Genomic DNA, 71391 nt, shown 5'->3' with positions numbered 1-71391 from the left:
GAATACGCCAAGACCTACATATATATTACACATAGACCTACACATATATTATATTTATATTTATTAAATTTTTATACCGCCCTTCTCCCGAAAGACTCAGGGCGGTGTACAGGGCAATAAATATTAAAAAACAAAGTATAAAAGTTAAAAAACAATTCAATAATTATGCCCGATATATACAATAATAAAACCATATTAAAAACCCAACCCCAAACCCATCAAACCAGGCCGGATTGCTCAAATAAATAGGTTTTTAGATCCCGCCGGAAGGAGCGAAGGTCAGGGGCCATACATACATACACATACACATACATACATACACATACATACATATATATACATATGTATACATACATATGTATATATACATACATATATATATGTATGTGTATGTATGTATATGTATGTATACATACACATACATACATATATACATACTGTACATATATATGTGTATGTAAATATGTATGTGTATGTATGTATATATATGTGTGTATGTGTATACACACACACACACACACACACACACACACACACATACGGTGGCTCAGTGGGTTAGGATGCTGAGCTTGTCAAACTGAAGGTTGGCAGTTTGGCAGGTCGAATCCCGAGTGCCGCGTAACAGAGTGAGCGCCTGTTACTTGTCCCAGCTTCTGCCAACCTAGCAGTTCGAAAGCACGTAAAAAGGCAAGTAGAAAAATAGGGACCACTACGGTGGGAAGGTAACAGCGTTCCGTGCGCCTTTGGCGTCTAGTCATGCCGGCCACATGACCACGGAGACGTCATATATATTTCCCCAGCTGTGGTTGTCAAACTCTAAAACACCAGCAATGAGAACAAAGATCAGAAAGAGACGGTGGGAAGTTTTGAACCCTACGGACAAGTAGACCTTAGCAACCGTTGGAAGATCCCACCTACCTGAAAAAGGGGAATTATGACACCCGGATCCAAGGTTCTGAGAGTCCCCCCCCTCCTGCCCATGGTCATGTGACCGCACTTTGAACACTCAGCAACATGGCTGCAGTTATTTATTTGCTTGTTTATTTATTTGTCTGTTTGTTTATTACATCTCTAAGCGGTGCATGCTAAACCTATACTTTACAGCTGTTTGCAGCATCCCAAGGTCATCTGCCCATGTTTTACAATGGTTTTTGCTGAAGATTGCCAGCACTTACTTCTGATTTTTGGCAAAACCATGCCCCTAGTGACCCAATGGGTTTGCTTAATGACCGTGCCTATCGCTTAATGATTGCCGGGGGGAAAAATTGTAAAAACTGGTCGGTTATGGCTATGCGACCGTAACCTGAAGGCTAAATGTATGAATGCGTGAATCCAGATTTTCAAAGCAAAGTACGGCTGGCACGGATGGATTCTTCCTAGCCTTCTAGCATCAAAGATTAGGACAAAAGTGGACAGGTAGAAACTCTAGAGAGGGACATCCAAATTTGCACGGCCACTGGTCCAGGTTGGACCGAGGATTAGAAGATCTTCCAGGTTTCTTCCCAGTTTTTGATACTCTCCAGCTGAACCTTGTCTCATAAAGGAGAGGGCGTCATCTCTGTAGGAAAGAGACAATTTGGTCTACTGGTTAAGGTACCAGGCTAGAAAACAGGAGAATGTGAATCCTAGTCCCTCCTTAGACATGAAAGCTGGCTGAGTGACTTTGGCCCAATCACCTGGAGACTGTGAGTTCTAGACTTTCCTTAGGCATCACAAACACATTGGTGACTTTGGCCCAGTCACCAGGAGTTTGTGAGTTCTAGTCCTGCCTTGGGCATAAAAGCCAGCTGGGTGACTTTGGGCCAATCACTAGGAGATGGTGAGTTCTAGTCCCACTTTAGGCATAAAAGCCAGCTGGGTGACTTTGGGCCATTCAACCAGGAGATGGTGAGTCCTAGTCCCACTTTAGACATAAAAGCCAACTGGGTGACTTTGGGCCAATCACCAGGAGATGGTGAGTTCTAGTCCCACTTTAGGCATAAAAGCCAGCTGGGTGACTTTGGGCCATTCAACCAGGAGATGGTGAGTTCTAGTCCCACTTTAGGCATAAAAGCCAACTGGGTGACTTTGGGCCAATCACCAGGAGATGGTGAGTTCTAGTCCCACTTTAGGTACGAAAGAGGGTGACTTTGGGCCATTCAACCAGGAGACGGTGAGTTCTAGTCCCGCCTCAGGCATGAAAGTCAGCTGGGTGACTTTGGGCCAATCACTTTCTCAGCCTAATCTCACTACCTCTCACAAGGTTGCTGTTGTGGGGGAAATGGAAGGAGGAAGGAGCATAAGGTATGTTCTCCAGCTGATTTATAAAAGCAATACAGGTGGGATAAAAATAACTAATTTTTAAAAATTGCCTTGTGCTTCTCAAACAAACATACCCTGGATTGATAGCCACTGTGGCTTACCCTGAATGGGTGTATTTATGGTTTCCTACCAGATTTCATATTTTCTATGTAATTGAACATTCTAACTTCTTCTTTAAAAAAAAAGATCCAGCAAGATCAGCCAATATATTGATGGCAAACAATACCGAAATTGCCTTTTACCTTTCGGTGATGAGGGCTCAACAACCTTAGTTATTCAGAAATTGCCGTGATGAAATCTGGTCAGAGTCCACATCTTTGGACCAATTCAGTGAGGAATGTTAAGGAGGACACTTTTATCGCCGCATATTGTGACATTTTTGATCGTTGGTCCAAAAAGGCATCTCTGCAATTTTCTGAAGCTTGCACAAGAAACAAGTTAAATCTCTCAGTAGAAGTGGATTCTATCTTTGGTTAATGTTTAACGTCACAGTTTAAATGCCTCATATAAGTGTCATTGTACAAGCATAAAGGACACCAGGAATGACCTTCTTTTTATTTTCTGCTACTGTCAGCCTTACCAGAGGCCTCGGAGGCTAAACCCAGACAAATAAACTAATTCTATTTTATTGTAAAGCTACATTAACAGAATCTCACGGTTTCGAAAGTGCAATTCTCCCGCCATCAACTTTACAGCCTAACAACATGGCTGGCTGAAGAATTCTTGGATTTGAAGTCCACACTTTGAGTGAGAAACACTGAGCTATGGGGCGGGGGGAGAGGTAGTCCTCGACTTACAATCCCAACGGAGCCCAAAGCTTTGTTGCTAAGCGAGACATTTGTTCAGCGCGACGTTTTGTTAAGTGAATTTTGCCTCGTTTTGCGACCTTCCTTGCCACAGTTGTTAAGGGAATCTGGTTAATTTAGCAACACGGTTGTTAAGGGAATCTGGCTTCCCCATTGACTTTGCTTGTCAGAAGGTCGCAAAGGGGGGGTCATGTGACCCTGGAGGACACTGCAACCATTATAAGTACATGCCAGTTGCCAAGCTTCCAGGGGACCGCGAGGATGCTGCAACAGTCGTAAGTCACTTTTTTCACTGCCGTTGTACCCTCAAACAGTCCCTAAATGAACTGTTTGAAGTCGAGGACTTCCTGTGCTACTTGCAGAAATCCCTTGGCTTTGCAAGGTTGGGTCTGGTGGACGTTTGAAAAGTCGACCAAACGTTGGAAGACCTTTGGAACGGCCTTCTCAAAATTGTCTACATATTTGCGTCTTCTCATTGCCTTTTCACAGGTTCGTCTTGGACCTTCTGAGTGAAACATGTCCAAACTCTTCTCCACCAGCCTCCGTTGCCGGTTACCCGTCTTGCTCTTTGTCTTTCAAGGCGCCCTCCTCTTCATCTTTGTGCTCTTCGCAACGTACGACCGGCACACGGATGCTGCCCGCCAGCCTGCTGACGTTGACCCAGATGATAACCAGCTCTACGTCTTGTTCTCTCTCTTCCAAGACATCCAGTTGATGTTGTTGGTTGGCCTCGGTTTGCTTCTGGCGTTTATGAAAGGCTACGGGGTCAGTGCTGTGGCCTACAACTTCCTGTTGTCCAACTTCTCCGTGCAGTGGGCCCTGATTGTGCAGGGGTTCATCTATCACTACCACGATGGAAAGATCCACCTAGGCCTCTATAACCTTCTGACTGCAGAGTTTGCCACGGTGACTGTCCTCATCTCTGCGGGGGCCATCTTGGGCCGAACCAGTCCCATCCAGCTGCTCCTCATGGGCTTCTTTGAGGTGCCCCTCTACGTAGCTTGCGAGTGGCTAATTATAAGCTACTTCCAAGCGGTGGACATTGGAGGAACTGTCACCGTCCATGTCTTTTCTTGCTACTTTGGTCTGGGGGCCTCCATAGCTTTGTACAGGTCAGGACTCCAGACGAGACACCCCAAGGAGACTCCCTCTTACATCTCTGATCTCCTGTCCCTGGTGGGCGCCATATTCCTTTGGGTCTTCTGGCCCAGTTTTGTTTCCGTTCTTGTCCATCCGGGTGATGCCCAACATAGGGCCGTGCTGCACACCTGGATTACGCTCAGCGCTAGCGTCTTGACCACGTTTGCTCTCTCCAGCCTTCTGGAGAAGAAAGGCAAAGTCAGCATGGGCCACCTACAGAATGCCACCTTGGCTGGAGGCGTGGCCATCGGAACAGTAGCCGACATGGCCATTGGTCCAGGCGGGGCATTTCTCCTGGGGATCCTGTCATCTCTGGCCTGCATCCTTGGCTTCAAATATATGACCCCGTTCTTGGCCAACAAAGTCCACCTTCAAGACCAGTGTGGGATCCACAACCTTCACGGTCTTCCAGGCATCCTCGGAGCCGTGGCTGGGATCGTGGCCATTTTGTTAGTACCAGATGAAGCCTACGGGCACCAGCTCTACCATGTCTTCCCCGCCCGAAGTCCAGCCTTACAAAATGCCACTGTGGAGACCACCTTCATTGGAGAAAGCTTGGGAAGGAGCACTTCGGAACAGGCTCTTTTTCAAGCTGTAGGCCTCAGCATCTCGGTCATTGTGTCCCTCGTAGGAGGCTATCTGACGGGGCTGCTTTTAAAACTCCCCTTCTTAGCCCAGCCTCCTGACCAATTCTGCTTTGACGACGAGCTTTATTTTCAAATCCAGAAGCCCCTTGAGAACGTGAACGTGGACCAGGCGGAGGAAAACCTTCAGACGCCCCTGAAGAACAAAGTGTGACGGCCTTTTATTTATCCCTGCGGTGAAGCGGCAATAAATTCCTCCATGTAGTACAATCAGCGCAAGCCTAGATTTCATGGAGGCCCCTCCACTGTGGAGGAGATCCCTCTGATCAATATTTAGGGGTGGCTACTTTGGAATTTATTTGCTAAATTTGGGGGTGCTTACTTTGGAATCCGTGACCAAAAATCTCCCCTTACAAAAAAGGGAAACTCTGCTTTTTATATCTCGCTGCATATAGGTAACCCTTGACTTACAACCGGTCACTTAGCAACTGCTCAAAGTTACGACAACCCCCACCCCACCCCCCCACCCACACACAAAAGGGACTCGTGATCCAGATTTAAAGTTTCAACGGCCACGTCCCTCCCAGTTGCGTGACTCCATTTTGGGCACCGGGAAAATGCCCCACATTTAGGGTTATTTGCAGTGCCCTGACGTCATGTCACTTACCTACAGTGTTTTTGCATTTACTTCCAATTTCCAGCAATAGCCCTCATCCCCACCCCATAGCGTACAATGGATTTGGTTAACCACCATGGTGTTTGCTTTATGACCATCATGTTCCTTTCGCAACTGCAGCAAAAAAGGTGGTGAAATTGGGCAGTCGCATGACCCAGTGCTACTACTAGCCTGTGTTTCCCCAAATATAAGACCGGGTCTTATATTAATTTTTGCTCCAAAAGACGCATTAAAAAGGTAAAGGTAAAGGTTCCCCCGCACATGCGTGCTAGTCGTTTCCGACTCTAGGGGCCGGTGCTCATCTCCGTTTCAAAGCCGAAGAGCCAGCGCTTGTCCGAGGACGTCTCCGTGGTCATGTGGCCGGCATGACTAGACGCCAAAGGCGCACGGAACGCTGTTACCTTCCCACCGGAGTGGTCCCTATTTTTCTACTTGCATTTTTACGGGCTTTCGAACTGCTAGGTTGGCAGAAGCTGGGACGAGTAACAGGCGCTCACTCTGCTACGCGGCACTCGGGATTCGACCCGCCAAACTGCCGACCTTCTGATCGACAAGCTCAGCGACCTAACCCACTGAGCCACCGCGTCCCTTAAAAGACGCATTAGGGCTTATTTTTCCGGTTAAGGCTTATATTCTGGAAAATACGGTACTAAATGCATCTATCTGGCTCAGGGGTAGGCAACCTTGGCTCTTTGACGACCTATGGACTTCAACTCCCAGAATTCCTGAGCCAGCATGGCTAAGCATGGAAGCCTCTCCGTTCCCCTCAGCATGGCTGGCTAAGGAATTCTGGGAGTTGAAGTCCACGAGTCATTAAAGAGCCAAGGTGGCCTACCCCTGCGTCTGGCTGATGATCTTAACTGGGGCTTATTTTGGGAGAGGGGCTTATATTACGAGCAACTTGAAAAATCATGCTAGGGCTTATTTTCCCAGTTAAGTCTTACTTCCGGGGAAACACAGTACTACAGTTGTGTCGGGAGCACCAAAACACTTCCAGGTTGAAAAGATCGGACTGTGACATCACCGTTGCTCAAGGGATGACCAGCTGGGGGCTCCTTTCACGCCCCCGCTAGGTTGCCCAACAAAGTGGTACCCATTTACCTACTCGCTGTTGCCCCCTTTCAAACTTCTGGGCCGGCAGGAGCTGGAGTGCATGACAGGAGCTCACCCCATCCCGCAACCGGCTCTCAAACGCAAGTCTGCCGATTATCCAGACAAGCGTCCTAATCTTGTGAGCCACCAAGCTCCTTGAGTCAATTAATGACCGTAAAATGCAGGCTGAATTATTGTTGCAAGTCAAGGACTTACCCGTATAGGCAGCTTTTCTGCCCACAAACGGCCTCCAGTGTTTGGGAGAAAGAAGAAGGAACTAGGTATGGCTAGTCTAGGGAAAAGAAGGAGTAGGACTGACATGATATAGCAGTGTTCGATCAGAAGGTCGGCAGTTTGGCGGGTTGAATCCCGAGTGCCGCGTAGCAGAGTGAGCGCCTGTTACTCATCCCAGCTTCTGCCAACCTAGCAGTTCGAAAGCACGTAAAAATGCAAGTAGGAAAATAGGGACCACTACGGTGGGAAAGTAACAGCGTTCCGTGCGCCTTTGGCGTCTAGTCATGCCGGCCACATGACCACGGAGACGTCCTCGGACAAGCGCTGGCTCTTCGGCTTTGAAACGGAGATGAGCACCGGCCCTTAGAGTCATAAATGACTAGCACGCATGTGCGGGGGAACCTTTACCTTTACCCAAAGAAGAGGGGGGGGGTCAGTCAACTTATTTTCCAAAGCACCAGAAAGCAAGACAAGGAGCAGTGGATGCAAATTAATCAAGGAGAGAAACAACCTGGAAGTAAAGAGAAACTTCCTAAAAGTGAGGACAATTAAACCAGGGGAACTGCTTGCCACCAGACGTTGTGGGTGCTTTATCACTGGAGGCTTTTAAGAAGAGACTGGACAGCCACTTGTCTGGGATGGTATGGGGGTCTCCTGGTTGAGCAGGAGGCTGGGCTAGAAGACCCCCCCCCCAAGGTCCCTCCCAGCTTTCTTCTGCTGGAAATTGAAAGCAGAGTAGGGATGCACGCCCGTTGTTTTGAGCTCTGCAGAGGATTATCTTCTGTTTCCTGGTGGCAGAATTGAGGATTTAATTGAGCAGAGAATTCCATAGGGGTTTAATTAGCCGAGGAGCGGCCGCCGGGGGTGGCCTCAAACAGGCTGGAGATCACAGGAGGATCCCCCACCACCCTTCCTTTTGAGGAGACCACAGTAGCACCACACACTCTTTGGCAGGCAAACGACGACGTAATTAGGCATTCGTGTGTGCAAAGAGAGACCGCAAAACTCTGCATGACTCTAAGGATCTCTCTGTGGATCCTGGGGGTGGAGGCAAGGAGAGGGGGAGGGCTGACCTGTGTCCCGGCTCACTCCCCTTCCCCACCTCTTGTAAGGTAGCCCTCACCTTACAACCAGTTCATTTAACAACCAAAGTTACAACCTCACCCTTAAAGAGTGACTTGGGACCACTTTTTTCCCATTTAACGACCGTTGCAGCATTTCCCCCCCCCCAGGTCACGTGACCCAACTTTGAACGCTTGGCAACTGACTCGTATTTATGACGGTTGCAGTGCCCCAGGCTCAGGTGCTCAACTTTGGCAAACCTTTTTATCAGGAAAGTCAAAGGGGGAAGTCGGATTCGCTTAATGGCCGTGTTGCTAACTTAACGACGGCCACCATTCCCATAACAACTGAGGCAAGAAAGGTGGTGAAATAAGACAAATGTCACTTAACAAAGGTTTCGCTTAGCAACAGACATTTGGCGGTCGGGGATGGTCGTTTAAGTTGAGGGCTACCTGGATACAAAGCAGCCGACGCCTTGGTTGCATTAAAATGAGGGTCAGTCTTGTTCACCGGTGGCAGCCAAAATTTCGGGAGCCTGGTGGTTTTTGTAAAGGCTAACACCTTTCTAAGGTTGCTGAATTCCGCCATAAAACAGGAGTGTCTGCAGTGTGATTAAAAAAAAAAGTCAAAATGGCAGCCGCAACAATGCGACTGAATTTCAGATTTTTTGGGGGTTCAGCAGCTTTTGAGGCAGACCATCTTGTGATAGCTAGAGATGGAACCGTGGATAGGATAGGATAGGATAGGATAGGATAGGATAGGATAGGATAGGATAGGATAGGATAGGATAGGATAGGATAGGATAGGATAGGACAGGACAGGACAGGACAGGACAGGACAGGACAGGACAGGATAGGATAGGATAGGATAGGATAGGATAGGATAGGATAGGACAGGACAGGACAGGACAGGACAGGATAGGATAGGATAGGATAGGATAGGATAGGATAGGATAGGATAGGATAGACAGTTTGTAGAATAAACAGATTGTAGAATAGAATAGAATAGAATAGAATAGAATAGAATAAATTTGGAAAACTCAACAGTGGCCACAGGATTGGAAAAGATCAGTTTACATTCCAATTCCAAAGAAAGGCAGTGTCAAAGAATGTTCAAACTATCGCACCATTGCACTCATTTCTCATGCTAGTAAAGTTATGCTTAAAATCCTACAAGCTAGACTCCAGCAGTATGTGGATCGAGAACTACCAGAAGTACAGGCAGGATTTCGAAGAGGCAGAGGAACTAGAGATCAAATTGCCAACATACGCTGGATCATGGAAAAAGCTAGAGAGTTCCAGAAAAACATCTACTTCTGCTTCATTGACTATGCTAAAGCCTTTGATTGTGTGGATCATAACAAACTGTGGCAAGTTCTTAAAGAGATGGGAGTACCAGAACATCTTATTTGTCTCTTGAGAAACCTATATGCGGGCCAAGAAGCAACAGTGAGAACTGGACACGGAACCACTGATTGGTTCAAAATTGGGAAAGGAGTCCGGCAAGGCTGTATACTGTCGCCTTGCCTATTTAACTTATATGCAGAGCACATCATGAGAAAGGCAGGGCTAGATGAATCAAAAGTTGGAATTAAGATTGCTGGAAGAAATATCAACAACCTAAGATATGCAGATGATACCACTCTAATGGCAGAAAGTGAAGAGGAACTGAAGAGTCTCTTGTTGCGAGTGAAGAAGGAGAGTGCAAAAGTTGGGTTGAAACTAAACATTAAGAAAACTAAGATCATGGCATCCGGCCCTCTTAATTCCTGGCAAATAGATGGGGAAGAAATGGAGGTAGTGACAGATTTTATTTTCCTGGGCTCCAAGATCACTGCAGATGGGGACTGTAGTCAAGAAATTAAAAGACGCTTGCTCCTAGGGAGGAAAGCCATGGCAAATCTAGACAGCACACTAAAAAGCAGAGACATCACCCTGTCAACAAAAGTGCGTATAGTCAAGGCTATGGTCTTCCCAGTTGCAATGTATGGCAGTGAAAGTTGGACCATAAGAAAGGCTGAGCGCAAAAGAATTGAGGCCTTTGAACTCTGGTGCTGGAGAAGACTCCTGCGAGTCCCTTGGACTGCAAGGCGATCAAACCGGTCAGTCCTAGAGGAGATCAACCCTGACTGCTCTTTAGAAGGCCAGATCCTGAAGCTAAAACTCAAATACTTTGGCCACCTAATGAGGAGGAAGGACTCACTGGAGAAGAGCCTAATGCTGGGAAAGATTGAGGGCAATAGAAGAAGGGGACGACAGAGAATGAGGTGGCTGGATGGAGTCACTGAAGCAGTAGGCGTGAGCTTAACTGGACTCCAGAAGATGGTAGAGGACAGGAAGGCCTGGAGGAACATTGTCCATAGGGTCGCGATGGGTCGGACACGACTTCGCAACTAACAACAACAAAAGAATAGAATAGAATAGAATAGAATAGAATAGAATAGAATAGAATAGAATAGAATAGAATAGAATGGAATGGAATGGAATGGAATGGAATGGAATGGAATGGAATGGGATGGGATGGGATGGGATGGGATGGGATGGGATGGGATGGGATGGGATGGGATGGGATGGGATGGGATAGGATAGGATAGGATAGGATAGGATAGGATAGACAGTTTGTAGAATAAACAGATTGTAGAATAGAATAGAATAGAATAGAATAGAATAGAATAGAATAGAATAGAATAGAATAGAATAGAATAGAATAGAATAGAATAGAATAGAATAGAATAGAATAGAATAGAATAGAATAGAATAGAATAGGATAGGATAGGATAGGATAGGATAGGATAGGATAGGATAGGATAGGATAGGATAGACAGATTGTAGAATAAACAGATTGTAGAATAGAATAGAATAGAATAGAAAATATGGAATGGAATAGAATAGAATAGAATAGAATAGAATAGAATAGAATAGAATAGAATAGAATAGAATAGAATAGAATAGAATAGAATAGAATAGAATAGAATAGAATAGAATAGAATAGAATAGAATAGAATAACAGAGTTGGAAGGGGCCTTGGAGGTCTTCTAGTCCAACCCCCTGCTCAGAGAGCGGAGGGGCAGAGGGTTCTTGCGTACTTGGGCAGGGGGGCAAAGCTTGGGGGCTGTTAAGGGCTTCAGGCACCGGCCTGTTCCTCTTTCTGGGGATTGCCATCCAGAAGTGTTCCCACGCTGGTGAGTCCCCTTTGGGACAAGTCGGAGGACAGGGTGGCGCCCCTGATGCTCGGTGGGAGAGGAGGGACGCTGGGCTTGGAGGCGCCCTGCCCGGAGTCAGGAGCTCCTTCTGGAAGGCGAGAACTTCTGGAAACTGGATGGAAGGCTTGGCAAACGGCCACAGGCTGGAGAGAGAACGCCCCTGCGCCAGGCTGGGGGAAATGGTTCAGCAAATAATCACAAACAGACACCGGCGGGGCCCAAGTTTGTTTTGTTAATTGTCAGAATAAAATATTTGGCCCGAAAGTTTGACAAAGGAAGGCCAAGGAATGGCTCCTCTGCTTGAAAAATAAGAAGAATTGGGGTTTGCTTTGGGCACAAACCATCAAAGCCAGGAGGGTGGGGGATGGGGGGGTGGGCATTGGGGATGGGGGAAGGGGACATTTTGGGGCTGGGGGGGGAGGTTGAGGCCTCAGGAGGCCCTGGGGTGTGGAGAGGTTGCACAAACGGTATGGAAAGGTGTCGCAGCTCAAAAGAGCAATCGCTAAAGCAGCGTTTCTCAACTCTGGCAACTTGAAGAGGTCTGGACTTCAGTTCCCAGAATTCCCCAGCCAGCAGAATAGAATAGAATAGAATAGAATAGAATAGAATAGAATAGAATAGAATAGAATAGAATAGAATAGAATAGAATAGAATAGAATAGAATAGAATAGAATAGAATAGACAGATTGTAGAAGAATAGAATAGAATAGAATAGAATAGAATAGAATAGAATAGAATAGAATAGAATAGAATAGAATAGAATAGAATAGAATAGAATAGAATAGAATAGAATAGAATAGAATAGAACAGAACAGAACAGAATAGAATAGAATAGAATAAACAGATAATAGAATAGAATAGAATAGAACAGAACAGAACAGAACAGAGTAGAACAGAACAGAACAGAACAGAATAGAATAGAATAGAATAAACAGATTGTAGAATAGAATAGAATAGAATAGAATAGAATAGAATAGAATAGAATAGAATAGAATAGAATAGAATAGAATAGAATAGAATAGAATAGAATAGAATAAACAGATTGTAGAATAGAATAGAATAGAATAGAATAGAATAGAATAGAATAGAATAGAATAGAATAGAATAGAATAGAATAGAATAGAATAGAATAGAATAGAATAGAATAGTTGGAAGGGACCTTGGAGGTCTTCTAGTCCAGTCCCCTGCTCAAGGTATTTGCTGATGAATGGGGCTGAATGGGATTATCAAATCTGCATTTGTAAAAGGTGGTTCCCTGACTTTCTTCTGGGGGCTATTAAGAAACACTGGGCCTGCTTCTCTGCCTTTAAGATCCTTTGGATATTTTGGATTCCAAAATATTTCTTTCTCTGGGGCAGGGGGTGTGTGTGCTGTCCTCCCACATTTTCTTTTCTCTTTTCTCTTTTTTCCTTTTGCCTTTTTCGAAGATGTTTTTCAGCCTCTCTGCCTAGCCTTGTTCTCATGGTCCCGACAGATGAAACTCGGATGTTCTTGCTTTGACAACGTATGGAGATGCAGCCATTTTCCTTCTTATGTTTTACTTCATAGCGAGTCTGACTACGGACTACGAGGGGTCCGGGTGCCTTCTTAGGGAGAGGTCTTAAAGTGGAGCCCCGAAAAGGTTTCAACAAGCTGCAGTGGAAGACAGGATGAACTTTCCCTAAAAGCCTAGGGGAGTTTTAATTCCACTGTGACCAGGTTGATGAATTATTACGGAGGAAAACGGCTGCACCTCCATACATTGTCAAAGCAAAAGCATCCGATGTTAGCAGCGTTGACATCGACACCTCGGGAAAAAGTCCCTGATCATCTCCCATCCGGTGCCAATCCAGATCAGCCAAGATCAGCTGGGCGCTGCCAACGTTCAAGCCTCTTCTCCAACTGCCACAGTTAAAAACCTTTCACTGCAACCTCGGCGAAAGTGGCAGGTCCAGACTCCACACCAGGGGTAGGCAACCTCGGCTCTTTTATGACTCATGGACTTCAACTCCCAGAATTCCTGAGCCAGCCATGCTGAGGGGAACGGAGAGGCTTCCATGCTTAGCTATGCTGGCTCAGGAATTCTGGGAGTTGAAGTCCATGAGTCATAGGTTTTAATGGGGATTTTTATATTGTTATTGATTGTTTTAGCTGGGCTACTATTTAATTCTTTTTAATTTTTGTATCCTGTATTTTTTATATGTGCCCTGTTCACCGCCCTGAGTCCTTCGGGAGAAGGGCGGTATACAAATATAATAAATAATAATAAATAATAATAATAATAATAAAAGAGCCGAGGTTGCCTACCCCTGTCCTAGGCCTAGGCCGCTTTATGACTCGTGGACTTCAACTCCCAGAATTCCTGAGCCAGCCATGCTGAGGGGAAAGGGAGAGGTTTCCAAGCTGAGCCTCTGGCTCAGGAATTCTGGGAGTTGAAGTCCATGAGTCATAAAAGAGCCGAGGTTGCCTACCCCTGCTCCACACACTTCTAAAAAGTTTAAAAAAAGCCTTTAAAGAAAAAAAAAAGACCCAACCACAGCTGCAAAATCACTCCTGATTCCTTTCCGAGGTCAGAGAACGAGCGCGAGGAGGACAAGGAAAAGACGCAAAGGTGATATCACCCTGTCTGAATATTATTCCACATGGCGATGCGAAGAACAGGGTGTGTTTTTGCTCCTATCTCCCGAACTGCTGTCTTTCATTTCCTCTCTTTCTAAATATAAAAGTCTTATAAATGGCTTTTCCAGGGCAGAGATCAGTCCTTGTGCAAAACAGTAATGGCGCTTGATTTGTTTTAATTTAGCAACTCATTTCGGGGCCTAGAGGTCGTTGCCAACGGGGTCAAAGACTGTTCAGCGCAATTTCAGTTAAACGGGATTTGTTGCCGAGACTTTTGCTATAATAGAACAGCAGAATCCCAGAGTTGGAAGGGGCCTTGGAGGTCATCTAGTCCAACCCCCTGCTCAGGCAGGAAGCCCTATACCATTTCAGGCAAACGGCTGTCCAGACTCTTCTTAAAAACTTCCAGTGTTGGAGCGTTCACAGCTTCTGGAGGCAGGTTGTTCCACTGGTTAATTGTTCTGTCAGGAAGTTTCTCCTTACTTCTAGGTTGCTTCTCTCCTTGATGAGTTTCCATCTCTTGCTTCTTATCCTGCTTTATTTGACCCTTTGATTTCAGCTAAAGAGTATTTATTTTACAAAAAAATAATAATAATCCACGCAGGATTTTAATGTTAGAGGTGATTACAGGTAGTCCTCGGGTTACAACCATAATGGAGCCTGCCCTTGCTTCCAAGGCAGAGTTATTTTTTTATATCTTTAAGAGGAAAGTGCTGAGGTTGAATTTAAAAACCAAAAAAAAAAAAACCACCAAAACTCACCCACAGCTTTCTGGAGTGACGGGCCATTTCCTTCGAAATCCGTTTAATTTGGAATTTGCTGTTATACCTACAGGTAGTTCTTGACCGGCAACCATTTCTTTAGCGGCCATTTTAACTTCCAAGGCACTGAAAAAAGTGAGATAGGATCACGTTTCACACTTATGACCATTGCAGCATCCCCGGGGTCATGTGATCAAAATTCGGAGGCTCCAACACTGGAGGTTTTTAAGAAGAGACTGGACAGCCCTTTGTCTGAAATGCTAGAGGGCAGGGGTCGTGCCCGGCTGAGGAATTATGGGAGTTGAAGTCCGCAAGTCATAAAAGGGCCAGGTTTGAAGACCCCTGGTGTAGGGTCTCCTGATTGAGCAAGGGGTTGGACTAGAAGACCTCCAAGGTCCCTTCCAGCAGCTGGGTGCCAGTTCCTCCTAAAGATGGGGGCGCTTTAGGAGAAAACTATTTGACACACACACCCCTTTCTGCTCCATCACAACTCTGAAACGGAGATACGGCAACGTTCTGCAGGATTCCAGATGTGTGTTCAACAATGTGGTGACAATGTCACCGTCCAGGTGTTCACCATGGCCTTGGAGTTTTCCTGGGCTTTCCTGAGGAAGCTTTCCTCCCAACCCCCCCCCCTCCTCTTCTGCTCACTCATCTCTCTCTCTGCAGCTATTTTGGTGTCTTTCTCTTCCCCCCCCCCCCGACTCCTGTTGTTTTGTTCCTTTCCCTTCTCCCTCCCCGCGCTCTTTCCTCTCCTCTTTCCTTCCTCCTGTCCCTTCTTTCCATGCCGTCAGCCTTCCTCCAAGGCTGAATCGGAGGGGGGGGATTTCAGAGGAAGTCGGGGGACTCAGGAAAATTAAGCAAAAAAATAAATAAATCTCCAGATATGGCTGGGGGTGTTTTTGATCTGAAAAGGAGCAGCAGAGAAAGGAAGAGAAGAGAGGAGGGGAGGAAAGGAAAGGAAAGGAAAGGAAAGGAAAGGAAAGGAAAGGAAAAGGAAAAGGAAAGGAAAGGAAAGGAAAGGAAAGGAAAGGAAAGGAAAGGAAAGGAAAGGAAAGGAAAGGAAAGGAAAGGAAAGGAAAGGAAAGGAAAGGAAAGGAAAGGAAAGGAAAGGAAAGAAGGAAAGGCTCATCTTTATGAAGAACAGTCCAAAAGGATTTATATAACTTTTCCCCATCCTGAGGAGGAAAAAAAACCATGCTAAGTAATGTGAAGATGAAGAATTCAGTTCAGGTGAGGAATTAATTTTCTCGACTTTCAACCGTAGCTCTTACCAGCCCCAGCGTGCTGAATGGCCAGGGATGCTGGGAGCCAGATAAGCAGAGATGGACCCCAGACAAACAATGAAGCAGAAAACAATACCCATAAAGAAGAATATTTGTAGCTCAAGTTTGAAAGGAGGAGTCCTCGGTGTTCTCTCAGGTCCTTGGTTGTTTTTCTTGCAGACAATTCATTCCCCAGCTAGGTACCGTCACCAGTGCTAGCTGGAGGATTCTGGGAGTTGAAGTCCACAAAGGTTCGACAGTTCTGCTCTTTAATAATAATAATAATAATAATAATAATAATAATAATAATGATGATGATGATGATGATGATGATGATGATGATGATGATGATGATGATGATGATGGAAGGGATCTTGGAGGTTATCTAGTCCAACCCCCTGCTCAGGCAGGAAACCCTATACCAGGGGTAGGCAAACTTGGCTCTTTTATGACTGGTGGACTTCAATACACAGAATTCCTGAACCAGCCATGCTGACTCAGGAATTTTAGGAGTTGACGTCCACAAGTCATAAAAGAGGCAAGGTTGCCTACACCTGGTATACCATTTCAGACAAAGGGCTGTCCAGCCTCTTCTTTAAAACTTCCAGTGTTGGAGCATTCACAGCTTCTAGAGGCAGGTTGTTCCACTGGTTAATTGTTCTCACTGTCAGGAAGTTTCTCCTTAGTTCCAGGTTGCTTCTCTCCTTGGTTAGTTTCCATCCATTGCTTCTTGTCCTGCTTTCAGGTGCTTTGGAGAATAGCTTGACTCCTTCTTCTTTGGGGCAGCCCCTGAGATATTGGAACACTGCTATCATGTCCCCCCCTTGTCCTTCTCTTCATTAGACTAGACATGCCCAATTCCAGCAACCGTTCCTTGTATGTTTTAGCCTCCAGTCCCCTAATCATCTTTGTTGCTCTTCTCTGTACTCTTTCTAGAGTCTCAACATCTTTTTTTACGAAAAGGAAGATTTCTAATCACCTTTCCCTCACCCTGAAAATTCTGAACTCACACTTGTATGTGACACAGCCCTTTTGGGGCATCCACACCCTCAGCGTTATGAGGCTTGGCAACGGCAGAAAATTGCAACAGCTGCCCCCCCCCACACACCCCCTTCGACAAAGTGTTGTCCGTTCCTGCCTTAGAAATCCGTTACCACTTTAATAATAATAATAATAAAAAAGAAACACCAATTCTGGCCGCGTTCCTGTGTTTTTTTATCTGTAGCTGAACTGACAAAAAAATAAAATAAAATTCAGCAGGCAAATCTTTTGCCAGCACTTTTGTCCTTGCCAGGAAAAACTTCCGTTTTTAAAATAATTCCATGTTGAATCGCAGTTAAAGGCACAGGAGTGAATAGCATTGCGTAACTGCCTGGTTCCTTCTTGAGGAAGCCAACATCCTTCTTGGCTCTCTGCTCTTCTGCTCTTAATCCAGGGAGGCACTCTTTCTGGGCCCGAAAGGCTGCGTTTTAACATTACGGGTAGTCCTCATTTAGTGACCGTGAGACGTTGCAACGCCGTTGAAAAGAAGGACCTATGACCGTTTTTTCCACACTTAAGACCTCTGCAGCGTCCTCATGTGATCAAAATTCAGAGGCTTGGCAACTGACATGTACTTATGACGGTTGCAGCATCCCGGGCTCACGTGATCCCCTCTTGTGACCTTTTGACAAGCAAACTCAATGTGGGGAAGCCAGATTCACTTAGCAATCGGGTTAGTAACTTTAACAACTGCAGTGATTCACTAAACAACTGGGGCAAGAGAGGTCATAAAATGGGGCCAAATTCACTTAATAACTGTCTCAGCTAGCAACATAAATGTTAGGCGCAATGGTGGTGGGACGTCGTCAAGGACTACCTGTATAGCATAGGGGGTATCTTGCTCAATAGTAGCAACTGTGAGAGAGATCTCGGAGTCCTAGTGGACAATCCCTTAAATAGGAGCCAGCCGTGTGCTGCAGCTGCCAAAAAAGCCAACACAGTGCTAGGCTGCATTAACAGAGGGATAGAATCAAGATCACATGAAGTACTAATACCACTTTACAAGGCCTTGGTAAGGCCACACCTGGAGTACTGCATCCAGTTTTGGTCACCACGATGTAAAAAAGATGTCGAGACTCTAGAAAGGGTACAGAGAAGAGCAACAAAGATGATTAGGGGACTGGAGGCTAAACCATATAATGAACGGTTGCTGGAATTGGGTATGTCTACTCTAGTCTAATGAAGAGAAGGGTGAGGGGTGACACGATAGCAGTCTTCCAATATCTCAGGGGCTGCCCCAAAGAAGAGAGAGTCAAGCCGTTCTCCAAAGCGCCCGAAGGCAGGACAAGAAGCAACGGATGGAAACTCACCAAGGAGAGGAGCAACGTAGAACTAAGGAGAAATTTCCTGACAGTTAGAACAATTAACCAGTGGAACAACCTGCCTCCAGAAGCTGTGAATGCTCCAACACTGGAAGTTTTTAAGAAGAGTCTGGACAGCCATTTGTCTGAAATGGTATAGGGTAATAATAATAAGTTGGAAGGGACCTTGGAGGTCTTCTAGTCCAACTCCCTGCTCAGGCAGGAAACCCTATACCATTTCGGACAAATGGCTGTCCAGTCTCTTTTTAAAAACGTCCAGTGTTGGAGCATTCACCGCTTCTGGAGGCAGGTTTTTCCACTGGTTAATTGTTCTAACTGTCAGGAAGTTTCTCCTTAGTTCTAGGTTGCTTCTCTCCTTGACTAGTTTCCATCCATTGCTTCTTGTCCTGCTTTCAGGTGCTTTGGAGAATAGCTTGACTGCCTCTTCTTTGTGGCAGCCACTGAGATATTGGAACACTGCTATCATGTCACCCCTCACCCTTCTCTTCATTAAACTACACATACCCAATTCCAGCAACCGTTCCCTATATGTTTCCTGCCTGAGCAGGGGGTTGGACTAGATGACCTCCAAGGTCCCTTCCAACATCATCATCATCATCATAATCATAATCATTATTATTTATTACCTAGACTCTAAAGCAGACATGTCAAACTCGTGATGTCACGTGACGTCCCACGACATATCAGAGCTTTTTCCCCATTGCTGGCAATGGGGTGGGTGTGGTTTCCTCGTGACGCAGCCGGCCTGCAGGCCGTTAGTTTGACACCCCTGCTCTAAAGGAAAAAAAGTTGGTGGGCAGATCTGAGGCCAAAATGAAATAAGTACAGTTAAATTCAATTACAGGTAGTCCTTGCCTTATGACCACAACTGGAATAAACCCTTATGGGTGATTTTCCTTTGCTTTTCCTTTATTTTATTTGGAAAATTCATATTGCCGCCTAATTTTTCATTCTGTTACTTTTAACTCTATTTATAGAGGGTCGGGATGCACACCAATTTGAGTCATTCCCGACTGGAAACACCTATAACCCGGGGAAACATGAAATAAAGATATTAGATTCAGAAACTAGGAATCAGCAACAAATTAGAGGTAGCTCGCTAATGCCCCCTAGTGTCCGAGAGTGGCTGTATTTTTATTTTATTTTTTAATTAGGGATGGATCGAATTCAGTTTTTCAAACTTGGCAAATTTTAAGAGGGTGGACTTCAACTCCCAGTATTCTCCAGCCAGCATTGCTGACCAGGGAATTCTGGGAGTTGAAGTCCGTCCATCTTAAAAAGTGGCCAAGATTGAAAAACACTGGCAGAAGTGAAGTAGTTTTCAAGCAATAGGCAAATTGCAGTAAAGAGAAGCCAGTGCTGAAACTAACACTTGATTTTTCTTGGGATAGTTAATACTGAAATGAACCATAAAACAATCTTGTGAGGTTCCAGAAATGGGCTGAAAATAAACGAATAAATTTCAACAAAGATCAAAGAGGGGTTGCTCAATGAGGAAAGAGAAATCAAATTTTCTGGCACAGCGCTGGTTATACCGAAACAGAGTGGAATGGGAATAGAATAGAATAGAATAGAATAGAATAGAATAGAATAGAATAGAATAGAATAGAATAGAATAGAATAGAATAGAATAGAATAGAATAGAATAGAATAGAATAGAATAGAATAGAATAGAATAGAAAGATGGTAGAATAGAATAGAATAGAAAGATGGTAGAATAGAATAGAATAGAATAGAATAGAATAGAATAGAATAGAATAGAATAGAATAGAATAGAATAGAATAGAATAGAACAGAACAGAATAGAATAGAATAGAATAGAATAGAATAGAATAGAATAGAAAGAATAGAATAGAATAGAATAGAATAGAAGAATAGAATAGAATAGAATAGAATAGAATAGAATAGAATAGAATAGAATAGAATAGAATAGAATAGAATAGAATAGAATAGAATAGAATAGAATAGAATAGAATAGAATAGAATAGGTGTGGAGCCTTCTTAGCTGCAGGATATTTTCTGCCTTGGGTCCCTTCATATCCTGCAGCCAAGAAGGCTCCACATACATTTGCCTTACTGAAGTGACCCCGAGGACAGAGGTAAACTGCCAAGTGGCCTCAAGGACTCAGGGGTGTCAAACTGCCAGCCTGTGGGCCAGGCACGTCATGACGAAACCGCGCCCACCCCATAACTAGAAATGGGGAAAAAGTTCCGATACGTCGCGCGACATCCCGAGTTTGACAGGTCTGCTCTAAAAGAAGGCAAATGACCAGCTGTCTGCAAGGAGTATAAATCCTTCCCTTCCCCACCATCCAGGCAGAGCTGGAGAAGCTTGTGGGATGAGAAGCAAAAGGTCTTCGAAGGAAAACCAAGAAAGTCCAGTTGCCTCCTGAAAAAAGCAGGCCTCAGATGGCCGAGAATCTCCATCGACACTTATAAGGGAAGGAACTTCTGGCGTTGTGCGAGAGGGGGGGAAAATGGAGGAGAAAGTTCGCATCTTCACAACTGGAGCCGGAACGAGAAGGCCATAATGGAATCGAATTCCTCTGTCCCTGGCCCACCATCTGAAGAGCTAACCCAGTTTTAATTTTTTTCTTACATTTGTGAACATTGACACGGAGTCAAAAAGAATGAGAGGATCGTGTCGCTGGCTCCACGCTCCCCCTTTTCTGGGTTAAAGGTTCCCCCGCACACGCGTGCTAGTCGTTTCCGACTCTAGGGGCCGGTGCTCATCTCCGTTTCAAAGCCGAAGAGCCAGCGCTTGTCCGAGGACGTCTCCGTGGTCATGTGGCCGGCATGACTAGACGCCAAAGGCGCATGGAACGCTGTTACTTTCCCACCATAGTGGTCCCTATTTTTCTACTTGCATTTTTTTACGTGCTTTCGAACTGCTAGGTTGGCAGAAGCTGGGACAACTAACAGGCGCTCACTCTGTTACGCGGCACTCGGGATCCGACCCGCCAAACTGCCGACCTTCTGATCGACAAGCTCAGCATCCTAACCCACTGAGCCATCGCGTCCCTTATTGAGCCACCGCATCCCTTTCTGGGTTAGGGCTCCCCATTAGAGACTTTTAGATGCCCTGACCTGATTGGACAACCATTTGTCTGAAAGATGATAGGGTTTCCTGGCTGAGCAAAGGGTGGGACTAGAAGACCTCCAAGGTCCCTTCCAACTCCGTTATTCTGACCGACAGTCCCCATCGTCCTCAGCCAGCTGGGGGGAGGCACCACTAGACAGAACTTGCAAGCTAAATTGAAGAATGGAGCATTAACGTTCCCCAACCCAGTACAGGTAGTCCTCACCTTTATGACCACGACGGAACCCCAAGTTCTCGTTGCCAAGCAAGGGATTTAAGCAAATTTTGCCCTTTTTTAGGGCCTTATTTTTTTGGCCGCAGTTAAGCGAATCACTGCAGCTGTTAAATGGATCATGTGGTCATTAAGTGAATCGGGCTCCCCCCCCCAATTAGAAGCCAGCTGGAAAGGCTGCAAATGATGATCACATGACCCTGGGCCAGTGCCTCCATCATAAATGCATCCCAGTTGCCACGCGTCTGAATTCTGATCACGTGACCCTGGGGATGCGGCGACGGTTACAAGCGCGAAAAACATTCCGTCCCTTTTTCAGTGCTGTTGTAACTCTGAACGGTCAGTAAACGAACGGACTTACCTCCATGCGCCTCGGTACCACACCCAATGCAAAAGGAGAAATGCACATTCTGACGCGTCAAGATGCTTTAATTCCAAATGAGGCCCGTTTATTTAGAAAGGCTATATAATGTGTGCAGGCTTTTATGCGTGTTCCTGTTTTCCCCCCCCCCAAATCGTTTTCACCCGTTTTCCACATCCTATTAATTTGGGGACCTATCAAAGTCATCCACACTGGCCTTTTGGGGAAAGAATTAAAATGGAAAACGATCCGAATCAAGTTGATTCCATGCCAGGCGGGTTTAAACCTTAATCAAACTTGTATTTGATAGCGGCGTGCTACCAGCTAAGTACAGCCGCTGCGAGTGAACGCACGTTTTTCAAAAAAAACAAGGACACCGTGCAAAAACGTTCGCATATATTTTAATACACAAAAACAATCTTCCTGAATAGGCTGGGAATTTGATCTGGGACTCCAGGAGGTTAGAGTTAAACCAGGAATGTGTTTTCTTTATATATATATATAATATATAAAAAAGGAAATGTTTCAAACAAACTAGATCACAAACTATTGCTATGAGAGGGATGACAATTTAAATAAGAGTTCATTTAGGCAATGTTTTCAACACTATTATGGTGGGGAACCTGTGGGTATTACACCTTTCCTTCCACCGATAAGCTTCTCCTTTCATATAGCATTGTGTCTGTCTGCCCTTTTATGAAATAACCTGTGGTTTAAACACATTTTAAACACTCAACTGATTCCTTCCTGTATTTTGGTATAACTCTTCTACTGAGCTGAAAGCACAGTTGTTTAAAATTCTAAAGAGGAAACAAAAAAACACCCATGCAAAGTGAGTAAATGGAAGGGGGGGGGGGAACCTGTGAGAACAGTACCTTATTTTAATTTTTGTTTTTCTTCTTCCCAAAAGCATTTTGGACCAGATTTTCTGCCTTAGCCAGTTTTCCCTGCGGCAACCTTGTCTCTTCTCTGCTCGGATTTTCCAACGGACTTTAAAACGACGCAGAGCTTTCTAACCGGTCCGGTGGGTTTTCCAGACTTGGTTCTTTGGTCCCCTGGCCAGAGATTAAAAAAATTCCTAGCCGAGGACGCCGATTGAATGCGGCAGGAAAAGTGGGGTTTTTTAAATGGCTTGCGGGTTTTTACCGGTAGAAAAATAGGCGGGCGCTCTTTAAATGGCCAGGTGCTTGAGGAGGAGGAGGAGGAGGAGGAGGAGGAGGAGGAGGAGGAGAGATAAAATTTAGGCAGGCAAGCAGAAATATTAGAAAGGGATGGGTCCGTAGGAGGAGGGCCCACCAGCCAGTAGCTTCCCAAGAAAACTGGGGAGACTTTGGACAACAAAGGAAACATCTGCCGGTCAGCTGGGACTGTTAAGTTCCTGGTGTTTGCACTTCAGAATGGAGAAGCGGCTAGAACAAAACATCTGCCCAGTTCACTGTCCTTGTGACGGACAGCTGGCCCGGCCGGTAAAACAAATACGCTACACAGCGCGCGCGCTCTCGCTCTCTCCCAATGCTCTGAGCACGAGGAAGAAGCCAAGGAGAGTCCAACTCAAGGTCCCCTTTTGAACCCAGGGCACTCCTGTTCTAGAACGTGTTCTTGATCTTGGCTGCCACCAGTATCAGGATCTCGCCGATCTTCCGCTGCCAGTTGCTGATGTCCTTGGAGACCTCGCACCACAGCTCGCCGTGCCGCGGCTCGGAGTTTTCACAACGCTTCCTCACCTCTTCCTGCTGCTCCTGCAATTGGGGGGGGGGGCAGGGAGGGGAAGAAGGGGCAAAAAAGCTTGTTTTAACCACCCAGGTTTGTTTGTTTGTTTTAAAATTACTGTATTTTTCTCCTGCCTGTATTGCTTTATAGGCAATCGAAGGTAACGTCAGGGAATATAAGGTAATATCAAGGGGGTAAATAGGCATAATACTCCTTCCTCCTCCTCCTAGTTTCCCCAGAACAACAACCCTGTGAGGTAGGTTGGGCTATGAGAAAGTGACTGGCAAAGTCACCCAGCTGGCTTTCAAGCCTAAGGCGGGACTAGAACTCACTGTCTCCTGGTGATTGGCCCAAAGTCACCCAATTGGCTTCCATGACTAAGGCAGGACTAGAACCCAGCCTCCTGGTGATTGGCCCAAAGTCACCCAACCAGCTTTCAAGCCTAAAGTGGGACTAGAACTCCCAGTGTCCTGGCAAATGACCCAAAGTACCCAGTAACTTCCACACCTAAGGCAGCACTAGAACTCACTCTCTCCCAGTGATTGATCCAAAGTCACCTAGCCAGATTCCATGCCTTAGGCAGCACTAGAACTCACTTTCTCCTGGTGACTGATCGAAAGTCACCTAGCCAGATTCCATGCCTAAGGCAGCACTAGAACTCACTCTCCCAGTGATTGATCCAAAGTCACCTAGCCAGATTCCATGCCTAAGGCAGCACTAGAACTCACTGTCTCCCAGTGATTGATCGAAAGTCATCTAGCCAGATTCCATGCCTAAGGCAGCACTAGAACTCTCTCTCTCCTGGTGATTGATCCAAAGACATCCAGCCAGATTCCATGCCTAAGGCAGCACTAGAACTCACTCTCTCCTGGTGACTGATCGAAAGTCACCTAGCCAGATTCCATGCCTAAGGCAGCACTAGAACTCACTCTCCCAGTGATTGATCCAAAGTCACCTAGCCAGATTCCATGCCTAAGGCAGAACTAGAACTCACTGTCTCCCAGTGATTGATCGAAAGTCACCTAGCCAGATTCTATACCTAAGGCAGGACTAGAACTCACTCTCTCCTGGTGACTGATCGAAAGTCACCTAGCCAGATTCTATGCCTAAGGCAGCACTAGAACTCACTCTCTCCCAGTGATTGATCCAAAGTCATCTAGCCAGATTCCACGCCTAAGGCAGGACTAGAACTCATTGTGTCCTGGTGACTGATCCAAAGTAAACCTAGCCGGCTTCCATGCCTAAAGTGGGACTAGAACTTGCAGTGTCCTGGCTAATGACCCAAAGTACCCAGTAACTTCCATACCAAAGTTAGGACTAGAACTCACCGCCTCCTGCTGATTGACCCAAAGTCACCTAGCCAACTCTCCCCAATTAGGAACGTTTCTCCATAAAGTCCCTGCTTGAATTCAGCAACGTTTTCCTTACCTCGGTGCCGTGCTGAAGCTCAAATTTATAAAAGAAAGCCCAAGCGTCCCCAAGGTCCGAATCGATTTTCACGGTCCGATGGAACCACTCACGAGCCTTCGTTATTTTGCGTTCGCTCCAGAACAACCTGCAGATGAGGAGGAGGAAGGAGAAGACAAGTTAAGGAGACCAGGAACATCTTTCTGGTCAAAACAGTCTCTTTGTTGTGATTCCTCGCCAGCCAGTGGATCCGGCAGCTGAGTCTGAGGACTCAGATGAGGAGGAGGAGGGGCCTGGAGTGACATCAGAGTCAGAGGAAGGCTCTGACGAGCTCCGAGATTTACACTCGGACGAGGAGCCTGGCCCCTCTAGTCGGGCTCAGGCTGAGACACGGCTGTGCTGGGAGCCTGAATTGGACAGTGATGAAGAACAGCTGGGACAAATCCAGGATGCACAAAAACGCCGGCAAGAGAAGTGAGTAAGACAGAGGAAGGCAATGGGGCGGCTCCAACCATTATCAACCTCCCATCGCCCGGTTCGCTCCCACAGAGTCGGCCTCCTCAGGGTGCCGTCAGCTAAGCAATGCCGGCTGGCGACCCCCAGGGTGAGAGCCTTTCCTGTGGGCGCACCGACCCTCTGGAATGAACTGCCCCCGGAGCTGAGGATGGCCCCTGACCTTTGGTCCTTCCGCCGTGACCTGAAGACATGGATGTTCCAACAATCGGGCCTGGACTGACTGTAGTTTTAAATGTGGTTTTACTGGGTCTATTGTTATGTATTTACTTCATTGTTTAATTCTTTTTTAAATTTTGTATTTTATGTTTTTTAACTTTTTATTGTTGTGAGCCGCCCTGAGCCCTTAGGGAGAAGGGCGGCATATAAATTTAATAAATTCAAAATTCAAATTCAAATTCAAAGGCAAAGGAGAAGGCATTAAGAAGCCACGCCTGGGCTGACTTATCAAAGGGAAGGTGTGGGAGGTGCTGGTTGCGTAAGGCCGCCGTTCGTGTTGAGGAATCGAGTTTCTGTGGACTGTGTTTGTTTGCCTTGGACGTTGACTCAGGTCTGTGAATAATAAAAGGGGTTGGTTTTTCCTTGAGGTTCCTGCCTGCTTCTTGGAAGAGGGGTTTCTCCTCCTGAGCATAACCAGGACTCACGTAGGCTGGGACAGAGCAGTCTTGAGGATGACCATTTGTCTGGGATGCTATAAGGTCTCCCGCCTTGAGCAAGGGGTTGGAATAGATGACCTCCAGGGGCCCTCCCAGCCCTAGGATTCTACGAAGATGGATGATGGAATCTTTCTGTATAAGGGAACAAGTAGTAGCCATACAGGCAGTCCTCATTTAGCAACCATTCAAAGTTACAACAACAAAAGTGAACTTGTGTCAGGTCCTCACACTTACGACCATCACAGCATCCTCCCCTGTCATGCAATCAACGCTTGGGTGCTTGGCAACCAGCATGCGTTTAGGACAGTTTCAGCATCCCGGGGTCCTGGGATTGCCATTTGCGATCCGGTTTCCATCAAGCAAAGTCAACGAGGGAAGCCGGATCTGCTTAACGACCATGTGACCCGCTTAACGATTCACTTAACAACCGTGAGCCAAAAAATAAATAAATAGAAATAAAAAATGTTGTAAAAAAATTGGGCACAATTAAGAACCAGCCCTTGCTTTGGCCACAGAAATTCCGGTCCCAGCTGTGTTCGTTAAGTCGAGGACCATTCTATGCACAAATCTTATATAAGTATATAAATAAAATTCATTCTCTGACACGGCGTGGCCTCCAAAGGTGGAAATCTAACCAAAGCAGAGCCAGAGACTCTTAAGCACCATCGAGAAAAACAACCAGGAACGTGGCCTTAATTTTAAAATGTCCAGCTTTCCCTGCTGGTGGTTTATCCTTTTTGAAATATTCCTTTTAAAAAAAAAATTCCCTCAATCAGAATAGCTGCCTCGGGGCTCTTTTACAGCGACCCGTTCTGCACAGCAGCACCGAGGCTCAATCGAGACCCAGGGACTTCCAGTTCTTGACATTTAATAAAAAAAGGCCGTCTGGCAGATCAAGCTGTTCCACAGCGCATGTTTATGGTCTAGTAAACACTATTGAAAAGGGACGCGGTGGCTCAGTGGGTTAGGACGCTGAGCTTGTCGATCAGAAGGTCGGAAGTTTGGCGGGTCGAATCCCGAGTGCCGCGTAACAGAGTGAGCGCCTGTTAGTTGTCCCAGCTTCTGCCAACCTAGCAGTTCGAAAGCACGTAAAAAATGCAAGTAGAAAAATAGGGACCACTGCGGTGGGAAGGTAACAGCGTTCCGTGCGCCTTTGTGCGTCTAGTCATGCCGGCCACATGACCACGAAGACGTCCTCGGACAAGCACTGGCTCTTCGGCTTTGAAACGGAGATGAGCACCGGCCCCTAGAGTCGGAAACGACTAGCACGCATGTGCGGGGGAACCTTTACCTTTACCTTTAAACACTATTGGGGTGGGGAGGGAAGGCTGATTCCTTCAATTGCCCAAAGGGTTTGTGTGTGTGTGGGGGGGGAAATGCTATTTGCAAAAATGCGCAGGTCTTAGAACCGAGAGTTTGCTGAAAGCTTGTTTACGAGGCTTGCAGTTAAAACCAGGCAAAGCCCCTTTGTGGGTGCAAGAAGCTGATTTTAATCTATTTGTTTCTATCTCACCTTTGTGACTTTAGGAGTAACTCAAGGCAGCAACCCTATTTAACACTCCCGTCCTCCTCCTCCTCCTTTTTTTCTCCACAAGTAACAGCCCTGTGCGGTTAATTGGGCTGACCTGAGTCGCCTGGCTGATTTTTTATTTTTATTTTTTTTCCCCCACGCCTAAGGTGGGACTCGAACTCATCCTCTCCTGGTGATTGGCCCAAAATTACCCACCCGGCTTTCATGCTAAGGCGGGACTAGGACTCGTCAGTCTGCTGGTGACTGGCTCCAAATTACCTAGTTTGGGTAACAAAAGGTCTGCGACATGCAGTAGGATGCGGTGAGCCAGGCGCGGATCTGTACACTGGGGAAAACCAAGCAACCGCTTCACAAACACACATGGCACAGCATCGGAGAACAAACCCGTCCGGACAAGAGTCAGCAGTCCCATCTGCATTTAAAGCAGGGCTTTTCAACCAGTGGTACGGGTACCACCTCTGGTACATTGGCACCTGGCAGGTGGTACGCGACCATCCTAGATAAGTGGTAGCGGGGGAGAGGAATGAGCTGAACCGGTGGCAGCACCGCACAAGCCTGAGCGAGAGACAGCTGGAGATGCAGGGCTGTCAGGGCCCAGCGGAAGCGCCAGGATCAGCACCAGGGTCCAGCTGGAACTCGGCGCTGATCCGGGTGCTTCTGAGCCCAGAAGAAGCGCCGATCAGCTGGAATGTTGCAGCATCTCCAGGGTCTTGTGATTTACATTCAGATGCTTGGCAACTGGTTCATATTTATGACGGTCACAGTGTCCCAGGGTCATGTGAAGTGACCAAAAGATGCTGCAACCACCCAGCAGATGGGGGGGGAATAAAAACCAAACTCCCACCCCACCCCACCCCTGCTGCCAAACCTCAACAGATGCTCACAACAATGAAAACCTCGGACAGGAGGAAGAGCGCCGCCGGGCGGGCAGGCAAGTGTCTTGCTCGGCTGTGTCTTGGGGGGGGCACTTTTTTCAGTGCCATTGTAACTTCGAACAGTCACTAAGCGAACTGTTGTAAGTTGAGGACTACCTGTACTTCATCACTTTTCCTTTTGGGGGGGGAGGGTCATCAAGTTTTTGACACCTTGCTAGGCGACTGGTGGTACTCGGATGTCGCCATATCCTAAAAGTGGTCCAGTGGGTGAAAAAGTTGAAAAGCCCTGTATTTAAAGGACAAAAGGCCGCTCTTTCGAAGACAGCAAAGCCCACCTTTTGGACGGAGGGGACCGCTGGTTTGAAAAGAGGGGTGAAAGAGGCCATTATGTCAAAACTGACCAGCCCTCTTTTAACAAGAGGGGGAGGGAGACAAAATCCATCTATCTCCAGTCTGCAACACAGCCCTTCCAACAGGTTCCACGAAGGCTCCACACCCATTTGCGCCACTCAGCTGACCCTGAGGACGCAGATAAGCCTCCAAGCGGCCTCAACGACTCTCAGAAAGAGTACTAACGACCAGAGGACTGCAAGGCATATAAATCCTCCCGTCCTCCGCCATTCAGCCAGAGCTGAAGAAGCTTCTGGGACGAGCAGCGAAACCTCTTCAAGGAAAAACAAGGAAGTCCAGTTGCCTCCTGGGGGGAAAAAAAACAAACACCCTTTGGGACAACCGTGAGCAGGGGGACTGAGGATCTCCTTAGAAATGTCTGCAAGAAAACAAGCCAGCTCAGAGACCACCCGGGACCCCTCAGGTCAAGCCGAAGCTACGGATATTCTCCTTTATTAATGCCTTTCCCCTGGAATTTTCCTCTACTCCATCTGGGCCGGGAGAGGATTCAGCGAGCACATCCAGTGCTCCTCTGCTCATTAAAGTAATGGAAAAGGACGGTGAGGGCTGCTCTGATGACGGGGATGGTCACAAAGAGGGGGTCCCTGGCAGTACCCCAAGGGATCCACTTAATGTTCCCCAACGTTTCACAGTCAAAGGAAAAAGACTGAAGGATCCACTCCGGCTTAATTGCAAAGAAGTTCTGCTTTCCAGCCAACAGAAATTATAACCAGGTTGTCTCTGAACACAGGACGGTGGCTTTTGTTTATTTATTTATTTTTCTTGGCAAACAACATAGGTAGAATAACAGGGTTGAAAGGGACCTTGGAGGTCCTCTAGTCCAGGGGTCGGCAACCCGAAAAAGGAAAAGAGCCACTGGGAACCGGTTCCATCACACACACAAAAAAGTGGGAGCCGCATGTGTGTGTCCATGCACGTGCATGCGCAAAAAACGTCTTGCGCATGCGCAAAACGGTTTTTTCTTGCGCATGCGCAGACGCCCGCGGTTGCCACCTTCCTGTGTGTGTGATGGAATCGGTTCCCAGTGGCAGCAGCGCCGCCGCCTTCGGCAGCCTGTAAACGTGCCGCCGCAGCTCTCCCAAAGAGAGGAGGGCGGCGGCCTGCAAACGGGCCACGGCGGCTTTCCTCCTCTTTGGGGGAGCTGCCGCGGCATGTTTGCAGGCTGCCGAAGGCGGCAGCTCTGTAGGCGGGCTGCGGCAGCTGTTGCGGTCTATGGGCGCGACATTCGGCAGGGCCCCTCTTTACAGCACGGCGCGAGGCCCTCACCCCCCACAGACGCGCCCTCCTCGCCACGGGAGCCACCCCCGCCATCCTCGCACACCACTAGCGCAGGCCCACCTTGTCTTAGGGGCCTGCCCTCCGCACGCCGGCTGCATCCTCCGATCGCCCGACGCCACCAGGGAGACTGCCCGGTGTCGGGCTCGACACGCCCGACACCCGGTGAGGCCGCGGAGGGACTCACCGGGCCCCGTGACCAGCTGCCGGCGTCTGTATGCAGCCCCCACGTTACTGCGGCCTTCCAGCGAGCCGGGCAGCGGCCCCTGCTAGATCCATCGTGTGGAGGCCGATACTCGAACAAAACCCGTCAAAGCAGCAGCCCGGGCCTGCTCGAGGAAGGGAGCATCAGACCTGAAGGCGCGTCAAGTGGCTGGAAGCGAGCGTTAACTCTGCGCCCTGCCACTTGAGCAAAAGACGCCGGCATCCTGTGGGGGGTAGGGGTGGGGAAGATAAGCTACGCCAAAAAGAAAAGAAAAGGAAAAAAAACAACGACGAATACCCACGACTAAGCAACATTCGTCTATCGGAGCTCTCCTTTCTTCGCTTCTTTCCCAATCACTGCACCTCAGCTCTAAAGCAATAGATACTGAGACTCAACCTCTCCTGAAAGGCCCTTTTATTTATTTTACAGGGGCTTTCCCAGGCTTGCTCCCCTTTCCATCGCAGACCGCGACTTGAGTCACTCTCCTCTCCCGTAGGAAACTCACTCTGCATATGCGCCGAAAAATTAACGTGCAAGTTTCCGGAATAGACCCCCCGGCATGCCATGAGCCCCGTAAGACTCAGCTCAAGGCGCGCACCTCCTTCTCCTTCCCCGCCTACCGTTCATTCGCCACTCAGGGCGTGTGTTGGTTTGAGAAAGGCGTGCGCGCATACACGGAGCCTCGCGGGCCGGCCTGAGCAAGCTCTGTGGTGCGCACGTTAGTCGCCGGGTGGTTGAAAGGAGAAGTCTTAGTGTTATCCCGCTAAGCCAAAAATCCTCAAATGTTATCTTTTTCGGGCTTTCCAACATACCGAGGGGTACTTATATCAAGCACTCTGCTTCGTAGCGATTGCCCCAGGTTTTTTTTTTTAAAAAAGTCAAGGTCATGTCAAGCCGCACAGGTTTCTGTCTTAAGTCAGATGGTGGTGGGGAAGAAGGAAAAATCGCCACAAAAGGAACGATTTTAGATCGCCGCAGGATTTTGACAACGAAATAAATGACTTTCCAAAGAAGCCTGGCAGGAGGACATGAAATATTAGGGCAACGACTACCTTTGCTATGGATAACTTCAGGGACGAAACAAGCGGGGCCGCTGCCCGTTCGCGCGGAGGTACGGAGACCTGCCGACGTTTGGGGAGGTTTGGGGAGGTGCGCGCGCACCTCCCCAAACCTCCCCAAACGGCAGGTTTGGGGAGGTGCGTGCGCACCTCTCGGAATGGGTAGCGGCCCCGCTTGTTGCGAAAGCTGCCGCGGCCCGTCTGCAAAGCTGCCGCTTTCGACAGCTTTGCAGACAGGCCGCGGCAGCTTTCGTAACAAGCGGGGCCGCTGCCCGTTCGCGCGGAGGTACGGAGACCTGCCGATGTTTGGGGAGGTTTGGGGAGGTGCGCGCGCACCTCCCCAAACCTCCCCAAACGTCGGCAGGTCTCCGGATGGCGGCGGCTTGGGAGAGGTGCGCGCGCACTCTCCAAACCGCCGCCATCCCGTTTGCACAGCTGCCGTGAACGCGGCAGGTCTCCGGACGAGACGGCGGCGGCTTGGAGAGGTGCGCGCGCACCTCCGCCCTTTGGAAAGGTGCGCACGCATCTCTCCGAACGGGCGGTGCCACTCGGTGCCGTTCGAAGAGGTGCGCGCGCACCTGGCGGCTGGGAGCCGCAGGAGACGGCTCAAAGAGCCGCATGCGGCTCCGGAGCCGCGGGTTGCCGACCCGTGCTCTAGTCCAACGCCCTAAAGGGGGAGACAAACCTTCCCTCCCAATGAAGGTTTCCTGAGCGGCATTTTTAATAAAAGGGGTTAGACGCAAGAGAGGGCCCGGATGGCCTCTCCCAATATAATCCATTCCACCTTTTCCTTCCTTCCTTCCTTCCATCCTTCCTTCCTTCCTTCCTTCCTATAATAATAAAGTTGGAAGGGGCCTTGGAGGTCATCTAGTCCAACCCCCTGCTCAGGCAGGAAACCCTATGCCATTTTGGACAGATAGCTGGCCAGTCTCTTCTTAAAAACTTCCAGTGTTGGAGCATTCACAGCTTCTGGAGGCAGGTGGTTCTACTGGTTAATTGTTCTAACTGTCAGGAAGTTCTCCTTAATTCCAGGTTGCTTCTCTCCTTGATCAGTTTCCATCCGTTGCTTCTTGTCCTGCCTTCGGGCGCTTTGGAGAATGGCTTGACTCCCTTTTCTTTGGGGCAGCCCCTGAGATATTGGATATTCCTTCCTTCCTTCCTTCCTTCCTTCCTTCCTTCCTTCCTTCCTTCCTTCCTTCCTTCCTTCCTTCCTTCCTTCCTTCCTTTCCATTCCATTCCATTCCATTCCATTCCATTCCATTCCATTCCATTCCTTCCCTAAAGCATTTTCCTTTCAAAGGGCTGTCTGGTCTGCATTCTTATTTCATTTCAGTTTCATCAACAGAAAAGGAAGAAACAATATAGGGAACGGTTGCTGGAATTGGATATGTGTAGTTTAACGAAGAGAAGGATGAGGGGGGGGGGACATGATAGCAGTCTTCCAGTATCTCAGGGGCTGACCCAAAGAAGAGGGAGTCAAGCTATTCTCCAAAGCACCCAAAGGCAGGACAAGAAGCAACGGATGGAAACTGATCAAGGAGAGAAGCAACCTGGAACTGAGGAGAAACTTCCTGACAGGGAGAACAATTAACCAGTGGAACAACCTGCCTCCAGAAGCTGTGAATGCTCTAACACTGGAACTTTTTAAGAAGAGGCTGGACAGCCATCTGTCTGAAATGGTATAGGGTTTCCTGCCTTAGCAGGGGGTTGGACTAGATGACCTCCAAGGTCCCTTCCAACTACTACTACTACTTCTTCTTCTTCTTCTTCTTCTTCTTCTTCTTCTTCTTCTTCTTCTTCTTATTATTATTATTATTATTATTATTATTATTATTATTATTATTATTATTATTATTATTAATGATGGGTAGAGTAGACCAAGGGCTCCGCATGTTTGTTTTCTCTTTTGTCTTCAAAACACGTCAACAGACTTTCTAGCTCTCTTTCTCCCGCCCCGCAAACTCCATTCCTTTTGACCCATGTTAGGGAGTGAACACGAAGTGGTGCTGAGGAATAGCAAAAACTATAAGAGAGAGGTGTGACATTACCCTTTGCTTACTTTTGCCTATTACGATGTTTCTCACCCTTGACAACGTGAAGATGTGTGGACTTCAATTCCCAGAATTCCCCAGCCAGCAATGTTGGGAGTCCACACAACATCTTCAAAAGTTGCCAAGGTTGAGAAACGCTAAAGCGGTCCGGCCGTCTGCACTACGCGGGGATAGCTGGGGAATTCTGGGAGTTGAAGTCCACACATTTTTAAACTGCCACAGTTGAGAAACACTGGCCTAGGCTTTCAGTCTCTCAGCAAATATTCCTTTTGAGGATTCTGAAATGTGTATCCAGTTAACAACTGCTTGAGGGCGGGGGGGGTGGTGTATTCAACCTCCTTAAAATACAAGAGGCATTATCACTTACTTGGCCACTGCCAGGAGGACGTGGGGATCATGTTCACACTTCTTCAGAGCATCCACGCTCTTGGTCTTCCGTTGAGGTCTGGCCTCTAAAAAGATGGCTTCCGACCACAGAATTCCTAAAAGGCAGAAGAAAAAAATGATTATCCAGGACTATCTCAAATTCAGGCAGATTGTCCTTGACTTATGACCAGTCGCTTAGCAACTTGGTGGAGCAGTGGGCTAATGCCTCCTTAAGTAACACCAGCTGCCTGCAATTAGTGCAGGTTCGAGTCCCACCAGGCTCAAGGTTGACTCAGCCTTCCATCCTTCCGAGGTAGGTAAAATGAGGACCCAGAATGTTGGGGGCAATAAGCTGACTTTGTAATAATGCCACTTGGGGGTGTGTGTGAAAGCCCTAATAAGCAGGCATATACATAGAATGAAGGCTACTGCTAAGCTTGTAAGCCGCCCTGAGTCTTCGGAGAAGGGCGGGATATAAATGGAATTTAAAAAAAACAACTAAAGTTATGAAAGACTTCTCCAAAGCTACTTAAGAGGGGCTCCTACAAAGACAAGGGGGGAGGGTGTCAAACTATTTTCCAAAGCAAAGTTGCCAAAGATGAGAAGCAACGGATGGAAACTCACCAAGGAGAGAAGCAACCTGGAACTAAGGAGAAATTTCCCGACAGGGAGAACAATTAATCAGTGGAATGACTTGCCACCAGAAGTCGCCACCACTTTCAAACAGGCCGTGGCCCGGTAGCGGTCTGGGAGTTAGAATAGAATAGAATAACAGAGTTAGAAGGGACCTTGGAGGTCTTCTAGTCCAACCCCCGGCTCAGGCAGGAAATCCTACACCATTTCAGACAAATCGCTGTCCAGTCTCTTCTTAAAAACCTCCAAGTGATGGAGCACCCACAACTTCTGGAGGCAAGTCGTTCCACTGATTAATCGTTCTGATTGTCAGGAAGTTTCTCCTTAGTTCCAGGTTGCTTCTCTCCTGGATTAGTTTCCATCTGTTGCTTCCTGTCCTGCCTTCAGGCGCTTTGGAGAATAGCTTGACTCCCTCTTCTTTGGGGCAGCCCGAGAGATTGGAAGGCTGCTATCATGTCACCCCTCGCCCTTCTCTTCGTTAAACTACACATACCCAATTCCAGCAACCGTTCCCTATATGTTTTAGCCTCCAGTCCCCTGATCATCTTTGTTGCTCTTCTCTGTACTCTTTCTAGAGTCTCAACATCTTTTTTACATCGTGGTGACCAAAAGTGGACGCAGGATTCCAAGTGTGGCCTTACCAAGGCCTTGTAAAGTGGTATTAATACTTCACGTGATCTTGATTCTATGCCTCTGTTGATGCAGCCTAGCACTGGGTTGGCTTTTTTTGGCAGCTGCAGCACACGGCTGCAGTTAGAGACCCCTCTCCTAGACCCAATGCGGAACGATGCCCCTCGTACCTGAATTGGGACACTCCTGCAGTGCTTTTGCCATCAAAGTGTTTGCGATGTTCTTCAGCCCGGCTCGGTATTCCAACCGTACCGATTCCAGCCTACAGAAACAGAGAGAGAACCAGGTTTTGGCTAGGAAAGTTCTCATTCTTACTTGTATTAAAAACATTTCATTTCATTTTATTCAGAAAACTGAAACAAGAAAGAAAGAAAGAAAGAAAGAAAGAAAGAAAGAAAGAAAGAAAGAAAGAAAGAAAGAAAGAAAGAAAGAAAGAAAGAAAGAAATTTTACAAAAAGAAACAAAAATAGAGAATTTTTTTTAAGAAAATGTGCATTAAAAAGGAAAGACCAAAGCACATATACATGTATTATCTCCCCTGGCTGAGTAACATATTGCAGCAATGTTAGTTTCTCCCCCTTGCGAAGAAGCAGGCCCATAATTTATAAACTTCTGTATCTATTTACAACCAACTTGGCCTATCCTCTATCTACTATATGTTAAAAACAAAGTAGTTAAGAGGTAACCAACAGGGCAGCCCAGTGGCTCAGCGGCTGGGTTTGGCCAGAAAAGAAGAAATAGGGGAGACACGATAGCAGCGTTCCAGTATCTGAGGGTCTGCCACAAGGCAGAGGGGGTCACTTTATTCTCCAAAGCACCAGAGGGAAGGACGAGAAACAATGGTTGGAAACTGATCAAGGAGAGAAGCAACCTGGAATTAAGGAGAAACTTCCTGACAGTGAGGACAATTAACCAGTGGAACAACTTGCCACCGGAAATCGTGGGCGCTCCATCACTGGAGGTTTTTAAGAAGAGACCGGACATTCACCTGTCTGAGATGGAATACGTTCTCCTGCTTGAGCAGGGGGCTGGACTAGAAGACCTCCAAGGTCCGTTCCAGCTCCTATTCTGTTCTGTTCTGTTAAGATACTGGGTTTCTGGGCTGGAAGTTTGAGACTCGAGCACCACCCAATAGGTTGAGTTTCTGCTCCTTGCTCCAGCTCCTGCCCGCCTAGCCGTTCGAAAGCATGCAAATGCAAGTAAGACAAATAGGTACCTCTTCGGCGGGAAGGTTACAGCACCCCGTGGCGTCATGCTGGCCACATGATGGCGGAAATGCCTTTGGACAGCGCTGGCTCAACGGCCCTGAGACGGAGGTGAGCAGCGCCCCCTACAGTCAGCAATGACTAGCGGGGTAAAATCTGCAGGGACTCCCGACCAGGTTAATCAACAGCGAAGTTGAACTTCAAAGCCTTCCGTTATTGTATTTAGCGGCTTCTGATCTAGAGGCTTTCCTCCTTACCACAAATCTTGGTTCTTGGGATTCTTCAGGCGTGATTTCTCCAAGATGGCTCTGGCCCGGGTGAGCTGGCCAACCTTCTCCTCCAGTCTGGACAGCAGCAACCAAAGGGGGATTGAACCCGGGCATTTTTTCAGCTGGACCGAGAGAAAACGTCATACAGGTTCAGTCCTCAACTTATCACCATTCGCTCAGGGACCATTACGGGGGGGGGGGGGGGCGCCGAATAAAGGGACTTACGGCCGTTTTTCACACAGCCGTTGCAGCATCCCCATGGTCATGTGATCAAAATTCAGACACTTGGCAACTGGCATGTACTTATGACGGTTGCAACGTCCTGGGGTCACACGATCCCCTTTTGCGACCTTCTGACAAGCAAAGTCAGTGGGGGAAGCCAGATTCACTTAACAACCGTGTTACTAACTTCATAACTGCAGTGATTCCTCGACATAACCATTGTTTCCCCGAAAATAAGACCGGGTCTTATTTTATTTTTTTGCCTCCAAAAGAGGCACCAGGTCTTATTTTCGGTGTGTGTGTGTGTCTTTTTTTTTTTACTCACCTTCTGCAGCGACAGCCCTGCCCAGATGGCCTACTTCTTCTGACCAAAGGAGCAGCTTCATTTCTGCAGCTGAGAATGGAGCTCTGGCCTGCATTTCACAGTCAGGCCTTTCCGGGAGGCCTCTGCAGCCGAGTACCGAGCTATGGATTCAATCCGTAGCTCGGTTCTCGGCTGCAGTGGCCTTTCCAGAAATGCAGGCCTGACTGAGAAATGCAGGCCTGGCTGCAGAAGAAGATGCTGCAGAAGAAGAAGTGGGCTGGCGAGGAAAGACCTGGCTGCAAGGAAAAAGTGGGTGTGGGGTGCGAGGGTCAGCTCCACGCACCCCACACCAGCTGATTTTTAACCGTGTGCCTCACCGCAAAACTAGGGCTTGTTTTGGGGGTGGGGTTTATATTAGGCCCACCCACCCCCCCAAAAAATCAAGCTAGGGCTTATTTTCTGGGTAGGCCTTACTTTCAGGGTAGGAGCGGTCCGTTATTTTCACTTTCTGCCAAAAAAACCAAAACGAAAGCCACCCATTGTGGGCACTGGTTCACTGAATGACCCCGGTGTTCTTTCAACGACCACCGTGTTCACTTTAGGAACCGCTATATTCGCTTCAGGACATCCCGTGCAGAGGGATGTGCGTTCGGAGATAGCCCGCGACCTTCTGGGAGAGCGAGAGAGGCTTACCCCTTGATTATAGGCATCTCGGGCGTTCTCCATCAGCTCCTCCTGCTCCTCTATCTGCCCTTTCATCATCCAGAGCTTGGGGAAGTCTTCGTAATGCTTCAGGGCTTCCTCGCAGAGCTCCTGGGCCGCGGCAATGTTCCCAAGCACCCACTCCAGTTTGACAGACTTCATGAAGACCTGGGAAGAAGCAAGGACCCTTCGCCTTTGACCCTAATCCAGAGGAATCCCCACCTTCCAAGATTTTTTCGACACGTGCGGACACACACGCACACACACACACACACACACACACACACGCAGACACACAGGCTTCCCTAGAGGTTTTGAGGATGACCACAATTGTCAGATGCACGGAAGTGCTGCACAGCGTCTATTCAACTACCCTGAGTGTAATAGCATAGCGGCTCATTTCAAGTTGTTCCTAAGCTCCGCGCCCCACCCCACCCCGGCCCCGGGGGCTTAGAAAGAAAAAAAATGGGAATATCGTAAACAATAAGATGCGGATTTCACCTATTTGGCAATGTTCTGTATTTATTTATTTTTGTCGTATTTATGTGGTGTATATCGGAGGCGGTGACCCTTTGAGAGCTGAATGCAATTAAATTTCATTTTAATGTATGCCGATTAGTGTACATTCAAAGTGACAATAAAGTTATTATTCTATTCTATTCCACATAATATTCTATTCTATTCCATCCCATCCTACCCCATATTTTCTTTTCTATTCTATTCTATTCCATCCCATCCTATCCTATCCCATATTTTCTCTTTTGTATTCTATTCTATTCTACTCTATTCCATCCCATCCTATCCCATATTTTTTCTTTTCTATTCTATTCTATTCTATTCCATCCCATCTTATTCCATATTTTCTTTTCTATTCTATTCTATTCCATCCCATCCTATCCTATCCCATATTTTCTCTTTTGTATTCTATTCTACTCTATTCCATCCCATCCTATCCCATATTTTTTCTTTTCTATTCTATTCTATTCTATTCTATTCCATCCCATCTTATTCCATATTTTCTTTTCTATTCTATTCTATTCCATCCCATCCTATCCCATATTTTCTCTTTTGTATTCTATTCTACTCTATTCCATCCCATCCTATCCCATATTTTCTTTTCTATTCTATTCTATCCTATCCTATTCTATTCTAATTCCATCCCATCCTATCCCATATTTTCTATTCTATTCTATTCTATTGCATCTCATCCTATCCCATATTTTCTTCTCTATTTTATTCTACTCTACTCTACTCTACTCTATTCTATTCTATTACATCCTATTCTATGCTATCCCATATTTTCTTTTCTTTTGTATTCTATTCTATTCTACTCTATTCTGCTCTATTCTTATTCTATTCTATGAAAAATAAAAACGAGAAAAATTGGTCTACCAACTTGTTAAATAATAAATTAATTTTAACAATTATAGCCTGCAAGTTAATTTGATATAGTAGTTAAGGCATCAGACTAGAAAACTGTGACTCTTTGCCTTAGGTATGAAAGCTGGCTGGGAGATTTTGGGCCAATCCCCAGGAGACTTTGAGTTCTAGTCCTGCCTTAGACCTGACAGCATGGTCACTGATAGGAATTCTGGGAGTTGAAGTTCATACTGCTAGAAATGGCCAAGGTTAGGATACACTGAACCGAGCAGACGAGCAGAAAACCCAGCTTTATGCGTTAACGGAAAGCGATTGGAAGTTCTTTCAACAGACTTACATTCTCCAGAGTGGACTTACCCTCGCCGTGGGGGCGCTGCTACGGGCCTTGGCCAACAAGCGCCTTGCTCGTTCGTATTCGTTGTTTTCGGATTCCAACTTCACGGCAGCCAGCCAAATCTCTTCGCTGTTGGGGTTGGCCTGAAAACATCAATCAGAGAGAGAGAGAGAGAGAAAGAGGAAAGGAGCATCAGAAAAAGTCTCGTTCCATCGAGTGTAAGCACCAGGGCAAATGTATCGGGCTGAATCCTCCACTTCTTCTATTCCAGGGGTCTTCAAACGTGGCCCTTGGATGACTTGTGGACTTCAACTCCCAGAATTCCTCAGGCAGATACACGTGCCTAGCTGAGGAATTCTGGGAGTTGAAGTCCACAAGTCATCCAAGGGCCACGTTTGAAGACCCCTGTTCTATTCTGTTATGAGTGGCACTCTGTGCTAGCTAAGTATCACGAGAGACAGTTTGGTCTGCTGGTATAAATAACCAACTTCTTTTTATTGTTGTTATCATTATTTCATCTTCAATTCGATTCACGGTCCTTAACAGTTCAGGTCCTAATCAAGGACCTAAGAGCTTTTAAAGTGAGGTCTGAGTATACAGGCAGTTGGAGTAGAGTGGTGTTTTGCAAAGCCAGAATATTCAGGTCTAATAAGATCAGGATTTCCATATATCTAGGCAGCCCTTATTATTACTGTTGTCATTGTTGTTATCTTATGGGGCCACATTACCAGCTGACCAGAACTGTATGCAGCCCACAGACATGCCTGATCATATTTTTATCTTCATTTTTTTTTAAAAAAACCAACAACCTGGAAACCTTTTGAGCAGAGGGCCTGTGATGCTTCTAAACAGAATTTAAAATACTGTAAGCCAGTGTTTCTCACACTTAGCAACTTGAAGTTGGGTGGACTTTGACTCCCAGAATTCCCCACTCCTTATAGCCGTGGTGGCGAACCTATGGCACGTGTGCCACAAAGTAGCACACAGATCTCGCAAAGTTGGAATTGATTGATGGAACTTTTTAGTCCCACCCAGTCTGCCGCTACCACCGCAGCCACGCCCACCCAATGGGCCATGCCCACCCAGCACCCAACGATACGTAAGTGAGGTTTGGGTTGCAGTTTGGGCACTCGGTCTCTAAAAGGTTTGGCATCACTGCCCTATAGCTTCCTTTCTGAAATGGGCTCAATGCTTGAAGACAGGCTCTCTCAACCTGGGCGAGGCAGAGCCGTGTGGGCTTCAGCTCCCAGAATTCCCCAGCTAGCATCGCTTCCTTTCTGAAATGGGCTCAATGCTTGAAGACAGGCTTTCTCAACATGGGCAACTTGAAGATGTGGTGGACTTCCAATTCCCAGAATGCTGGCTAGGGCAGGGGGTCGGCAACCTTGGCTCTTTTATGACTCGTGGACTTCAACTCCCAGAATTCCTGAGCCAGCCACGCTGAGGGGAAAAAGAGAGATTTCCAAGCTGAGCCATGCTGGCTCAGGAATTCTGGGAGTTGAAGTCCACAAGTCATGAGGGGGCCATAGTTTCCCCCGTGCTGGCTCAGGAATTCTGGGAGTTGAAGTCCACGAGTCATGAAGGGGCCATTGTTCCCCCATACTGGCTCAGGAATTCTGGGAGTTGAAGTCCGCAAGTCATGAAGGGGCCATAGTTCCCCCATGCTGGCTCAGGAATTCTGGGAGTTGAAGTTGACAAGTAAAAAAAAAAAAAAGAGCCAAGGTTGCCTACCTGAGCTAGGGAATTCTAGGAGTCCACACATCTTCCAAGTTGCTCAAGGTTTAGAAATACTGCTTTTTTTGCCCTGTTCCAAAGCGGTCACTGCCAAGGGGAAGGAGCCGATGAACACCGTGCACTCACCTGGAAAGCCAAGGCCAGGATACTCCGGGCTGCAGGGACATCACCAGCCAGCCATTTGGATTTTGCCCCCATGAGCCACAAGACTTCAGCCTTGGGGCAGTGAGCCACTGCCCTTTGCAAAAGAGCCTCCAAGGATTCCCTAAAAGCAGACAGCAGCCCAAAGAAATTAGCCTGCCATCGTCTGGGCATCTCACTTGTGATTTAAAATATAAAGATGCAACACAGGTACTCCTTGACTTACAACAGTTCGCTTACGTCTTTCCCCCAAAATAAGACCGGGACTTATATTAATTTTTGCTCCAAAAGACACATTAGGGTGGTTCTGTCCCAGCCTGGTTATGCTCACAAGGAGAAAACCCTCCTCCAAGAAACAGGCAGGAACCACAAGGAAAAACTAAAACCCCTTTTATTAATCACAGACCTGAATCTACGTCCAAGGCAAACAAACACAGTCCAAAGAAACTCGATTCCTCAACACAAACGGCGGCCTTACGCAACCAGCACCTCCCACACCTTCCCTTTTATAAGTCAGCCCAGGCGTGGCTTCCTAATGTCTTCTCCTTTGCCTTTGGAGCCGCCCCATTGCCTTCCTGTCCTACTCGCTTCTCTTGCCTGCGCCTTCGTGCATCCTGGATATTTCCCAGCTGTGCTTCATCGCTGTCCAGCACAGCCGTGTCTCAGCCTGGGAGAGAGTAGAGGGGCCAGGCTCCTCGTCTGACTGTAAGTCTCGGAGCTCCTCAGAGCCTTCCTCTGACTCTGATGTCACTCCAGGCCCCTCCTCCTCCTCATCTGATTCCTCAGACTCAGCTGCCGGATCCACTGGCTGGCGAGGAATCACAACAAGAGCTTATTTTCCGGTTAAGTCTTATTTGGGGGGAAACACGGTACTAAATGTGTCCTTCTGTCTGACAATCTTAATGGGGGGGGGGGGTTGGGGGGGCTTGTATTACGAGCATCCTGAAAAATCATGCTAGGACTTATTTTCCAGTTGGGTCTTATTTTCGGGGAAACACAGCAGTCACCGTTCAAAGTTACAACAGCACCGGAAAAACTGGCTGATGACTGTTGCAGCCTCTCCGTGATCATGTGATGAAAATTCCGGCGCTTGGCGACTGACTCATATTTATGATGGTTGCAGTGGTTCCCTTTTGTGACCCTCTGACAAGCAACGTCCATGGGGAAGCCAGATGCACTTAACCACCATGTCACTAACTTAAGAATTGCACTCAACAACCGTGGCAACGGTCTTGCTTAGCAACAGAAATTTGGGGCTCAGTTGTGGTCGTACGTCGAGGACTACTGATATGCAATTTTGAAAAAGTGCACCAACAGGCATTCGTTAGAGGCCTCGCTGAGTTAAGAATCTAGTGATGGAAAGGAAAGGAAAGGAAAGGAAAGGAAAGGAGAGGAGAGGAGAGGAGAGGAGAGGAGAGGAGAGGAGAGGAGAGGAGAGGAGAGGAGAGGAGAGGAGAGGAGAGGAGAGGAGAGGAGAGGAGAGGAGAGGAAAGGAAAGGAAAGGAAAGGAGGAGGGGGAGGGGGAGGGGGAGGGAAAGGAAAGGAAAGGAAAGGAAAGGAAAGGAAGAAAAAAGAAGAGAAAAAAGAAAGAAAAAGAGAAAGAGAAAGGAAAGGAACGTGGAATGGAATGGAATGGAATGGAACGGAACAGAACAGAATAGAACAGAACAGAACAACAGAGTTGGAAGGGACCTTGGAGGTCTTCTAATCCAACCCGCTACTCAGGCAGGAAACCCTATACGATTTCAGACAAATAGTTGTCTAATCTCTTCTTGAAAACCTCCAGTGTTGGAGCACCCACAATTTCTGAAGGCATTGTTCTAACTGACAGAAAATTTCTCCTTAGTCCTAGGTTGCTTCTCTCCTTGACTAGTTTCCATCCGTTGCTTCTTGTCCTGCCTTCAGGTGCTTTGGAGAATAGCTGGACTCCCTCTTCTTTGGGGCAGCCCCTGAGATATTGGAACACGGCTATCACGTCACCCCAGTCCTTCTTTTCAGGACGAGGGGTGAGTGAAGCGAAACCACCACTGCAATAATCGCCCCAACCAGCTTCCAGGTGAATTTTTGTGACGCAGCACACGGGGAGGGGTGAGAAAGTACCTTGTTCCGTGATTCTTTTCAAAATAGGCTGCTCGTAGCCAGACGCTCTTCTTGCTGGGGAAGACTTGCAGGGCGTAAGCGTAAATTGCCCTGGCACACTCCAAGGCGTTGTGAGCCACACACTATGGTGGGGGGGAAAAAAAAGGAACACGGGTCAAACAAGCCGTTTTTAGTGACCTATCATAATCTGATGTCCATATTCAATCAAGAACATTTTTTGGCAGGCTACTACAAGTATTCCTCGAATTACAACCGGTCACTTACTGATGGTTCAAAGTCCCAGTGAACCCCCATTCCCCCTCAGAGGACGTAAAATGGGAGAAAACTCACTTAACTCACTTGGTGAGCAAGGGATGTTTTGGGTTTAACTGTGGACATAGGTGTACATGCCCACTAAAGATATCCAATTTAAATCACAATTCAGAGGGTGTGTGTGTGTGGGGGGTTATTGCTTACATCAGAAAATGACTAGAAACGTTTTAGAGGTAGCCCTGTCCTAAAAAGAAAGGCAGAGGGGTCAGCTGATAAAAGCGATCAAATAGCACTTGAGACTTATATAGCGCTGCACAGTGCTTTACAAGCCCTCTCTAAGAGGTTTACAGAGTCAGCATATTGCCCCCGAACAATCCGGGTCCTCATTTTACCAACCTCGGAAGGATGGAAGGCTGAGACAAACCTTGAAGCCGGTCAGGATCGAACTGCTGGCTGTGGGCAGAATTTGCCTAAATACTGCATTCTAACCACTGCGCAACCAGGTCTCCCGGGAGGAACAGGTAATGTGAGATAGGCGACAGCAGCGGTCTTCAAACTGGGCCCTTTTATGACTCGTGGACTTCAACTCCCAGAATTCCTCAGCCAAGCATGCTAGCTGAGGAATTCTGGGAGTTGAAGTCCACGAATCATAAAAGGGCCGAGTTTGAAGACCCCTGTGTTACAGGAATGATTGTTTTGATTTTCAGGTGCTTAAGTGATTTCTAATCCAGCCAGACAATTTGGCTATTGGCTACGTTAACCTAGAAATAAGGAGAAACAGGGGTCTTCAAAGTTGGTCCTTTTAGGACTTGTGGACTTCAACTCCCAGAATTCCTCAGCCAGGGACGCCTCCCTCAACCTGTTGATCCCCTCCTAACACGGAGAATCATAGAATGTAGAACTATAGGTCTGAAAGGGATCTTGGAGGTCTTCTAGTCCAACCCCTGCTCAAGGCAGGAGACCCTACCATCACAGTCCAATGGCTGTCCAGTCTCTTCTTGAAAACCTCCGGTGGTGGAGCACTTGCAACTTCTGGAGGCAAGTCGTTCCACTGATTCATTGTTCTCACTCTCAGAAAATTCTTCTTTCTTCTAGGGTGGATTTCTCTTTAATGATCTTCCCCCCCCATTACTTCTTGTCCTCAGCCCCCCTTTCTCCGTGACATAATATCTAAGGGGGTGCCATAAAGAAGGGGGGGGATCAGCCTATCCTCCAAAGCACCCGAAGGCAGGACAAGAAGCAACGGATGGAAACTAATCAAAGAGAGAAACGACCTAGAACGAAGGAGAAATTTCCTGACAGCCAGAATAATGAATCCATGGAACGACTTGCCTCCAGACATTGTGGGTGCTCCAACACTGTTGGTTTTTAAGAGACTGGACAGCCAATTGTCTGAAATGGTGTAAGGTTTCCTGCTTGAGTTGGGACTAGAAGACCTCCAAGATCCCTTCCAACTCTGCTATTCTCTTATCATATCCCCCCCCCCCGCAATCCTTCTCTTGCATAGGCTAGCCCAGGGGTCTTCAAACTGGGACCTTTTATGACTTGTGGACTTCAACTCCCAGAATTTCTCAGCCAGCTATGCTATGCTATGCTGGCTGAGGAATTCTGGGAGTTGAAGTCCACAAGTCATAAAAGGGCCTAGTTTGAAGACCCCTGGGCTACAGTGTTCCACCTCTAACTCTGCCACCTGGGCCTGACCTCAGCTTCACACCTGAGGTTTGGCACTTACACTATCAGCATCTTCCATCCAGGTGTGCTTGCGGTCTTCCTCTTCAATCCCAATTCCAATCACCGCTCTCATGATAGCTTGGCATGTGGCCACGCTTCCAGCTTTATCGCATTCTTCAGCATCCTGGGGGGAAAAAAATATATTCTGACCTCCCTCAGCCAGGGCAAAAAAGGGGCAATTCCACCCCAACACAGACATCCTTGAGAGCTTCCGTTGGTCAATAGCCTGGCAATGCCCATAACTGAACTGGTTGTTCTTTGCCACCATGTTTTCACCCAAGCAGAGGGGAGAAGTCACAATACCTTAGAACGGGGGGGGGGGGTCTCCACCCTTGGCGACTTTCACATTTGTGGACTTCAACTCCCAGAATTCCCTAGCCGGCATGGAATTCTGGGAGTTGAAGTCCACAAATGTGAAAGTCGCCAAGCCTAGAGACTCCTCTCTTAGAAGAATGCATGTTCAGGCTAAACATTTTTCATTTCCAATGAAGAAAAAAAGGTAATAATAATAATACTTTTCTCTTGAAAAATTCACTTTAGAGCAACAAGCAATGACAGATACATGCACTTCATTAGTTCACGGGGTAGCAGTGATTAAATATTTAACTATAACTGAAAAGCAGAAAAAAAATATTCTCTTTTATTGCGTGTATTGCAACCATCCTTCTTAAACATCCCCGCCGTCTCTCCCATCTATTTCTGGGAGATTCCAGAAGACCAGATGTTTCAATCCATAACATATGAAATATTCATATATTTGAGGTGTCCCTGGTGCTCTCTGCTTGTTTCCTTGCAGACTTTTGATTACCCAAACTAGGTAAAATCATAGTTTGGGTAATGAAACTTCTGCAAGAAAACAACCAAGCTCAGAGAGGATCTCTTATTTCAATCTTGAGCTACAAATATTCTCATATATTTCTCATGTCCCAAGCTTCCACAGAAATTGTTACGAAATGAACTGGGACCCATGAGGCATTTTCCAATAGATTTTCCACATCTCGTTCATTCTATTCCAGATGTATATGTATACATCCAAAGTAAACTATGTTTTTTCTCTGGGTAATATATGTGTGTGCATGTGGGCATAAGCATAATTATGATTTTTGTCATATTTACGCAGTGTATATTGGAGGTGGTTTACCCTGAGAGCAATATGCAACGAAATCTCATTTTAATGTATGCTGATTACTGTACATTTAAACTGGCAATGAAGTTATTATTCTATTCTATTCTGTTCTATATTCTCTTCTCTTCCTTCCGCTCCCTTATTCTATGCTATTCTATTCTATTCTACAATGTATTCTATTCTACAATCTATTCTATTCTATTCTATTCTACAATCTGTCTATTCTATTCTATTCTATTCTATTCTATTTATTCTATTCTATTCTATTCTATTCTATCTGTTTATCTATTCTATTCTATTCTATATATCGATTCTAGTCTATTCTGTATTTTGATTTGATTCGATTCTACAATGTTTATCCCATTCCATTCCTATTCCTATTCTATTTTTATCCTATAGTAGCACCCGCCCTAAACAAATAAAATATCCCACCTGACGTACAAAAGGCAGCTGGATCACTTTGAGCCAATCATCAGGAGACACTGAGTTCTAGTCTCACTTTAGGCATGAAAATCGGCTGGGTGACTTTGGGCCAGTCCCTCTCTCTCTCAGCCCAACCCACCTCACAGGGTTGTTGTGGGGGGGGGAAAAATAGGAGGCGGAAGGAGGATGAGTTACGTTCGCTGCCTTGAATTGTGTGTAAACACAATGAAGGTGAGGTCAAAAGAAATAAATAATGAAAAAGAATGGTCTAAAGCAGTTTTTCCCCCGACTTGGCGCCTTGAGTAATTTGGGAGACCTCATTTCAAAAGGCCTGGAAGATGCCAGATTTAGGAAAAGTCACGGCTTTCAAAGAGGAATGCTCAGTTAAGTACCTGGATCCACTGTTCTCGGTTGATTTCCACTCCGTTGGCCCTCAAAGAGGTGATGGCTCGATCAATGATCTTCTCCACCATTTGCGTGTTCCCGTTGGCCTCCTCCAGCTTGGCAGCTGTAATCCAGATGTGCCGGTCCGTTGGGATGTTCTCGCGGGCTTTGTTCAAGACCTTGCGGGCGTTTTCATAGGTTTCGAGTCTTGCCAGGGCCAGCCACAGCTGGAAGAGAGGAACCACGTTGGCGGGAAGGCTGCCCAGCTGCCTCTTCAGAGACTTTGGCTGACTGACTTACAACCACTCACTTAGTGACCTTCCCAAGTTACAACGGCACAGAAAAAAATGACTCATGACCATTCTTCACACTTGCGACTGTTGCAACAAAACTGGCCTCAAGTGATCAAAATGCCCTTTGTGTCCTATCAGTGTACGCTTAAGGATTTCAGGCAGCACAAGTAGAATATTATGGGATAAGGTGGGATGGGATAGAATAGAATAGAATAGAATAGAATAGAATAGAATAGAATAGAATAGAATAGAATAGAATAGAATAGAATAGAATAGAATAGAATAGAATAGAATAGAATAGAATAGAATAGAATAGAACAGAATAGGAAATATGGAATAGAATAGAATAGAATAGAATAGAATAGAATAGAATAGAATAGAATAGAATAGAATAGAATAGAATAGAATAGAATAGAAGAGAAGAGAATAGAACAGAATAGGAAATATGGAATAGAAGAGAAGAGAAGAGAAGAGAAGAGAAGAGAAGAGAAGAGAAGAGAATAGAAGAGAAGAGAAGAGAAGAGAAGAGAAGAGAAGAGAACAGAATAGGGAATATGGAAGAGAAGAGAAGAGAAGAGAAGAGAAGAGAAGAGAAGAGAAGAGAAGAGAAGAAAAGAGAAGAGAAGAGAAGAGAAGAGAAGAGAAGAGAAGAGAAGAGAAGAGAAGAGAAGAGAAGAGAAGTTGGAAGGGACCTTGGAGGTCATCTAGTCCAACCCCCAGCTCGAGCAGGCGAGCCTGTGCCAAGAATAGAATAGAATAGAATAGAATAGAATAGAATAGAATAGAATAGAATAGAATAGAATAGAATAGAATAGAATAGAATAGAATAGAATAAGGAATGGAAGAATAGAATAGAATAGAATAGAATAGAATAGAATAGAATAGAATAGAATAGAATAGAATAGAATAGAATAGAATAGAATAGGAGCTGGAAGGGACCTTGGAGGTCATCTAGTCCAACCCCCTGCTCAAGCAGGAAACCCTATACCATTTCAGACAAATGGCTGTCCAGTCTTTTCTTAAAAACTTCCAGTGTTGAAGCATTCACAGCTTCTGAAGGCAACTCGTTCCACCAATTAATTGTTCTGTCAGGAGGTTTCTCCTTTGTTCTAGGTTGCTTCTCTCTTTGGTTACTTTCCATCCGTTGCTTCTTGTCCTGCCTTCAGGTGCCTTGGAGAATAGCTTGACTCCCTCTTCTTTGTGGCAATTAACGTTGCTAATTTCTGGGCAAGATCTGTTTAACTTGTACACATTTTAATCTTATATTTTCAACTTTATGTTGTATAGTATATCTTGTTTTAATTCTGATGCTTCTGACACGGATAAACAAAATGTGATCAAAATTCGGACACTGGGCAACTGTCTCGTATATACGACAGTTGCAGTGTCATGTGATCATTGTCTGTAACCTTCTGACAGGCAATGTCAATGGGGAAGCTTCTTGCCAAGCATCCAGAGAGTATAATCAATGCTGCAACGTTCATAAGTGTGAAGAACCGTCGTAAGTCGCTTTTTTCCAGCGTCGTTGTAACTTTTAACAGTCGCTAAACAGGCTAACAGATTAACAGTGTCGGAAGGGATCTTGGAGGTCTTCTAGTCCAAACCCTCTACTCGAGCAGGTGACCCTATACCATGGGTCCCCAACCTGTGGGCCGCAGGCCGACAGTGGGCCACAGGACAGGCTGGTCAGTATGTGCATATGTGCGCGCACACACCTCTGACTTGTGCTAGCGCTGCAGCCGTGCGATGTGAAAACAGGACGCCATGCCACGTGGTGCAAAAATGGGCGGTTGCCACGGCTCGGGGCACAAAAATGGGATGCCACCGCACCTCGGGGCACGAAAACGTGCCAATGCTGCGCCTCGGGGCATGAAAATGGGACGCCGACGCGCTGCAGGGTCCAAAAACAGGCTGACACCGTGCCTCGGGGTGGAGAAACAGGGCCCTGTGCAACAAAGAACAGGGCAGGGCTAGCAAGTATCACGTTAAGCACTAGCCCCGCCCCATTTGCATCACGTGTATGCTTGCGGCCCCGTGCGTGTGTACGCACGCGCACATAAAACGCTTCCCCCCTTCCTTTTCTTCCGGTCCGCCAACCAAGAAAGGTTGGTGTCCTCTGCCTTCTACCATCCCAGACAAACGGCTGCCCAGTCTTCTTCTTTGAAGACCTCCAGCGATGGAGAGCACCCACCGCTTCTGCAGGCAAGTCGTTCCACTGGTTAATTGTTCTAACTGTCAGGAAATGTCTCCTTAGTTCCAGGTTCGATTTCTCTTTAATGATATTCTACCCGTTTCTTCTTGTCCTGCCTTCTGGTGCTTTGAAGAAGAGGTACACACACACACACACACACACACACACACACACACACAACCCGTGGACAAAACCAATCTGCCAACTTACTTCCACGCTGGTGGGGCAGCATTCCACCGCCCGACTCAGCATTATCCTGGCGTCCTCGGGTTCTTCTAATTCAACAGCTGCCTTCCATAAGCGGACTGAATTTGGAACATGCTCCAGTGCTAAGAAAGAGAAACGAGGAAAAACAACAACAACCCAGAAATGCTTTTCTTTATCCAGGACCGAACAACATCCAAGCTGCCAGGTGTAACCCAATTTGCAAATTTAATAGAAAAGAGAAACCTTTGAAGCGTGCACGGAAGAACAGACGTGTCAAACTCAAGGCCCGCGGGCCAGATCTGGCCTGTGATGTGTTTAGATCTGGCCCTCAGGCAGACTAGGAGGAGGAGGCGATTGAGTATGCATGTCAGGTCCCCAAATCCTTATTGTTTTCCCTTCATATGTGCTCTTCTTTGGGGCCTGCCATTCTGCTGGGAGTATGTGTGTGTGTGTGTGTGAGGGAAATATGATTTCGCTTGGGATAACTTTCGCTTCCTACTTTTCCTCTCCCGCCTCTGTCCCCTAGAGCAGGGGTAGGCAACCCTGTCTCTTTTATGACTCGCGGACTTCAACTCCCAGAATTCCTGAGCCAGCATGGGGGAACTATGGCCCCTTCGTAACTGGTGGACTTCAACTCCCAGAATTCCTGAGCCAGCACGGGGGAACTTTGGCCCCTTCGTGACTGGTGGACTTCAACTCCCAGAATTCCTGAGCCAGCATGGGGGAACTATGGCCCCTTCGTAACTGGTGGACTTCAACTCCCAGAATTCCTGAGCCAGCATGGGGGAACTTTGGCCCCTTCGTAACTGGTGGACTTCAACTCCCAGAATTCCTGAGCCAGCATGGGGGAACTTTGGCCCCTTCGTGACTGGTGGACTTCAACTCCCAGAATTCCTGAGCCAGCATGGGGGAACTACGGCCCCTTCGTGACTGGTGGACTTCAACTCCCAGAATTCCTGAGCCAGCACGGGGGAACTTTGGCCCCTTCGTGACTCGTGGACTTCAACTCCCAGAATTCCTGAAACAGCATGGGGGAAACTATGGCCCCTTCGTGACTGATGGACTTCAACTCCCAGAATTCCTGAGCCAGCATGGGGGAACTATGGCCCCCTCATGACTGGTGGACTTCAACTCCCAGGATTCCTGAGCCAGCATGGGGGAACTATGGCCCCTTCACGACTGGTGGACTTCAACTCCCAGAATTCCTGAGCCAGCACGGGGGAACTTTGGCCCCTTCGTGACTCATGGACTTCAACTCCCAGAATTCCTGAAACAGCATGGGGGAAACTATGGCCCCTTCGTGACTGATGGACTTCAACTCCCAGAATTCCTGAGCCAGCATGGGGGAACTATGGCCCCTTCATGACTCGCGGACTTCAACTCCCAGAATTCCTGAGCCAGCATGGGGGAACTATGGCCCCCTCATGACTCGTGGACTTCAACTCCCAGAATTCCTGAGCCAGCATGGCTCAGCTTGGAAACCTCTCTCTTTCCCCTCAGCATGGCTAGCTCAGGAATTCTGGGAGTTGAAGTCCGCAAGTCATAAAAGAGGCACGGTTGCCTACTCCGGCCCTAGAGAAAGGAATGTCTCTCCCTTTATCAGGGAGACGGCTACGGAGAAATGAAACCGGAGAAGACCTTGAGAGGCACGCCAACTGTGCCAGTGACCGAAACATCTTGCCACCTGTGGACCGGCTGGATTTCCAAGGGATACTACGACCTTGGTGGGAGGAGGAAGATTGCTAGTTTAATTATACCCCGTTGCGGCGGGATTTCCCCCAGATCTGGCCTCGGCCTCCTCGCTGTTGCTAACCCCTCGTAAAAAAGTTCCTTTTGAGACAATGCCTGTTTCAAGGGTTCTGCTTTCTTGGGCGGTTAGCTGAGGTGGGTCCTTACAATGTAGCGGAGGAGTAAGCTGAAGGGGCAACTTACAATGTAGCGGGGGAGTAAGCTGAAAGGGGAGCAGCACCCGAGAGGCCCGGGGAAAGAGTCAGCTGGAGCTGAGATGCTGCTGGGCTCTGCTGAGGGCCCGGGAACGGTGAGCGTGACCTCAGCTGATCGGGGCTTCCGGAAGTGGCCGGCAGCCGCAAGAAGTCTTCGGCGGGAGAGTCAGCTGCAGCCGCCGTGTTACTGGGGCTTTGCCTCCGTCCTGCTCTGGGTTCCCCAGGCCTGCTGGCAAAACCACGATTTTGGGGCCTTCCGAAAGAGTGTCAGAGTGGGGGCCGGTCTAATTTCCGGAGGGATGATGTTCCAGAGGGAGGGAGCCACCACGGAGAAGGCCTTTCTTCTGGGTCATGCCCAGATGTACCCCCACAGGGCACGGGACCCACGACATTCCTTGTCTCCCCGCTCTGGTGAATCGGTCCCTCTGAGACGGTCCCTCAGATAACCTGGTCCCAAGCCATGAAGGGCTCTCAAGCTGACAAACAGCACCTGGAATTGCACCCAGAAGCAAATCGGCAACCAATGCAGCTCCCGCAGGAGAGGTGACCCATGTGCACACCAGGGGTCTGCAGAAAAACGACACGGGCCGCTGCATTTTGCACCAACTAGAGCTTCCAGATGCTCTTCAAGGGCCGCCCCTTCTACAGCACGTTGGAACAGTCAAGACGGGAGTTGACTAAAGCATGAGTGACTATGAGTAGAGATTGTTGGTCCAGGAAAGGGCGTAACTGGGGCACAACCCACCAGTTTTGAGGCCTTTAAAGCACCTAGTCTCCCACCAATTCTCCGTTTCAAACCAACGGAGGTTTCCCTCTGTGGACCCGTCTCACCTTTCCGAAGGACTCTCTTCTTGGCTCGAATATCCGTCTCCAGCTCGGCGGCTCTGATATAAATCCGGACCGACTGGGGAAGGTGACGGACTGCCTGGGCCACCACAGCCTTGGCGGTGTCTCCGGGCTGCAAGCGGGCAGCCTCCAGCCAAACATCTTCGCTCTGGAGAAACGCAGCCAATAAAGGAGGTCAGCGGCTTATCTGTTAAGGCAGAGGTCACCAAGCTTTCTCGGTTGGCGGACTGGAGGGAAAGGGAGGGGGAAGCATTTTACATGTCCGTGCGCATGTGCTTGTGTGTAGGGGGGCCGTGAGCACGCATGGGATGCAAACAGGGCAGGGCTAGCGCTGGCGCAATACTCGCTAGCCCTGCCCCATTCTTGCGTGACATAGCACCATCCGATTCTGTGTCTAGAGCGCAGTGGCGGCAGCCTGTTTTTCCCCAAGGTGCGATGGTGGCCCATTTTTTGCGCCCTGCGGCGGCATCCTGTTTTCGCACCCTGTGGCATGGCAGTGTCCCATTTTCACGTCCCAAGGTGCGGCGGTGGCCCATTTTCACGCCCCGGGGTACGGCAGCATTCCGTTTTTGCGCTGCATGGCAGTGACCCGTTTTCCCGCGCCACAGGCACAGCGCTACCGCAACACGGGGTATGTGCACAGACACATGCATGCACTGGTCAGCCTGTCCCGTGCCCCGGTGACCAGGGCCCACTACTGTCCTGCGGCCCACAGGTTGGGGACCCCTAAAGGGATTCACGTCCTACAGGGAGGGTGTGGGAGGAACAGGAGAAATAACAATACAGGTAGCGTGGTTGATTTATGACAATTAAGCCCAGTATTTCCATTGTTAAGCAAGGCAGGTGTTAACGAGGGCTGACCCATTTTACAGCCTTCCTTGCCACGCTTGTTAAGTGAATCGCGGCAGAGCAGAGGGTTGGACTAGAAGACCTCCCAGGCCCCTTCCAACTCTTTTTACTCTAGGATCCTGTTATTCAGCTGTTCAGTCAGGAACACGATCGTTAAGTGGGTCTGGCTTCCCCGTCGACTCTGCTCGTCAGAAGGTCGCCAAAGGGGATCACGTGACCCTGGGACGCAGCCCCCGTCATAAACACGAACCAGCTGCCAAGCGTCCGAATTTTGACCCCGTGGCCATGGGGACGCTGCAGTGGCCGCAAGTGTGAAAAGTGGTCAAAAGTCACTTTTTTTTCACTGCCGCTGTTAACAATGCATGGTCGCTCAATGAATTGTCCTAAATCGAGGACTACCCGTGTCTTAAGGATCCAGGAAACTAAGCTTCTGCAAAGGAAACAACAGCTGAGCAGGTGAACAAAAACGACAGCCCTCACCTTAGGGCACATTTCGGTCCCTTTCATGATGAGGTTTCGAGCCACCTGCAGTTTCCCTGTCACCTCTTCCAAGCGCGCCGAAGCGATCCAGGCTGGCGGGTGGTGAGGGTTCGTCTCTCGCACGGATTTAAGAAGCAAGCGTGCTTTCTTGATGTCACTAGGGAGAGAGGGAAAGACGGAGGGGGAATAAAGCTTCCTTCCCTGCAGCGCCAGCTCTGTTGGTATCAGTTGCAGGGACTCAAAGAGAATTAAGAATTCCCCTGTGACTTCTCTTCACGCGCCACGTCGAAACGAGAAGGGTCAGGATTTAAAGGTGGGGCACGCAGTGCTCTCGGAGCTGGGTTGTTTTCTTGTGGATGTTGCATCACCTAACTAGGTAACATCATCAGTGCGAGAAGGGAGTGAGGTTTGTGGAGTGGAGTGGGGGGAGCAGGAGGAGGAGGACTGTGGGGTCCTTGCTGCTCTCTGAGCTTGGGTGTTTTCTTGCAGACATTTCATTACCTAATAGGGAACATCATCAGTGCGAGAAGGGAGTGAGGTTTTTGGAGGAGGAGGAGGAGGAGGAGGAGGAGGAGGAGGAGGAAGACTGTGGGGTCCTTGGCAGTCTCTGAGCTGGGTTGTTTTCTTGCAGACATTTCATGACCCAATAGGGAACACCATCGCTGTGAGAAGGGAGTGAGGTTTCTGGAGAAGAGGAGGAGGAGGAGGAGGAGGAAGACTGTGGGGTCCTTGGCACTCTCTGAGCTGGGTTGTTTTCTTGCAGACATTTCGTGACCCAACTACGAAACATCATCAGTGCTAGAAGGGAGTGGGGTTTGCGGAGAGGAGGAAGAGGAAGAAGGGGACTGCGGGGTCCTTGGTGCTCTCCGACCTTTTCTTGCAGAAGTTTCACTACCCAACTAGGTTGGCATCATCAGTGCTAATGACGTTACCTAGTTGGGTAATAAAACACCGGCAAGAAAACAACTCAGCTCAGAACAGCACCAAGGACGCCACATTCACTCCAAACCACTTTTCTGACTTTCAGACCCAAAGTGTTGTACATCCACATGGAACCCCCATGTCTTGGACAACATGATCATATCCGTCTTCCACTAAAACCAGACCAGGGGCAGGGACGGAGAAGACACTGGCAAATGTAGCCTCAGGGACAGGATGCAGCTTCTACATTCATGCAGCTCTTTCAACTTTCAGAAATTTCCGTTCTTTCGGCAGTTATTACACAACTACGAGCACCAGGGTCACACCCGGGGGTCTTACTTGATGTCTCCACCGTGGGTGGGGATCATGGAATTTAAATCCGTGAGGTATCCTTTGGGATCCACCACTGTTTGGCCGCTCACCGAGTCGGAGACCTGAGGGTTAAGCAAAGCCTGGTTTACAAACCGGTGTAAAAAAAAAAAGCTAATGGCTACATACATTTTCCCATAAAAGCACTGAAAAGGGAAGAGGGTTATGCCCGTAACTAAGTAATCCTTCCCAAATATCATTCTCTTTCGAAAACGTCGTCACCGTGTCTTCACTTATTTAATGGGCGCGCTGCCCGATTCTCCACAGCTCTGGGAGGCTCACAACGATCACATAAGGCAAGGGGTCTCCAAACTTGGCGACTTTTAAGGCTTGTGGACTTCAAATCCCAGAATTCCTCTGGGACTGGGAGTCCACAGTCTTCAGAGTTGCTAAGCTTGGGAGACCCTTGAGATAAGGGAAAGGGAAGGCCTTTAAAATTAGGAAAATTTATTCCAAGTACCGTAACCCGGTGGGAAAAATAAAATAATTTAGAAGCTGTAATGTAGCACCCTGATGTTTATTCACTCTGATAAGCAACACCGCTAGAGGTAGTCCTTGAGTTATGACGGTAATTGAGCCCTCAGTTACAGCTGTTCAAGTCCTGACAGTCATTGAGAAGGTGGCTACAGGACCACACCTGATTTTATGACCTTTTTCACAGTGGGTCATAAAGCAAAGGCCTCGGTCGTAAAAGCAACCCGCTGTGCTCTGGGAGGGGGGGTTGGCAGAAAACCAGACGTTTAAAACCATACAAAAATGCTGCAAATCACAGTTACGGGTCCACAGCACGCTGCAGACATCACAAATGTGGGCTGGTTGCCAAGTGCCCCCACTGCGGGGAGAAGAGGGGGGATGGGGTTGGCTGAAGGAACTTCAAATTCAGGTCCCGAGTAGCCTTTTCAGGGTTCGTCGTAACTTTGAACGATCACTTAGGGACTGTTCGTAAGTTGTATTTCTCACGCCCACCCCCATCCCCCCCCCCGGCAGGTATCCTTACCTGGCTGAGACGCATATCCATCAAGGTGTTTCTAGCTTGTCCAATCTTCCTCATATCTAGCTCCCCTGTGCCAGGAGTCATCAGCCCTGGGGTCATTCCACCTGGGTAAGGCGTGTTTAAGCCCCCTGGGTAGGGGGTATTCAGACCGCCAAATTGCTATAAGATAAACCAGGGGTGGGGGTGGAGGTGAGAGGGAGAGGGAGAGAGAGAGAGAGAGAGAGAGAGAGCGCATTAAGGAATTTCAAATTCCATCAATAAAAAGAAACAGTTGCAGTGCTGAATCAATCGATCGATCAAAATAGAACCGGAAGGGATCTTGCAAGGTCTTCTAGTTCAACCCCTTGATCAGACAGGAGACCCCTATACCCGTGGTGGCGAACCTATGGCACACGTGCCACAGGTGGCACGCAGAACCCTCTCTGTGGGCACGCGCACCGTCGCTCCAGGCCCAGTAGGCCTTCAGCTGGGTTTTATAAAACCTTTTCGCTTTGGGCCTCCGCTGCCGTGTGCAAAAAAAAAAAAAAAAGTTTCAATCAATTTCAACTTCTCGCAGGAAAAAAACCCTCTGCGTTACGACCGCGCCCACCCAATGGGCCACGCCCACCTGGCACCCGACCATACATAAGTGGGTTTTGGGTGCAGTTTGGGCACACGGTCTCTAGAAGGTTCTCCATCACTGCCCTAGGCAATTTCAGACAAGTAGCCGTCCAATTTCTTCTTGAAAGCCTCCAGTGATGGAGCGCCCGCAACTTCTGGTGGCAAGCTGTTCCACTGGTGGACTGTTCCCACTATGAGGAAGTTTCTCCTTAATTCTCACCTTGATTAGCTTCTATCCATTGTTTCTTGTGTGGCCTTACGGTGCTTTGGAAAATAAGTTGACACCCCCCCACCCTCTCCTTTTTGCCAGCCCCTCAAATACTGGAAGACTGCTGTCATGTCACTCCTAGTCTTTCTTTTTTTCCCTCTAAATTGGCCATACCCCATTCCTGCAGCCGTTCTTCGTATGTTTTAATCTCCAGGCCTTTAATCAGCTTAGTTGCTCTTCTCTGCGCTTTTTCCCAAAGTCTCAACATCTCTTCTGTAATGTGGTGACCAAAGCTGGACGCAGTGTTCCAGGTGTGGTCTTATTAAGTTTTATAAAGCGGTGGTGCTAATACTTCACGTGCTGTTGATACTATGCCTCTGTTTAGGCAACCAAGAAAAGGTTTATGTATTGCAAAGATCCCAGTGCAGGAGACCAGTGAGGTAACAAACAGCCATTTATTTGTGCCAGAGGAAAAGCATAATTCAAGAGGTCCCATTCAGTTCTTCTCAGTGCAGTGAAGATTGGCAGGAATGAGCTTGTCCTTTATTAAACCTTCATCGAAAATTCAGCCCATCTTTCTATTATTTTTGGTTCTCTCCAGGAGTTGCCTGGAGGTTCGGAGGAGGAGTGGAGATCTGGAAATAATAATAAGGAGAAGGAGAAGGAGAAGGAGAAGGAGGAGGAGGAGGAGGAGGAGGAGAAGAAGAAGAAGAAGAAGAAGAAGAAGAAGAAGAAGAAGAAGAAGAAGAAGAAGAAGAAGAAGAAGAAGAAGAAGAAGAAGAAGAAGAAGTAGTAGTTGGAAGGGATCTTGGAGGTCATCCAGTCCAACCCCCTGCTCAGGCGTGAGACCCTATCCCATTTCAGACAAATGGCTGAACAGGCTCTTCTTAAAAACTTCCAGCTTCTGAAGGCAGGTTGTTAATAATGATAATAAAGTTGGAAGGGACCTTGGAGGTCTTCTAGTCTGACCCCTGCTCAGGCGGGAAACCCTATCCCATTTCAGACAAACGGCTGAACAGGCTCTTCTTAAAAACTTCCAGTGGGTGGGTTTGGGGTGGGAGGGAGGAATTCGGGGATATATTCGGGGATATATTGTAAAATTTTGTTTTTGTAAAACTCTTTAATAATAATAATAAAAAAAAACTTCCAGCTTCTGAAGGCAGGTTGTTAATAATAATAATAAAGTTGGAAGGGACCTTGGAGGTCTTCTAGTCTGACCCCACTGTTCAGGTGGCAAACCCTATCCCATTTCGGACAAACGGCTGTCCAGTCTCTTCTTAAAAACTCGTGTTGGAGCATTCACAGCTTCTGGAGGCAGGTTGTTGTGCTGGTTAATTATTCTTACTATTAGGAAAATTCTCCTCAGTTCTAGGTTGCTTTTCTTCTTGGTTAGTTTCCATCCGTTGCTTCTTGTCCTGCCTTTGGGTGCTTTGGAGACCAGCTTGACTCCCTCTTCTTTGGGGCAGCCCCTGAGATACTGGAAGACTGCTATCATGTCCCCCCTCATCCTTTTCTTCATTGGACTAGACATTCCCAATTCCTGCAACCATTCCTTATATGTTTTAACCTCCAGTCCCCTAATCATCTTTGTTGCTCTTCTCTGTACTCTTTCCAGATTCTCAACATCTTTTTTTACATCGTGGTGACCAAAACTGGATGCAGATGTTTAAATAGATTGCACACTGGTTAGGCTAGACCACATGTTAAAACAGGGGTCTCTCCCTGAGGACAAGGATATTTACTGCCAATGTGGCCCGATTCAAACAACCATCTGTCTTTTACAATGCCCCCAGGACCAAAATGCACACAGAATGACTTGCTGGCTGGAATTATCAACGTGGCCCGGCACTGGGCTAGAGCTATGTAAATCTATGTTGTTATTAAAGTTTTTACTCTTTTAAAATTTAGAGTGGCGTGGTGGCCTAGCGGTGAAGGCTGAGAGGTGGGAGGCTAAGAGTTCAATCCCAGGCAGCGACAGGTGTTTCTCTATCGGGGTGCAAAAAAGTAAATATTTGCTGCAAACTCCGCATAGGTGCCAGGAAGGGCAGCCGGCCAGTAAACGCTCAGCTCCATTCAGTCACCCCGACTCCATCCCGATAAAAGGGATTACAGGATCGTAAAAAAAAAATCTTTTAAAATTTAAATTAATAATTTCCCCCCTTTCTAGTTCCTGAACTTTGGACACGAGACAAGACGAGATTCCCTCTTCTTTTGCCTATGAAATAGGCAGTCCTATTGGAAGTCTCTCACCAAGCCATCCTTTCAGAAAACCTGTTGAAACCAAGAAATCCCAGCAGATTCTCACCGTCTGCCGGGGGTCCACCGATGTGTGATTCTCTCCCGACTGCAAGTGCTTCGCAAAGAAACTGTCCGGAACAGGTGTCAGTTTTTCGTAACGCGGATTCCTCTGGCGCTTGTTCCTGGCATCGCCAACCTCAGGAATACTTAGCCATTCTTCTTCTGTAACTTCAGCCAATTTTCTCTGCCAAAGCGACATTCACAACCTGTCATTGAAATTGCTTACACGGCATTCAAATGACCCCCTTCCTCCATTTCCCCGTCTTCGACTTTTAGCGTGGAGATTCTTAGTGCCCGGTGGACATGCCCTAAAGCTAAGATTTTGGTCAAAATCATTTCGGTTGGGGGAAAAATGACTAAAAAGCATGTAGATTTCAAGCCAGAACTGTTTCTGTTAGGCGTAATAGGAAGAAACTGTGAGAAAGACTGTATATACTTAAATTTTACAAGTATTAACTGCAGCGAGAATTGTATTTGGCCAATATTGAAAACTTGCCAACCAAAGAAATATTTAAGAAAATATTCGACTGTGCAGAAATAGACTGATCGATATTAAAAATAAAAGAGAAAGACTCAAGAGATATTAACATTGCCATGTTGGTATGTATATGTATATATAGCGTCCTGTGCGCTCCCACAGGGAGGGCCTCCTCAGGGTCGCACCGGTCAGGGAGTGCCGTCGGGCGATCCCCAGGGGGAGGGCGTTCTCAGTGGGCGCACCTGCCCTATGGAATCAGCTGCCTGTGGAACTCCGGATCGCCCCCGACCTTCGCTCGTTTCGCCGGGACCTAAAAACTTGGCTATTTGACTTAGCCAGCCTGGACTGAGGGGTTTTAATGGTTTTAAATTTTAAATTTTAAACTGTTTTGGGGCTATTAATTTAATTTTATTTTAATTTGTACATTGCACTGTTTTAATTTGCCCTGTACACCGCCCTGAGTCCCTCGGGAAAAGGGCGGTATATAAATCGAAACTAATAAATAAATAATATATATGATATATGATATCATATATCATATGATGTGTGTGTGTGTGTTCATAATCAAATACATATTGCTGTGTCCTTACTTTCAGATCTGAGAACTGCTGCTGAATTTTGGGTCGTTCCATTCGGTACTTTTCAATCTCCTCTTTCTCACGCTGTTCCCTAGAAAATAAAATTGGCCAATATGTCAGCCAATCCAATAATTTTCTCGGTTATCTTTTAAATATTTAAGACACCCAAGATCAAACAAACACCAAAACCTCAAAACTAGCAGCTGACATTTGAATATGCAGGTTTCAAATCAAAGTACAGGGTCAACATCTCTCATCCTTTAAAAAAAACACAAAAAAACACCCTACCTTCTCTCTTTTCTTCTTTCATCCATCCTTTTATCCAAAGCAGCATAAATTGCATCTGCCTCTTCATCATCTTTTTCATAAGGTCCACTGGAGAACAAGCTTCCAGCATATCCATTGAACTGCACAGGGCAAAACGGTCACGTCAGCTCATGTTATCCTCTTAATGTAAAACTGGAAATAAATCCAGTTTTATAGCCTGGTTAGCCTTAAGGTGGATGGATGGATAAGATGATAGATAGATAGATAGATAGATAGATAGATAGATAGATAGATAGATAGATAGATAGATAGATAGATAGACAGACAGACAGACAGACAGACAGACAGACAGACAGACAGACAGACAGACATGGATGGATGGACGGACGGATGGATTGATGGATACAGACAGTTTAGTTTAAGGAGTTAGTCATAGAGGGAGAAAAAAGAACAGGTTAAAATCTATAGCATTCCACAACAATCCTGACTGTCCTTTGGAAGGACAGATGCTGAAGCTCAAATACTTTGGCCACCATTTAATGAGGACACCTTGGGGGGAAAAACGCCGATGTTGGGAAAGATGGAAGGCAAAAGGAGAAGGGGAGGGCAGAGGATGAGATGGTTAGATGGTGTCACCAACGCAATGAACGTGAATTTGGGCAAACTCCGGGAGACGCTGAAGGACAGGGAGGCGACTAAACAATATTGCAAATATAACTCCGCTTCATCAGCAGCACTGACCAGTGTGACAAAATGACATCACCTCATCATAATTTGTATCGTTCAGATCTTCATCGTCGTCATCAGCTGTCTGGTTTTTTTTCATCTGATCCCCAACAGTTCTCTTCCCCGGAGGGGCATGACGATCATCCACAGGGTCATTAGCATCCCGGGCGGGACCAATATCGGAACGGGTGGTAAAACCAGTAGCTCTACAGAGGGGGGAAAAAACACACAACGGATTCAGAGAAGATTCAAATATGGCTGGACAAGGATTTTTTTTTAATCTAAAATTCTTCCTAAACCCAAATTTGTAATGATCATCATCACCTCTGGGGCTATCCAGCAACAAAGGTTTGTAAAATTAAGACTTGAGCCCTCTTTCCTAGATCAGCAAGAACAACAACAACAAAGTGTTAGCACACACTTTCTTTTGGTGAAGTTTAAGTGGAATATTTTGGGGGGGGGGGAAATTCAGGGAAAAGGCATGTTCAATCTTGTCCATGTGGTTGCCAAAAATCCTTCATAGAGGGTGTGTGTGTGTGTGTGTGTGTGTGTGTGTAAAACCACCTGGAGAAGAATTGTTTAGCCATTCTTGCAGAGTGTCGACTTACATTCAAGCTACTTTACAGGGAGTCCTTGATCACAATTTCTGTTGTTAATCAAGGGGGTTAAGCAAACCATGGCCAATTTTATTATTAGGCGAATCACTGCAATTGTTAAGTGAATTATTATTATTATCTATTTATTTATTTTATTTTAATTCCATTTATATCCCGCCCTTCTCCGAAGACTCAGGGCGGCTTACAAGCTTAGCAGTAGCCCTCATTCTATGTATATGCCTCCTTATTAGGGCTTTCACACAAACCCCAAGCGGCATTATTACAAAGTCAGCTTAATTGCCCCCAACAATCTGGGTCCTCATTTTACCTACCTCGGAAGGATGGAAGGCTGAGTCAACCTTGAGCCTGGTGGGATGCGAACCTGCACTAATTGCAGGCAGCGGGTGTTACTTAAGGAGGCATTAGCCCACTGCTCCACCAAGGCAATAATAATAATAATAATAATAATAATAATAATAATAATAATAATAATAATAATAAGAAGAAGAAGAAGAAGAAGAAGAAGAAGAAGAAGAAGAAGAAGAAGAAGAAGAAGAAGAAGAAGAAGAAGTTGGAAGGGACCTTGGAGGTCATCTAGTCCAACCCCCTGCTCAGGCAGGAAACCCTGTAACATTTCAGACAAATGGCTGTCCAGTCCCTTCTTAAAAACCTCCGGTGCTGGAGCATTCACAGCTTCTGGAGGCAGGTTGTTCCACTGGTTAATTGTTCTCACTGTCAGGAAGTTTCTCCTTAGTTCCAGGTTGCTTCTCTCCTTGACTAGTTTCCATCCGTTGCTTCTTGTCCTGCTTTCAGGTGCTTTGGAGAATAGCTTGACTCCCTCTTCTTTGGGGCAGCCCCTGAGATATTGGAAGACTGCTATCATGTCCCCCTTTGTCTTTCTCTTCATTAAACAATTCCAGCAACCGTTCCTTGTATGTTTTAGCCTCCAGTCCCCTGATCATCTTTGTTGCTCTTCTCTGTATTCTTTCTAGAGTATCTATCTATCTATCTATCTATCTATCTATCTATCTATCTATCTAAATTTTTACCACACCCTAAGCCTCTGTCCGTTTTACACCTTTTTCAACAAAACCTCAGCCTTTCTCCACTTTTCCTTCTCAATGAGCTACAACTCGCTTTCTCAGCTGTCAACAAAATACATTCACTGGGCCTGCTTCATTTCATTCAGACAGAGAACCCTTTTCATGGCAATCCAAAGCTAACTTCCTGCAAAAACTAACAATACAAATTGGTGGGGGGGGGTTCTCCCCCCAAAACAGGTGCCACAGGTCCTTCTGTTCTTCACCCAAGAAGCCACTAGTGGCTGTGCCACTAAACACGGAGAAGCTCTTGGATACAGACAGTGGGGCATCTTCAACAACAGCCCAGAAGCACACTTTGTGTTTACAACATAACGAATGAGCTAAACACTTGTTTGTATCTCGCCTTGGATTATTTTTTAGAAATACAGGTAGTCCTCAACTTATGACAATTGAGCCCCAAATTTCTGTTAAGTGAAACATTTAAGTTAATTTTGCCCCCTTTGTCGCTGCGATTGTTAAGTGAATCACTGTAGGTTTTAAGTTAGTGGCATGGTTGTTAAGTGAATCTGGCTTCTCCACCGACTTTCTTTGTAAGGTCACAAAAGATGATCACATGACTCCAGGACACTGCAACCGTCATAAATATGAGTCAGTTGCCAAGCATCCAAAAATTGACCACGTGACTTGGTATATTCCAAGTGTGGAAAAACAATCAAAAGTCACTTTTTTCAGTGTTATTTATTTTATTTATTTATTTTAATTGCATTTATATCCCGCCCTTCTCCGAAGACTCAGGGCGGCTTACAAGCTTAGCAGTGTTGTTCTAACTTTGAATGGTCACTAAATGAGCTGTTGGTAAGTCAAGGACTACCTGTATTTTCCCTGCCACAATAACCCTGCGAGGTGGGCTGGGCTGAGAGAGATGGGACTGGTCCTCAAGGTTACCCAGCTGGCTTTCATGGCCAAGATGGAACCTGAACACAGATCACACAAAGTATTAGTACCGCTTTATAGAACCTTAATAAGACCACACCGGGAATGCTGCAGCCAATTTTGGTCACCATACCACAAAAAAGATGTTGAGACTTTGGGAAAAGTTCAGAGAAGAGCAACTAAGATGATCCAAGGCCTGGAGACCAAAACATACGAAGAAGGGCTGCGGGACTTGGGTTTGGCTAGTCTAAAGAAAAGAAGAAATAGGGGTGACATGATAGCAGCGTTCCAGTATCTGAGGGGATGCCACAAAGAAGAGGGGGGGTCACGTTGCTTCACCAGAGCACCAAAGGGAAGGACAAGAAACAACAGTTGGAAACTGACCAAAGAGAGAAGCAACCTGGAATTAAGGAGAAACTTCCTGACAGTGAGGACAATTAACCAGTGGAACAGCTTACCACCAGAAATCGTGAGCGCTCCATCACTGGAGATTTTCAAGAGACTGAGCAATCATCTTGTCTGAGACGGTGTAGGTTCTCCTGCTTGAGCAGGGGGCTGGACTAGAAGACCTCCGTGGTCTCTTCCAGCTCCATTCTATTCTATTCTCTTGCTATTAGATAGCTTCGGATGGCCCCAGATCTCCAGTCCTTTCGCCGCGGCCTCAAAACACTCCTTTTCCACCTGGCTCACCTGGACTGACAGGGATTTTAATTATGTTTTTAATTTTATTAATTTATTTTAATTTTTATTTATTCTACAGGGGCCTTTAATTTTTATTTTAACTTCTGTACTTATTGTACATTATTAGGGGAGGCTCAGCTAATCTCAATGTACACATGTTGTGCCACCGGTCAGAGAATGTCGTCTGGTGGCCCCCAGGGGGAGGTCCTTCTCTGTGGGTGCCCCGGATTTATGGAATCGGTTGCCGGTTGAGCTCCGGATGCGACGCAATCTGAAGACTTATTTGTTCGAACAAGCCGGCCTGGCCTGATGGGGGATGGGTTGGGATTTTATTGTTGTTTTAAATATATTTACTTATTGTTTTAGCTTGGGCATTTCGTTTAATTCTTTTTTAACTTTTGTATCTTTGTATCTTTATATGTTTGCCCTGTTCACCGCCCTAAGTCCTTTGGGAGAAGGGCGGTATACAAATAAAATTATTATTATTATTATTATTATTATTATTATTATTATTATTATTATTATTATTATTATTATTATTATTATTATTAATTATTATCATTATTATTATTATCATTATTATTATTATTATTACTTTGACAATAAAGGTTTATTTATTTAATTATTTATTTATTTATTTATTTATTTATTTATTTTTGTTGTTGTTAGCTGCCCTGAGTCCTTCGGGAGATAGGGCGGCATATGTGTCCCAATAATAAATAAAATAAATAAAATTATAGCCCAAAGCCTTGACCACTAAACAAGCGCACACGCGCAAAGCACCACCACAAAAAGCAAGCCAGAGATCAAAACAAGCAAGCCAAGTCCACAAAAGTGTGCAAAATGCAGCCATTGGAGATCTTCCCTGGATCTTATTACACAGCCCCAATCCACACGGATAAAACACCCAACACGGTTCACTTCAGTCCACACGTGCGTTTGTGGACAAATCTCGCTATCCTAAATGCGTGTTTCTCCAGCTGGGCAACTTTTAAGATTTGGGGGGGGGGGGGTAGGCTGCGGGGACTTCAACTCCCAGCATGCCCACACTTGAGGCACTGGCAGGGGAATTCTGGGAGTTGAAGTCCCTCTCCCTCCCCCCATCTTAAAGCGGCCCAGGGGGGGGGGGGAGAAGCAGCAAACGACCCAAACCAGGCCGGGCTTGGCCTAACACGCGACGCTCAGCCGATCGTGGGAATGCGACCTGGAGGGGAGGTTGGGATGCAAACCGAGGGGAAGAGAGAGCCCTCTGCGCATGCTCAGGGAGGCCCTCCAGCCCCGAACCCGGCGGCTCACCCTCGGCCCAAACCCGGCACGTAGCCCAGCGGGGCCGGCATGCCCAGGAAAGGCTTCTTCTTGCGGTTCAAGGTGCCGGTTAGCGCCGCCGTCAGCCCCGAGGCCCCGCCGCCGCCCCCGCCCGAGGCCCCCGAGGAGCTCGAGCCGGCCGGGGCGGCGCCGGCGGAGGAAGAAGAACCGGAGGCCTGAGAGGCCGCCGAGGAAGCGGCCGCGGCAGCCATCTTGGCGGCGGAGGGCGGAAAACAGGCCGCGGGGCGGGGCCAGGCCCAGGAGGCGGGGCGAAGGCGGAGCCACGAGGCGGAGCGCGCCCTGGCCTGCCAAGAATGGCGGTCCCGCTAAGTAGGCGGGGCTTCGGCAGGGCGGGGGGGGGGCGAGGAGGGCTGGTCTTAAGTCCGAGGTCTTCTTCAAACTGGGCCCTTTTATGACTTGTGGACTTCAACTCCCAGAATCCCTCAGCCAGGCATGCCTGGCTGAGGAATTCTGGGAGTTGAAGTCCACAAGTCACAAAAGGGCCCAGTTTGAAGACCCCAGGCCTTAAGCCTTCCGGGGGGCGGGGTTGTGATTGAAGGGGGGGACTCGAAGTCCAGCCGCAACCCTGCGAGGTAGGCTCAGCTGCGGGGGATGGTCTTAGGTCTCGTGGGGAGGAGGTTGTCACTGAGGGGGGACTCGAAATCCAGCCACAGCCCTGGACTGAGGGGAAGGTGTGGCCTAGAGTCCCCAAAAGGACTTTTTGTGACTGAAATCAGGGTCCTCCCATCTAAATCCAACCACACCCCTGCAAGGTAGGCTGGATTGAGGAAGGATGCTATGTGACCCAGGGGGCTTCACAACTAATCAAGGAAACTAACCAAGGAGAGAAAGAAGCAACCTAGAACGAAGGAGAAACTTCCTGACAGTCAGAACAATTAGCCAGTGGAACAACCTGCCCCCAGAAGCGGTGAATGCTCCAACACTGGAAGTTTTTAAGAAGAGACTGGACAGCCATTTGTAAGAAATGGTATAGGGCAGGGGTAGGCCACATTGGCTCTTTTAGGACTCGTGGACTACAACTCCCAGAATTCCTGAGCCAGCCATGCTGAGGGGAAAGGGAGAGTTTCCAAGCTGAGCCATGCTGGCTCAGGAATTCTGGGAGTTGAAGTCCATGAGTCATAAAAGAGCCAAGGTGGCCTACCCCTGGTATAGGGTTTCCTGCCTGAGCAGGGGGTTGGACTAGATGACCTCCAAGGTCCCTTCCAACTTCTTCTTCTCCTTCTCCTCCTCCTCCTCCTCCTCCTTCTTCTTCTTCTTCTTCCTCTTCCTCTTCTTTTTCTTTTTCTTCTTCCTCTTCCTCTTATTATTATTATTATTATTATTAATAACAACAACAACAACAACAACAATAATAATAATAATAATAATAATAATAATAATAATATATTCATAAGCCAGCCAGGGAGAACTTGAATATAGGTCTCCCCAGTCCTGGTGTACGAACAGCCTTGCAAGGTAGGCTGGACTGAGAGAGGAATAAAGACCCCTAAGGAGCTTCTGTGACTGAGAATTATGAGGAGCCCCAATATGTTTTTCATGAAGCACTTGAATGCATAATACGTTTTGGTATACTTGTAGTAAGGGTTAATTTAGCAGAAAAACATCCCTTTTGCCCAATTCCTGACATCTTCCACTGTCATTTTTCTTCTTTTATCTGCAAAAAAAAATATCAGATGGATTTGCTCTTTGTTAGACCCAAGGTCGCTCAACTTACTATTCAAAATTTTGGGAATGGCGGAGTATTCTTAAATGTACTGGATTCACAAAAATAGCCCTGAATCTATTCATGTCTGTTCCACTCAGTTTAATGGAGGGCATTGTGTCCCAGGACAGTGTGTAGAGTCTTTTAAAGAGATTTTGCAATGCATTTCTTATGTGCCCACTGAAAATAGCTTGAGTGTTGTCATTCTTCATCATGGGAGAAACTGCCAAGTTTGAACAGAGCAAGAGAATTGATTCGACCCACATAGGCATGAAATGGAAAAGCAAATTGCTCTCCTCTGCTGCCTAATTTAGCATTATTAAATTATTAATTATGGTTGTTCGGAATGGCCTGTTAACAGAATAATAACAGCTTGTACTTTTTGGTTTTCACTGCAATGTGACTGACCCCACTAGTTAATCTAGTACATATGCTGATCTATGACCGTAATAAAGATATAACAGAAAGAGTTGGAAGGGACCTTGGAGGTCATCTAGTCCAACCCCCTGCTCAGGCAGGAAAGGTCTATACCAGTTCAGACAAAGAGCTGTCCAATCTCTTCTTAAAAACCTCCAGTGTTGGAGCATCCACAACTTCTGGAGGCAGGTTGTTCCACTGGTTAATTGTCCTCACTGTTAGGAAGTTTCTCCTTAGTTCCAGGTTGCTTCTCTCCTTGAGTAGTTTCCATCCGTTGCTTCTCGTCCTGCCTTCTGGTGCTTTGGAGAATAGCTTGACTCCCTCTTCTTTGGGGCAGCCCCTGACATACTGGAACATTGCTATCATGTCGCCCCTTGTCATTAAACTAGACATCCCCAAATTCTTCAACCATTCTTTATATGTTTTAGCTTCCAGTCCCCTGATCATCTTTGTTGCTCTTCTCTGCACTCTTTCTAGAGTTTCAACCTCTTTTTTATATTGTGGCAGCCAAAATGGGATATAATATTCCAAGTGTGGTTTTACCAAACCATTATAAAGTGGTACTAACACTTCACATGATCTTGATTCTATCCCTCTATTAATGCAGCCTAGGACTGCATTGGCTTTTTTATTTAATTTTAATTGAATCTAGTATTGTACATTATTTTCCAACTGTACTCCATTTCTTGCAAATGTGCATAATCTTTTAGATGCAACAACAACAACAAAATATTTTAACACAGGGTTATTCAAATTTTGTACAGTATAGAATCATTAAAATCAATGGACAAAGTAGTCATCAGGTTTATAAGTTATTATTAATCATTAAAGAGCATTAGATTCAAATCAACTAAAGTTCTAAAATTGTTATGATGCTGTTACAAAGGATGGAATTAAAACTTTGTCATTAATAAATTCATCTTTTCTGCATTTAATTTTCCTTTGTTTTTAACTGTTTAATTGTTTTGGATTTTTTATTATGCTATAAGCCACTTAGAGTTGCAGTTACAATGACAATGGGTGGCATATAAATTTAATAAACAAAAGATTTTAACACAGGGTTATTCAAATTTTGTACAGTATAGGGCTTTTCAACTTTTTCACCCATTGTACCACTTTTAGGATATGGCGACATCTGAGTACCACCAGTCGCCTAGCAAGGTGTCAAAAACTTGATGACCAAAAAAAAAAGGAAAAAAAGTGATGAACTACAGGTAGTCCTCGACTTACAACAGTTCGCTTAGTGACTGTTCGAAGTTACAATGGCACTGAGAAAAGTGCCCCCCAAGCCACCGCCGAGCAAGACACCTGCCTGCCCACCCAGTGGCGCTCTTCCTCCTGTCCGAGGTTTTCATTGTTGTGAGCATTTCTGTTGAGGATTGGCAGCGGGGGTGGGGGGGTGTTTAGTTTTTATTCCCCCCCCCCGTCTGCTGGGTGGTTGCAGCAGGTTTTGGTCACTTCACATGAGCCTGGGACCCTGTGACCGTCATAAATATGAATCAGTTGCCAAGCATCTGAATGTAAATGACAAGACCCTGGAGATGCTGCAACATTCCAGCTGATCGGTGCTTCTTCTGGGCGCAGAAGTGCCAGGATCAGTGCTGAGCTCCAGCTGGATCCTGACGCTGATCCTGGTGCTTCCGCTGAGCCCTGACAGCCCTGCAGCTCCAGCCGTCTCTCGCTCCGGCTTGTGCGGTGCTGCCACCGGTTCAGCTCATTCCCCTCCCTTGCTACCACTTCTCTAGGATGGTCACGTACCACCTGCCAGGTGCCAATGTACCACAGGTGGTACCCGTACCACTGGTTGAAAAGCCCTGCACCAGGGCCTGGTTCCTTGGAGAAAGGTTTTTCCGTGGACCAGGGGGGGTTTCGCGTGCTGCCTGCATCCCACGGATGGGGCTTCGCTTGTTTGCGTGGACCGGTTTCTGGCACGTCATGGTCAGGTGCTGATCCATGGACTGGGGGTTGGGGACCCCTGCTCTAGAGAAACTTACTCACTAGTCAGCAGTCTGGAAAGTCTGGAAAGTCAACACAACCCAGGTGGCCAGAAAGGCCCAACAGAGACTCCACTTTCTCAGGGTCTTGCGGAAGAACAGGGTAGAACAACGGCTAGTGACCCTCTTTTACCGGTCTACTATAGAGAGCATCCTCTCGTATGGTATTGTGGTTTGGTATGCTGGTCTGACAGCCGCGGATAGGAAAGCATTACAGAGGGTGGTGAGCACAGCACAAGACATTGTGGGCTGTCCCCTGACACCACTGGATGACCTCGCCAGGCCCCGCTGCCTTGGAAGAGTGAGGAAAACCCTCAGGGACGACTCACACCTTGGTCGATACCTCTTTACTCTCCTACCGTTGGGTAGGAGATACAGGAGTATAGCCAGCCGTACCAACAGGCTGAAGAACAGCGTCTATCCATGGGCTGTCAGGCTCTTGAACGGGAAATAACTCTTATGTATGATTGACTTGGGTGGCGGGTGTGTTGTGCAATTAGCTCAGATGGCGTAATACAGGGGTCTTCAAACTTGGCCCTTTTATGACTTGTGGACTTCAACTCCCAGAATTCCTCAGCCAGGCATGCTGGCTGAGGAATTCTGGGAGTTGAAGTCCACAAGTCATAAAAGGGCCAAGTTTGAAGACCCCTGGTGTAATAAGATGGTGGGTTTGTTGTCACTGTGAGTTGTGGCGGTGGTGGGCACGAAGGGAGGCTCAGCCAATCTGACTGTACACGTGGTTGTACTTTGATAATAAAGGTTCCTTCATACGTTGCCCGTATTACTGTAACCAAGAAGTACATCCGGAGTTGCTGACCTGTTTGGGATCCCTTTGCAACATTTTAGTTGTTGGCGCACAAGACTGTTTCGTGCAACTTCAGTCTACAGAAACCGTTAAATCAATGTCAGCCTGAAACTCACAGAAAAGCGGAGGGCATTTTCAGCCCCCAAGCTGTGGTTTTAAAATTCCGCTTTCCACTAGGTGGAGTACTAAAACCAGAGTGTTAACAGGGTTGCAAACAAGCCAGAGTTACTTTTCGGATAACCTCACTCAGTACGCTGGCCCA

General features: G+C 47.0%; 2 protein-coding genes across 3 annotated transcripts in view; one reads left to right on the top strand and one right to left on the bottom strand.

Annotated features, from left to right (window-relative positions):
* LOC308665090 (ammonium transporter Rh type B-like) overlaps window positions 1–5095 on the top strand; it is a 17673-nt gene extending 12578 nt beyond the window's left edge. For both annotated transcript variants that reach the window (XM_081322751.1, XM_081322750.1), the window contains one exon: window positions 3597–5095. In XM_081322751.1, coding sequence (XP_081178877.1) covers window positions 3624–5045 — 1422 coding nt within the window. In that variant the 5' untranslated portion in view covers window positions 3597–3623 and the 3' untranslated portion in view covers window positions 5046–5095. The remainder of the gene's footprint in view (window positions 1–3596) is intronic.
* A 17046-nt stretch (window positions 5096–22141) lies between these two features.
* Window positions 22142–66406, bottom strand: PRPF6 (pre-mRNA processing factor 6). Its single transcript, XM_081323738.1, has 21 exons — window positions 66182–66406; window positions 61670–61838; window positions 60928–61046; window positions 60652–60730; window positions 59591–59767; window positions 56481–56636; window positions 55454–55548; window positions 54194–54350; window positions 52850–53012; window positions 50079–50197; window positions 47393–47611; window positions 45453–45575; window positions 43469–43590; window positions 41354–41492; window positions 39517–39636; window positions 37771–37947; window positions 36540–36673; window positions 35248–35339; window positions 33816–33930; window positions 24895–25021; window positions 22142–23495 (listed from the first exon to the last, which is right to left on the bottom strand). The coding sequence occupies exons 1-21, from the start codon at window positions 66400–66402 to the stop codon at window positions 23343–23345; spliced, it is 2976 nt and encodes a 991-aa protein (XP_081179864.1). The 5' UTR covers window positions 66403–66406; the 3' UTR covers window positions 22142–23342.
* Window positions 66407–71391: the final 4985 nt, after the last annotated feature.

This window comes from Vipera berus, assembly GCF_964194415.1.
Source record: "Vipera berus genome assembly, chromosome: 3".
NCBI classification, from domain to species: domain Eukaryota; kingdom Metazoa; phylum Chordata; class Lepidosauria; order Squamata; family Viperidae; genus Vipera; species Vipera berus.
This window is presented reverse-complemented; position numbering and strand designations above follow the sequence as displayed.

Coding starts and splice junctions, on each gene's coding strand:
- PRPF6 (XM_081323738.1), bottom strand. CDS start 66,402: ATGGCTGCCGCGGCCGCTTCCTCGGCGGCCTCTCAGGCCTCCGGTTCT. Junction 35,340..36,539: donor CCCAAGAACCAAGATTTGTG/GTAAGGAGGAAA, acceptor CTGTTTCTGTAG/GCTGGAATCGGTACGGTTGG. Junction 33,931..35,247: donor GCAGGAGTGTCCCAATTCAG/GTACGAGGGGCA, acceptor TCTGCCTTTTAG/GAATTCTGTGGTCGGAAGCC.